The sequence below is a fragment of the Talpa occidentalis genome, unplaced genomic scaffold, assembly GCF_014898055.3.
Source record: "Talpa occidentalis isolate TD23 unplaced genomic scaffold, MPIMG_talOcc4v2.1 talOcc4.8, whole genome shotgun sequence".
NCBI classification, from domain to species: domain Eukaryota; kingdom Metazoa; phylum Chordata; class Mammalia; order Eulipotyphla; family Talpidae; genus Talpa; species Talpa occidentalis.
This window is the reverse complement of record NW_023605194.1, coordinates 90,743,622-90,815,710: the sequence shown is the minus strand read 5'-3', so window position 1 is coordinate 90,815,710 and position 72,089 is coordinate 90,743,622. Positions and strand designations below refer to the sequence as shown.

General features: G+C 39.4%; 1 protein-coding gene across 1 annotated transcript; it reads left to right on the top strand.

Annotated features, from left to right (window-relative positions):
- Positions 1–35,958: 35,958 nt before the first annotated feature.
- Positions 35,959–71,802, top strand: RRP15 (ribosomal RNA processing 15 homolog). Its single transcript, XM_037496295.2, has 5 exons — positions 35,959–36,147; positions 45,310–45,584; positions 47,919–48,016; positions 50,729–50,921; positions 66,382–71,802. The coding sequence occupies exons 1-5, from the start codon at positions 36,006–36,008 to the stop codon at positions 66,493–66,495; spliced, it is 822 nt and encodes a 273-aa protein (XP_037352192.1). The 5' UTR covers positions 35,959–36,005; the 3' UTR covers positions 66,496–71,802.
- Positions 71,803–72,089: the final 287 nt, after the last annotated feature.

Genomic DNA, 72,089 nt, shown 5'->3' with positions numbered 1-72,089 from the left:
GCTTTCCCTCTCATTCTTCTCAAAGAGAGTAGTCTGCCCTAGCCCTGGTCACCCACTGTCAAAAAAAAGTCATTCCATAAATATGTGTTGCAAAAAGAGAATGAATAAGTGAGCTTGTAAAACATCCTTTTCATTGGTCCTGCTGTGGCAGTAAAAGCCATAAAACCCATAACTGAAAAATGTTATATTTGATAAATATTGAGTTTGGGAAAGAAAAAAATGTATTTATAAATTGATTTGTTTTCAATATAAGACCTTGTATGAAAGGTTCCAACACAGTGAATTTTTACAGTGAAGCCATAAAGGCTAAAATGGGGATGATGAACGTGGACAATATAATTTATAATACTTGCATAGCTTTCAATTATTCAGGTGCTTGAAGCCCAACAAATTGAATAATGAACAGGGGTAATGAATCGAACTCTGAGACGATGATAGAACACACTGAGTAGTCACCACCAAGGAATTCACATACAGAAGTAGCCTGGAAAGAAACTTGTTTGAAGGACACATTTTCTCTTTCAAGCCAAAACAGTAACGCAAGCAGGAATTGTTTTAAAGAAATACCTGTTAAAGGCTTAAAGCTGCTAAAATTGTACATTTCAGATGATCAAACAGAGGCTCAGAATCAGAAATTGGCCTATTACCTTCTCAGAGTGTTGGTTCTCCATTTCATTATTTTTAACAACATTGAGGTGGGGGGTGATGCGGTCATATAAATTATTAACCACCGTTGTTTTAGATTTAGGTTTGGAAATGTGCTGATAGTCCCCAGATCCTAAAGCAGAGTTTTAATATTTCCCACAACTATGCAAATCAGAAATTTAAATAAGGAAATGGTTTCTGAACTTGCTGTTCAGACCTGGGTTGGATGATGCATCCTTTGTGTCTGCAAGTGAAGTTTCTCAAGGAAGGGGCACACCAAGCCTTTCTTTCACCTGCCTCTCTGCTTCTAGTGATGCAGCAGATCAGCAAAAATATAGGCTGACCTAAAATCATGGCAAGTTCCGAAGTAAAAACAATTAGCCGAAGTCAATGCAAATGAAGAGTTCCCCTGTTCTGCCATCCCCCACCACCCCACACACTAATCAGTCTGCACTCTCATCTTCCTCCTCCATTACACTGATTTATCAAAGCCACGTAAAAATACTCTTTCCTATAGAATATCACAAACTGAGAGGCACTGCTGTATAGTGATTTGGGATTTTGTCAGTGTGGCCACACAAAACTAGTTTCAAATCTCAGCTTTCCTGTTTTCCTAGATGGGTCTTTGGCACTTAACCTAATCTTCAGATTCTTTACTGAATAATAGGGGTAATAATAGTATCTGCCTCATGAGATTATAGAAGATTAAATTACATAACATATACAGAGATATTTAGTATAGTTCTAAGTCCATAGTTAGTACTCTATAAATAGTAACTATTACTCCTGGCTAACACTACATTGCCTATGGTGTTTACTTGTATCCAAGATGCTGGTGCCTGGTATCTATAAATACAAGTTCTACCATTCACAAAAACTATTTCAATGATTGTTGCTAGCTCGGGGCTTTTGGTGGCAGTTATTGCCACTGTATCCTTTGACATAATTTGGCAGACATGGAAAAATTTCAGTGGACATGAGTCCTTATTTACCTCTGACAATTATTTTAAGGGGTAGAAAAATGGGTTTATCATTTGATAAGAATTGTCAGCTACATGTCACAGTGGTTAAGCTGCCGTGCCTGTATAACTTGAGCTTGATTGTTCTGATCCTCAAGTTCCATTCTACCCAGTAGAATTCATGATAATTAACCCAAATCTGTCTTAGAAATACAAGGTCGACTGTGCACAGCTCTAAAGCCAGTTATCCTAGTGGGAGAGTTTCATATCAAATTCTCTGTGGCATCTCACCACTCAAAAAATAATTTAAAACTATTGAGGTGCATCAGGAGTTTTCTCAGATCCAAATGTAAATCTGCTTGAACATCTGGCAGAGTCTGCATTTCGTCTTTGGTCACTCATTAATCAAAGGAACATAGAAGGTGAACATTGGTAGGGACTTTAAAGATGACCTGATCTGATGACTTTATTTTTTTTTTTTTTTTAATTTTTTATAGAGGCATGTTTTTTTTTTATTTATTTATTTATTTGTTTGTTTGTTTGTTTTGTTTATACATGCACTGGGTACAGTCAGAAGCGCGGGAGGGTGAGAGAATTCACCAGAGCCAGAGCGGGGAGCAGAGCAGGCAGAAGGACCGAAGTACACTGCTGAGGGGAGCAGCGGGCGGCAGGAGAGGTCTGCGCGCCATAGTGGGACCCTCCTCCCGTGGCCGGGGAGCAGCCGGGGATCGAACCGGCGCTGCAGAGGCCGCGGGCAGCTTCGCAACCCAGCGCTCAACCACTGCGCCACCGGGGAGGCCCTGATCTGATGACTTTAGATTTGAGAGATGAGGAAACCAGATTCAAGAGAGAAAACTGTGCCTCCAAGGGCCAAGATCCACCTGGAATTTTGTTATGGGTCATAAGCACATCTCAATGGCTGCTAAAATCTCCAGAAAACAGTGGTGGAATAGGTGGAGAGTTCAGATCACAGGGTATACATTCTTACTTGGCACTTTCATTTTACAATCCAAAATAAATGAATGGTCTTCTATCTATTAATATTTATCAACTTCCTTAAGGTATTAGTTAAGACCCCTGTTCAATGTAATTCTCTTTACCTATGTACATCAAACACTTGATTTTGACCCTTATTGTTTATATTTCTTCAATCCAAATAAATTACAAGGTATTAAGTGCAGGCATCTCTTTTCCTTCTTATGTTACCTGTAGTGGGTGACAAAGTCACTCCAGATTCCCACTGCATGGTACTGAACACATGAGTTCAAAGGGGAACTATTTCAGACCATTATAACTGATGATCCATAAACTCTGAATTCTGAAGAAAAAGAAAAAACACTTCTTTTCTTTAAGGTTGACCTGGAACAACAAAAGGACAACAATTCGCAACATGACCTTGGACCTGGCAATTAACCTTTCAGATCTCGGTTTCTTCATCTGTTTCTACACACTTTAACGTTGATGAAGGGGCTGGCCAGGATGTTGACTAAAGAAGGAGACTTAGATCTACCATTCTACAATTCGTGTGACTCCGTGACCATGATCTCTGTTGTGTCAGGTTGTACCCGTCACCCCTTCTAATGGCCATTCAATCTTACTTCTAAAAGCCAGGTCCCGCTGGTGTCAGAGGGTGCAGCTTGTTCTCAGTGTGTGATGGAGAACTCAGTGGTGGGGAACAGATGAGGATCGATGCCCTGTTATGGCCACAGCGGGGAAGCAATTTCAACCCTTGTGCAGAGGGGCACTTAGCTTCAGCTGGGAGCATTTGAGACTGCTAGAAGCAAAATGAGCACAGATAGTACAAGCCCCACACAAGAGATCAGTCTTTGGAAATGACTTTTGCCAGAATGCCGTTTTCCTCCATGGAGTATTTGGTCTGCAAAAATAATGTGCATCTGTTGATCAGGCAGCACTGAGACACTTCCTTCCTTTCACCAAAGTAGTGAAGTGGGTCTTGTGAAATCACAAAATAATCACAGAATCTCCCCCTTTGCCCTGCATCCCTACTTCTCCCCACAAACTGAGATTTATGGCTGGTATCAAGAGCTTTACCCTCTGGAGACCCTCAGAGTGTACACATATTTAGAAAGGACTAAAACTATTCCCCCAAATCGTAAAAATGAGCATAAAGAGAATGCCGCTAGAGCAGGGAAGCAAGAAGGAGGAAAAAAAGTTGGTTTAGGCAAGAGTATGGTAAACACCCTACTCAAATAAATAATGTCAGGTAAGGAGATAGCCAAAGAAACAACCAGAGGGAAGAAAAAGAGGGTGACACCACAGCAATATTACAGAAGGAAAATGCTACACACTTTATTGTGATGTTTGAAGGTTTGATTACAACAGCAGGTAGCAGTTGCCACCTTGGACAAAGCTATGACTCTTCTAGACTCCTAGAGACAGAGAAGCAGAATTGGAAAAATACCTGAAATGAATATCTCTTCACCATCATAAATTCCCTTAACATCTTTTTGCCTAAACTACCCATGGGTTCTTCTCTCCTGCATTATAAATGCTGAGAAATAAACAGTAAGAACTTGCAAGCTCTTTAAAAAGTATGTTTTTGAGAGAGAGTAAGATGAAACAAAATCTCTCAGTGAAGGCAATTTCAGAATTAAACAATTCCAAAGTATCCTCTTTGCTCCTTCTAAGAGCAACAACTTTGCTTGGTACATATTTTGTGTGTTTTTTTTTATTTTAGTTAAATAAGAAGTTGGAAATCTTATTGTCCTAAATATATCTGACCTTGTTATCTTCATTATTCAGTCAGTCACTTATTCTCTCATCCTCTCAATAAGAACTAAGGCAATAATGATAATTAATGTAAGATTCTTATTTTTAACTAGGTCTTCAAGTTCATATTTGCCTCAGTCAGCAGATTGAGATATTCACTATGCTGCTAAGCAGACTATGGAGAAATAATTTAAACTGGATCTCCAATACTCAGTTCCATATTTCTAATAAGCTGCTGAGAGACTGACATCAGCTAATGTACCTAAATGCCTGGAACAGTGTTTGGAACATAGTAGGAGCTCAGTAAAGGATAACAAGAATCCCTGCCATCATCATTACTATCGTTACTTCCCTCACATAACCCTGTGTCTTAGTAGAAAAGCTAATTCTACTATAGTGCAGTTTTCAAGCACAAGAGAATACGTTCCCTCAATAATAAACCACCTTGCTGGGCCTCCCCGGTGGCGCAGCGGTTGAGCGCTGGGTTGCGAAGCTGCCTGCGGCCTCTGTGGTGCCGGTTCGATCCCCAGCTGCTCCCCGGCCACCGGAGGAGGATCCCACATGGCGCGCGGACCTCTCCTGCCGCCCACTGCTCCCCTCAGCAGTGTACTTCGGGCCTTCTGCCTGCTCTGCTCCCCGCTCTGGCTCTGGTGAATTCTCTCACCCTCCCGTGCTTCTGACTGTACCCAGTGCATGTATAAACAAAACAAACAAACAAATAAATAAATAAAAACATGCCTCTATTAAAAAAAATAAATAAAAAAAAAATAAACCACCTTGCTTTTCCTATCAGTTTCGTAACTGGAAAACTAGAAATTATCATACTTAACCAACATTATGGCCCATCCATTTCATTACTATAGCCAACAAGGATATCAAAGACTAAATTGTTAATAACAATGATAATCATTCACAATTTGCATCCATGCTAAGGACTTTATATGGACTGCTTCATTTAATCCCTACAAAACTACTTTAAAGTTGGTATTTTTGGCCCTATTTTCTAGATGAAGAAAGGGGATGCACAAGGTTGGAGCTCGAGAAGAGTGCAACGCCTTGCTCAGAACTTCTGCAGGTAGTAGGTGAAAAAACAAAGATGTGAGTCCAGTTCCCTCTTATGACAAAGTTTCATGCTTATAAATACTATTGACAGTCTAGTTATTTTCTAAATAATTATAGCATTACAGAAATTTAGAAGAGATCATCTTTTGAGAAAATTGGGACCTGAAGTGTTCCCTCCAGGTGGAGGCATAGAGATCAAGACATCTACATTTCAAAGTTCCCCAGAGTTATTTTGATGTTTTTTTGGTAACTATTGCTTATTCTAAATCACATTATATTCCTAACACAAAAAAATTTGTTCACTTTCCTTCTTGATCATTTTTTAGTTCATGCCACTGCTTTCTCTTCGAATAAGAAATCCCCCAAACTAATCATTAGATAAATGAAGTTGTAAGTCATAATTTTTGAAAATTTTGCTTGAAATTTATTTAGATTTAGTTTCAAATAGTAATTTCTCATTACAGTATTTCTAACTTTGATGAAAATGTTCACATCTATTTATCCACATTATTGTCTCTCCATGTTCTTTTTCAGACATGAAATTTTGACAATCTTTTAACAGGTCATTTTCTCCCATTTCATTTCCTCAACCATTTTAGTTATATTTCCCTGAAACAATCTATTTATAAGTTCTGTAGATTGTATTCAGTGACCTCCAACAAATCACACCTCCCAATATCCAGACCTTGCTCATCCCCCCAACCACGTTTATGCTGGATTGTCCATAACTTACCTTGCACAACAAGACATTGGCAAATTTGAAGACAGAGCAGTATAGCTGAGAAAACTTGAATTTCAAGGCTCAGGATCAAATCAGAGAGGGGCAATGTATTAGCTGAGACAGTGGAAGTGTGATTTGATCCTTCTGTTTCTTATTCTAAGAGGCAGGGTATAGGGGTGGGATATCATCTAGATCTGAATCCTGTTCTGTAACCAGCTACTTAGACTTGTATGAGTCATTTAATTTCTCTAATTTAGGTTTCTCATCAATAAATGGTTATAATAACATTTATCCTAAGTGTTTTAATTTTATACAATTAGCACCTCACAAGTATTAGGTACTCAAGAAATTGCAATAAATGAATGATTCATTCATACTATTTTGTTTTACTTTGTGAATAGATCAAAATGTTCACAAATAAAAATATGAACTAGATCTTGAAATATTTATGTCCACAAATAAATGTCAACTGAAATTATCAAGAGCTAGCTACAGTATTCATTATACTTGTATATTACCACTTGAATTGGCATGTCTTTCATAAATTAAAAGTTTTCCTTGCATAATTATAAGAACATGGAAAACACACACACACAAAAAAAACAAATTTCCTACTACCTTGAATTAATAAAAGTTAATACTTTGGTGCCTTTTGAATACTTCCTGAAACTCTGGGAAAATAATGTAAATACTGTTTTGTGACTTGCCTTATTTCACACTGGAAAACATACTGTGAACATTTTCACATGTCAATAACTATATTCCCAAGACTCTTTTATTAATGGCTATAGCATATTACATTGTGAATATATATATACTATAATTTATTTAATCAATCCCAATGTTCAGATTAAATAGTAGCTCCAATTTTGCTTACATGGAACTCTAAGCCACATACAAATTAAATCAATCATCAGACTTTAATAGAAAAAGATCCCATATTAAATGTAATAAATATCTTCAATTTATAGAGGTCACACTGGAAATTAAACTTATGGACTCAGTCATCAAATATACATTTAGCTTACTTCTTACTGGTACCCAAGTCTCTGGCTGGGAGATTTTGACTGGAGGAGTATATTAATACAATTGCACTAATGACTCTCCTGTTGCTCTGGAAAACTAATCAACTTCGCTTCGTTCCAGAGAGAGACACTGCAGGCACTAGGGGAAAATCCAGTCTAATTTTCCCTTCCTGTGCACTCATAGAAAACATGCTTTCCAAGGTGGATATGTAGCTTGCAGGCAAGGAGAGTAGAGATACTGAAGTGACTTGATCCCAGCAAAGAAGAAGTTGGAGGAAATCCTGCTTGGCCTTGTGGCCAGCCTCTCCCCTTGTGGGAAACACATGATTGACAATACCAACCTACTAATGAGTATCTGCCCGAATAATAAACTTCTTCTGCAAACCTCACTCAATCCTGAGAGCTCTCTAACAATCCCCCAGAGAGAAAAACCCAAAATAAGAGGCCAATACAATTCAACAAAAAACTCTCAGGAGTTTAGATAGAGGAGCTTTGAACCAGAACACTAACAATGCACAGGATCTTGCTGAGGACTCACAGAGGCTCAAGAGCTACAATTTTTCTCTATGTTCATCTAAATCATTTAGTGCTCAAGTCAACCCCAGGGGGGTTTTCCCCACTATTCAGAGTAAGAGGCTAAAGTTCAAATAAGGTAGGTGGCTTGTCTTAACTTTCATAGGGGTCAGAGGCACCCTCAGTTCTGTCTGAATTGAGGTATATATCCTCTATCACCCTGACTCTTGACACCATAGATTGGGTACTTAAACAACAAACATATTTCTCAGCTTTCTGGGCTGGGAAATCCACAGGTCAGGAGGAGATTTATAGCAATTCCAGTGGGGAAAAAGTTTTTCCTTGGGAAATTACAATCAAGTATACTGATGACATTAGAGGGAGCTGGGAGGCTCAGAACTTGGGCCTGCTTATCTTGGATTCTAAAGCAGAGAACAGCAAGTATTTTTGGTTTTTTGTTTGTTTGTTTGTTTGTTTGTTATTTCTTGCTTGTTAGAAATCCTAGTGACCCAAACTTACTACCATTTGCAAGGTTTGATTTTATCTAACTTTAGTTAATTATATGTATTTGATAAAGTAACAGGTGTTCTCTTTTACATTTCTCATCCTAACTTGATTGACAGTTTGTGTGTTTATAGTTTTTTCCTCTTATTTCCTCCAACAAATCAAATCTCAAAGAACAATATTCACATTTACCTAAACTGAGATTAAAAACAGTACTCTGTTGATGTGGAATGGGGGAGAGGGTAACCTCTCTATCAAATCCATTAAAGAAGATATTTTTACTTATACAAACAAGAAAAAAAATCACCACTAAAATTCTAAACAGACTTGCATCACTGGTTACACGTATATTACTCATTAGTTCCTTTTATCCTTCTCAAGCTAGAGGGATTGATCCAGGCTCACTGACAACTGCACTGGGTGCTCATCTATTAGACTGTGTACCTGGAACCTAAATCATGTTATCAAACTGTTACATCAGTAACAAAAAAAGTGAAGTTATTGTCAGTTTCTCTTCAACTTACATATATAAGTATTACAATGACCTGGTGATACCATTGGTAGACATTTTCTCAAGAGTGATGGAGGCATCGGCTCATAACAGAATTGCAGGAGAATGATCAGAGCTTTATTGATAATAGTGAACAACTGGAAACAACCTAAGTGTCCATCAGCAGGGGAACATATATAAATAGTAATGGGCTCACTCAATGGAATACCACGTGCAACAGAAAGGAACAAACCAGGGGCATGTGCTAAAGCTTGAATACATCTCAAAAATAGTGCGCTAAACAAAAGAAGTATGCCCCTGCATGTTGCATCCACATGATGCTGTAGAACTAAACAAAGCTAAGTTAGGGGACAATTCAAAATAGTTAAGCAATGGAGGGAGACTCTAAAATGGGATCATTGAGTTTTTCCTTGGCTTGATGGAGGTGGTAGTTATTATGGTTGTGTCCTTTTGTCAGATTTCATTGCACTGAGCACAGAAAAACATGTACAGCTATGGAAAATAAAATGAATTGAAAATGAAGTAAAAACTTGGAAAAAGAGTAAAAGTAAAATAGTTATTGTCTATACTCTTGTGTAATAGTATTGCCTCTTCAGCCTGTGTTACAGATATTTTATCTCAATCCCTCTCTACACACTCATGCTAAGGATGGACAAAGAATGGTCTCTGGATGACTGTTTTTACTGAACAGCCAATATTAACATCCATCTAAAGATAGATGAGGATTTGTAGTCCACTCACACTTTTCCATCATTTCCACAGTAGTTTTATTATTTTTTTGCAGGTATTCAATGGTGGCAAATGATTTTTCAAAGGGTAAACAATTAGTCTATCAGATTCAGCACATTAAACAGACTTCATAGTCTCTTTATTAATCTTGAACTTGATAATTTCTGGAAATTTTAAATCAACGAGTTTCTGGTTATTTTCCAATGACATTTAACAGTTAGACTTAAAAACACAGAAGAAAGCATTATAAGTTTTATCCAAAATGATTATGGCCATCATTTGAATAAAATACAGATTTTGCAAGCTGTAAAGCATATCATTACTACATACTGGCCTAAGAAAGGTTTGGTTCACAAACTACAGAGCTCTAACCAAGTCATTAAATCTACCTAAAAGGGCCTCATTTGAGAAGCAATAAAATTTTTAATCATTTTATTATTAAAAGAGTATTTAATATGTAGCTAATTAAATGCCAAAGGCAGGTTATCTGAGTTTAACCTTCAGAAAGAAAATGAAGTATCAAAGTCTGCCTCTGGCATCATGGGATAGAAATGTCATCCTCGTAATCATTGCGTGACAACTAGCTGGTGGCCTTTTCTAGAGCTATAGTTAAATTACCTGATTAAATTAATAGCCATTTAGATGTTTTAGGAACTGCACAGACCTATACTAAATGAAAATTAGGTCCATTACATTTTCTGAGTGGGCTAGATAGACCCTAAAATAAAACACGTATGCCATTGCCCACATTACTTAGATGAAGCAATTAAAAGCTCTTTCTAAAAAGCTACTAATTCCCCATAATGTACAGACAACTGGATTTACACTAATGACCGGAGGTAAGTTATTTTTCCTGCTTACTTTTTTCCTATCCTCAGGTAAATTCTCTGTGTTTGTTGTTTTTTTTTTTGAAGACTCAAACTTAAACATATCGATATTCCTAAGTATATAGCTAGATAAAACTATTTGCTATATAGTGAGTAATAATGGGATGTAAATAAAACCATAAATTGTAAAGTAGAGTAGAAAAATCTTCCTAAATGGGAATTCACCAAACCGTCATCAAAGCATTTTGGGAACAGCTTTTAAAGTATTCCATTCTATTTGGAAAGATGACAAAAAGAATACGTATCGTCAAGTAATTAAATATATATTAGAAAAGGGGAAATGGTACATTTCTTAACTTATTTAGGAAGCAAACACTGTTCTTTCCACAGTCCTTCTGTTGCAAATCAGTACAGATTGAGGGTTAAGTTTTAAGGAAAGAAGATTTTTCACTGCTCTGTCCCAAATACTTAGAAAAGTGTTACTTATTGAATACATAGTAGGTTTTCAATAAAATACATAGTAGGTATTTGCTAGAACATTGTCAAATTGAAGGCATACCTGGAAAATTTTCTCAGTTTTAATCAAGAAACAATTATCTAAAATTCATATTGAAATCCCTTATTTTTGATAGCATGCTATAAATTAAATATTTGGCAAGGGATTTTTAAGTCAGTTCTATTTAGTTTGCAACTATATAAAAATTAACCACATTGGTATAGAGGCTTCCTTTATTTATAATCAAGATTTTTCTTAGTTTCTTTTCACTTTATTTCATATGTATCAAAGTTCCAGTGTTTTATCCCTATTTTAAGGGATTCAAGAGAAATACAAACTCAGTAATAATGATTGTCAGTATCTTCTCAGTGTCTACAAAACTTAGATCTATGATAAGAGCTGGTGCTATTTATAGATAAATTCTTCCACCAGCGATGTGTTCATGATGTTTCTGATATCAAACAGAAAGAACTAAGGCAACATTAATAAGAAAACAGAGTATTAACAAACCAATGTTTAGAAACCACACTTTGGGAATCAACCATCTTACATCATAACTTGGTTGAATGTGGGTCAGTCTTTATTCATTATATCAACATTTATTAGGGGCTTATGATGTGTATGCATCATGCTACTCTTTGAAGAAATAAAAAATACTATGTATATATACACACATACATATGAGCCAATATGTATGTATATTCCTTGATATATATGTATGTATCATATATGTGATATATATGTATATGCCAATGCAATATTAATTGAGAGAACATTAGGGCTCCCCTATCAGATATTGACACCATAGTATACCCACTAGCAAATCACCCATAGTCCACCACCATAGTTCATTGTGCTTCCTTCCCTCTTTGTCCTTAGCCCTCTCTCACCTCCTCTTCCCTCTGGATGCTTCAGTTCTAATACTCAGCTTTCAAGTGTTAATGTCTAAGCTTGTCTTTTTCTTACCCTTAGTTTGGTTCTTATCTTGCTCTAAGTGGTCTTTGAAAAGTCTGGCTGCCTGAATATGAGAAAGGCTGCTTCTCTTGCTTAATTAAAGGCAACTTTTCAGTATTACATCGTATGCTTATTTTACCTGAATTTCCTAGTACAGAGATGGAGGCTCAAAAATGTATGTTGAGTCAGCCAACAAATAAATAATATCAGATGAATGAATAATTGACCTCTTTTGATTCTGACTCATGATTTTTCATTGATATTAGTTGCTATGTTGCTATAGTTAACAACGCAATAATTCACTGCATTTTAACAAGGAATGGAAACAAAACTAATTGAAACAACTAGTTTTAATGCAGTTAGTTGCCTCTACAGAACTGGAAAAGCATATTACAGACAATCAATCATTTCTTTAATTTCTAAAACTTACCACCTCTTTCCCCCATCAATTTGTGGGAGTGGGCAGAAGATGAAGGTAGTATTGGTTCTTTTTAAAGGAAGAATAGGGTATTTGGAAAGCCTGGGTTTTCACACTTAAAGCATTCATTAATCTGGAGATTAAAAAAAGCACAGGGTATAAAGAAAGAAGGAATTCACACTTTTTACCTGCTCTTCTAAAATAAAAGTAGCCTGACATTTCCTTTTGAATGTTGTCATATGATTCTTTAGACTGTAGAAATCACCCATATTTAAAATAATTCAATTTTAAAAGACCTATGTATACAGATTAAAAGAATGAATAGTCAATTAAATGTAAAGACATCAGTTTTCTATGTGATTTGACAAAATAAAACAAAGCAAGCAAACACCTCACTTTATAACTGATTGTGTGGACCAAGAATTTTAAATTTTTTCATAATGATGGAATGTTACCATCGGTATTTAATTTACTGGCATTTGCTTTCTTTTCAGGAGGAAAGAATGACATGAAACCACCACTTTCACCGTGAACTCTATGAATAATTCCTTGAAAAAAGCTGGCAAGCCATTCTTCACTTGTAAGGTTTATAGTAAATTGATCGATAAGCTTTGCTTTTTTTTTATGCATCAAAATATATGGTGACAGGTCCAAAAAGATGATGTTAATATGTAGATAATTCTCTAAAGAATCAACTACATTACTCTGCTAGTTGTTCAGTAGAGAAAGATTTTAAGTTGCTTTCTGTGCTTGCTTACAAAAAAAAAAAACCATCATTTAGAATTGAAATTTGCAAAGATGTATTAAAGCTTGTCAGGCAAAAGTGAGACACTCATTTGTGTCTTTGTGGGTGTTGTCCGTTATGGAGTGGGAGCAGCCAGACACCAGAGGTATGTCTAGTACTCCCACAGGTACAATACACAGAATGATAAATTGAAATCCTATTTCTTTCACAGACTTGAGAGTTGCTTGTTTTATGTTCCTTAGTAGATTATAACCTACAGTAAAGCAAAGACCATCACTCACTCATTATCTGTGAGTTAAGTTATAGAAACACAAATACAGTTCCTGCTTCAAGAAGTTTTCATAAGATACAAGAAGAACATGTATTAATGGACCATAATGCAAAGTATTACGTCAGTGGTTCTCAAACTTAAGCCTACATTAGAATGACCTAGAAGGTAGGCCCCTGTACCAGAGTTCCTGATGCAGTAGGTGTGGGGCGAGACTGAGATTTTTGCATTTTTAGTAAACATGCTGCTCACCAAGAAAAGACTGCAATGCGGTATTGAGGGCAGGTATGTGAGCTCATACTTATCCCCAAGTGACCGTAAGATATTTGCTCTATTTTTAGGGAAAAAATGAGTATGAAAGTGCATTCTTTCAACAATTTTTCTTCCAGGCATTTCCCTTTTTATTTCTCAGACAACTTCAGCTGCCAATGGGATGGGATTGTAAGGCTCTATGCCCTTTCTCACTCACTGTTAAGTAGAGTCAGTTTTCCACCATTCAGAATTTAGTGCATCTTTGGTGAAACCTGACAGGTACATGGAGGGTTGGTGGAGGAAGGCTGGAGAAAGGAAAGAGGGCTAAGAAGCAGCCATATAATTTACAATCCTCATGCTTATAAAAGCACAGCAAGCAGGTAAGGTCAAATGGGCTGTCATGGGAACATCAGACAGGCCCCCAAAGCTACAGGATCCTATTTCATTCCCTCTTGACCTGCATTACCATGCACAAATGTTGCATCAGAGCTAATCCCCTATGACAGGATGGGAAAACAGCTGCAGAAACCAAAACCTTTGCTTTCCAGAAACTGGAAGGCCAAGTGCAAATCACAGGCCTGGCATTGCCTGGTTGCTGACTCCTTTGGAGAATAGCAGTGACAAGTTAGAATGTCCAGAAGGATGACCAGCTCTTTCTGCATGGCCTCAGAGTTGTGACCCTGGGGCTGTGGAGTTGTGGATGCATGACCTCTGGATTCAAATTCTGGTTCTGCCCTGGGTGAGCTTGATAACCTTCCCAGGCACTTCTCTATGTTGTAGCTTCCTTAACTATACAGAGGGGCTTTCTGGGTGGTGCAAGGGGTTTCATGTCAGCACTATGAAGCTATCTTCAGCCACTGTAGCATGAGTTCAATCCCTGGCCAGGGAGCCGAACCACTTGGTGCAGCAGACCTCTCCCATCTCACCCACTTCTCCCCTCAGCAGTGTATTTCAGTCGATCCACCTGTTCTGCTCCCCACTCTGTCCCTACACCTCTGGCCTACATGCTGGTTCTTGTATGCATAAATAAATAAATCTTTAAAAAAAAATGCACAGTGCAGGGCATAAACCATAGTAATCACACACATCTATTGTCCCTATAGATGAAACATCTGTCTGTATATCTAGCCAGGTGTTTATATGGGAGATAAGAAGGCAGCACAACCCTTTGTGACTTTACTAAATCTGAAATATTAGCCTTTGTGATGACAATAGGTAGCTTACCTTACCAAGTGTCTGTGATATATGTCAGGGAGATTTTTTTTTTTTTTGGTTTGCCTATATATTTCTTGGCTGTTTAATCTTTAGTTAGTACAGAGAAACTCCACAATTGAAATAGGTTAGACAATTCAAACTGGCAAATCAAAACAATTATGAAATTATGCTTTGACCCCATAATACAAAGATCTGAATAACTGAGAATCTACCTGCAGTGAATTCTGAGGAGAGAGGTTAGCAGAAGGTCCCTACCCAGCACCAATTGCTTCCCCTGGTTTTCTGTCCTTCTCTGAACACAGCTGACCTCAGAAGGGAATAAAAATCACTACAAAATTACAACTAAAGAAAAATAACCAACCTCATGCTATTTAGCCATTTATAAACTCCCATCCCATTCACAGCAGCTCATCAGTGAAATTTTTTTTAAGATTTATTTATTTATGCATACAAGAACTGGGGTATAGGCCAGAGGTGCAGCGGGTGAGAGGATCCACTCTGTCACCAATGCGATCTTCTAAGAAAGCTTTCCACCTGCGTTAGAGAAGCACTCACAGAGATCCTGAGCCTGAGCTCCAGGTTCTGGCTGGCCTGTGTGAATCTGCCATTTGTGGACAGGGATATAAAGAAAGTAGCAGTCAGCATTCACTGTTTACATTTTAGATTTGAAAAGAAATGATCCATGGCAATGGTTTTGATCTACAATGAAACGTCATATTCTAACCCAGGTGTTGACAGGAGGATCACTTTAGAGAGGGGTACAGGTGGGGACAGAAGGGACCCTGCATATTTTTCTCTTGTTTCCTCTCTCATCAAACTGGAATCATGACAGTATTAGCAGCAAACCTTCTATCCAGTGCACAGAACCAAGCACTTAGGCATTTTTGAGTGATAATTCAATAGGATTAAATTGCACTCATATGACAGCTCACCCTCACTAATGAGGTACATTTCAGTAAACTGTTGACAGAACTGTCTAGAAGGTTTCTTTAATTTACCAACATGTAACAACATGGGAAAAGCATTAGTCAACTAGATGAAGATGAATAAGCAGGGAGGTCTAGGGGTATTTTACATTAATACCTGACAACCTGAAAGGGTTTTTGTCACCTGCTCTATTTAGCCCAAGGCAGGCACAGAATAACTGGTACCTGTTAGGGTGATTGACTTACTAAAGCAATGAAAGGAATGATCTTGAAGAGGACTGAGTGGAAAATATGTCAGAGAAATTTCTTTTTCCTTCCAGTTAACAGGAAGCATGTTCCTGGCAAAATGGGTGATGGTAGCAATGAAGTTGAAAGAATGTTTCACATATTTTCAGAGGGTTACACCAACACTTTCATTTTTCAATTTCTTTGAGTTTGTCCTTATAGATGAAAACATCTGTCTGTCTATATCTAGCCAGGTGCTTATTAGGAATCATGTAAGGTTATTGTTTCCCATGAAATAATTTATTCCAGACCAAGAGAAGAAAGAAAAACATGGTTGGGAAGGAAACAGGAGACAAGGAAATCTGCTGAAGGCATCAAAGTCATATGAAAAGCAGTTCTAGCTAATATTATATTGGCCAATAAGAAGAGGGCATCTTTTTGATAATTTTCATCCTCCGAAAAATATCCTGAAATTAATGTTTCTCTAGTATCTAGGTAGCAATGTAGCTAATGAAAAAAAGCAGTTTCATTCTAATATCTAAATAGATGGAAGCGGTAACTGTCAAGGAGTACAGAGATTCCAAAACAGATTATTTGGATACCAAGATCTATCTATTTCAGTAGTTGTTCTCCATACCTAATCATTCAAAAAAATTTAATTACATATGTTCTCAAGAGAAGGTGTGTCGCAAAGCATTAGTGAGCTTATTGCCTCTTGCATCTGTTGTCTGAAATTACTCTAAACAAGTGAGAGCATTTTAGAATTAGGAAAAAAAGAATTCAACCAGTAGTGATACCTTGAACTCTAGCGTTATCAAATGTATTGACAGTGATTGTCAATTTTACTAATCCAAACTATCAGCTAATCCATAAACCATATCTGGTTAGCTTTGAAAGCAGGATCCCTTTTATAGGATTTCTTTGCAAGTTCTTCTTTCTCATTTCCTCTTGATATGGCCATTATTCTAGTGATTTTGCATTTCCAGAGTAGAAGGTAATTTGGTAGTAATTTGGTGGAAGCACCTGGAGATTGTCTAGGTGGGAGGTGATGGGAAGACTTAAAGAGAAAAAAACCAAACATTTACAGTTTCAACTGATCCAGCCACCAATAGACTACCTGAGTGGTAACAATGGTATGCAAATCATTCAGCAATGTTGTCAACACATACATAGAGGAAGTTTCAAGCTGGGCACTAGAGTAAGAGAAGAGTTCTACCAATAGAAAAGTTGTAGGAAGTCTGAAAACATGCTTGCCTAATATATCTGGGAAGTACCTTAGCGGTCAGTTTAATTCTAAAGATGAAGGACACATCAGTGATGTGAAATGAGACTTCTTTTGCTGGCCAGACACTATGTCTGACTCTCTGAACATTTTCAATAGTCTCATGAATAATTATAGTGGAACAATTACAAAAAGTTACCCTATGCTTTATTATTCACAAAGAACTTTCACCACCTCACTTGTTCCAATGAAGTGAGAAAGGTCAGTGTTTTTAATGATACCTGACAGGTGAAGAAAATCCACATATGCAACCCCTAATGAGACACAAAGTTGGGTCCTCAGACTCCAAATCCAAGTATTTTTTTCACTATGCAAAACATTCCCAAAAGTCAATTTCTAGAACATCTGAAGGCAGAGGCAGACTCACAGATATCCCAAAGGGTACTTAACCAGAGTTGTTCTCATAGAGAATTCTAGAGAAAGGGTTCCAGGAATCAGAAAAAAGCTTTCCCTTCCTTTCCCCCAACTATGTAAAACGTAGCTGCCAGGGTGAAGTCTCAAAGAAGCAAATGTCAAACATTCTTTTTGAGTTCTTTTACATTACAGAACAATATAGAATTAATTTTGGAAATGCAAACTAACAACAAAGAAAAAGTAAGAATTCCTACCTATAAAATATTTTAATCTAAGATCTCAATTGAAAATGTTCACTTGAACTGAAATACTTCTCTTACACAGCAATGTGTATACAGTAGCTGCTAAACCTTGGACCATAACTGCTTAAAACATTGCTGTAAATAGCATTAGGTCAAAGGATTATTCTGGCTGTCATCTGCACAAGCAGCACTCAAATTCCCAGTAATAGCTTGATGTAAATAATTTTAAAATTATAAATAAACAACAAAAGTTTCTCTAGGAATCACTCAGCTTTTTTTTTTTCCCCGTGGTATTCCCTTGAATTTATTTTTTTCCCCCTGTGGTGATTGACATCATATTTTTTTAACTATTTATTTATTTTATGTATAATTTTTTAAATTTTTATATTCCCCATACAATTGCAACCCCCTTATTTTGACCCCAATCCCTCCCCTCCCCACACCCCACCCCCCATAGAGTGTCTCTGGTTCACTTATTTTGGAAAATTTCAGTAAGACTAATAACGAATAAATGCTAAGACTTTTTTTTGGGGGGGGTACCTGGTGGTACAGGGGTTAAAGACAGTGCAATCAAGCTATTGCCAGCCACTGCAGCATGAGTTCAATTCCCTGGCCGGCCAGGGAGGTTACCCACATGGCACAGCAGACCTCTCCTGTCTCGCCCTCTGCTCCCCTCAGCAGTGTATTTCAGTAGATCAGCCTGTTATGCTCCCCCGTCTGTCTCTGGTGAATCCTCTCACCCCACCCCACCCCCCACATCTCTGGCCTATACCCCAGCTCTTGTATGCATAAATAAATAAATAAATAAATCTTTTTTTAAAAAAAAAGCTAAGACTTTTTGACTGAGTACTATGAGCTAGAATCTGCATTTACAAACATTATGTATGTTCATTTCCCCCTTCAGAAAATGCTTATTTGGACAAATACTTGGCTGATATTTTGGCGTGGAAGGCAAACCTAAGAGGGACCTTGGGAAGATGGAGACAAGCGGTCTGATTCCTTTGAAAAGAGGAACAGGAAGACTAAAGCTGAAGACTAAGATCAGTGAAAGATGAGGGGCTCAGCACTGTGACTCATTGTCCTTAGAACACAAAATGGCGGAGGTAGTAATTAAAGCACAAAATGGCAGGGAAGCCACAAAAAGGCCAAATACAACATTCAGAAGGTCTCTTAGGACAAAAGAGACAGGAAAGTTGTAAGTGAGGTTGAGAGGGAAGCACAAGGAAGTAAAAGCCCAGGGCTCCTCAGAAATAAGTTTGGAGTTGTCACCGCCATGGACTGAGATCTGGGCCAGGTTTGCTCTACAAGTCTAAGGGGCGGGGGAGGGGGAGTCTAAGCTGACTTCAGGGTGCTATTTCCTCAAATGGGCACTTGACCATTAAAGTTCAACAGCCCCTCGAGTCAGACTGGTTTCCAGAGTGTAACTCCAGGAGAGTCAGCCCGTGGATTGATGGTCCACAATCAGCAGGAACACTCCTAGGTGAAGTGCATATTGCTTCCCCAGTGCTTGACCCTTCCAAATCATAATGGTAATTGCTGCTGTGTTGCAAACTGGGCTTATGAGCAGCTCAGGGGTTAGTGCCCTCCCCTCAGGAAGGCAAGCGAGTGGTAGAGACTGCATCCATCTGATTGTGACCAATTGCTAGTTCATCTGCTAATCAGTGCACAGTGGTAGGTGTTTGGTCCTCTCACTAAAGAAGAAAACACCACACCTCTCACCCCAGAAAGAAAATCAAATCAAATCGATGGCTTCTCTATATTTCTGGTAAGAAATGAAATAGGCTCCCTTGTCATCACATGAGCAGTAAATCAAATATCAAATTTAAAACAATGAACTACAAAGAGCCTCCTCGAAGTCACTTAGCATTGATAAATTAGTAATATGTTATTAAATTATTCATATCTTTTTTTCCCCTTCCGACTCTAATGATATACTGTACACAGCACTGATAATTTACTTAGGCTGAGTCCATTCATTTAATTATGCTGCTAAACTTGGTAGGCCAATTGGTCATCACGAGAGTTTCCAGGCAAGCTAATCACAAATATATAGAACATGTCCCTTATTGTCCCCAGCGGCTAAGTGCTAAAATGCTATTTAGTGCTCGGAAGGTTAATGTCCTGCTTATGTAAATTGTCCAATTTAACATTCAGCAGCAGTATCATAAATTCTGGCTCCAGGATTTCATTAAACGTATGTTCAAACTAGTTGACCTTAAAGGTTAACAAGCACAAGTTAAACAGGACAATTATTTAACTCACTTCTTATCAAGAGACTGAAGCATACTCGCCATTTAATAGCTCTGCATACTTCACAATTAGAATTCTTATAAGGTCTCTGATAAAACTGCAGGTCATGAATTTTCATAAGGATGTCAGATAATAACTATTTATCTGCACTTGTTTTTCTTTCTTATAAACTTAAACTTTGATCTTAACATTCAATTAGAAATGATTCCACAGAGAAGGGCTAGGTGACTCAAGGAGCTAGTGCTCGCTTTCATTTGGGTCTGCATGAGGATTTGAAACAGCGTATCTCCATTGTCATTAATGGAAATTAATGGAAAAGTCAGAACCTCACTATTAAGTCTGCAGAGCTCAAGTGAGGCATTTGGCCCAACACTGAGTAACAATCTCACTTGCTGTTATTAGACATTGGACTAAATATTTGATTCTTTTCTTCAAAGACCCCCAAATGCCTTGACTTACTGGAAAAAGTGTGTTCTACTTTGTGCTTAGATTATGATATAAAAGCGTATTTGACAAAAATGCTTATATTCATATTTAATGTACTTTCATGTTTAGAATATTCAGTTGAACATCAAAGATGATTTGAGGCATCCCCTTTCTTGTGGGTCTTGTTTTCTCTCCTGCTTCTCCTTGGGCTCTGGGGGTGACTGCCACAGCCCTGCTCCCTGTGGCAGGGGTGAGGCTTAGAGAGAATCCCCGGGCTGACGTCTCCCTGTGTCAGGGTCAGACCATGGCTTCAGGATATATTAAACTGGTAACTACACACCAGCAATCTCCGCAGTAGACAGCCATTGTATACCAGGAAAGGCATGAGAAACATTTCTCTTTGCAGGTTCAACTGTTCATATTATATGCTATTTGGAAGATAAAACAGCAAATAAGAGCAAACAGATTATTATTAATAAATCATGACTGAATTTCTGTTAGGAGAGGAAGTGGAGCAAAATATGTTAAAATTGTCTGTGGTACATTTATTGGGGACATAAGTAATTTTTAAAATTGGTTTATAAAAAGTAATGTTTCCAAAGAGTAATTAAATGTAATCATAAAGAAGGGACTAGATAGATAAGATAGGCAGATAGATTACAGAGAATAGATTGACAGATAGATAGATAGATAGATAGATAGATAGATAGATAGATAGATAGATGAGATAGAGTGTGGCTGGATGCATAGATGATAAATAACACCTATCCTTGGCCCTTTTCCTCATTCTGCAATCTTTATACCACCAGGGGTTACCTATTGTTAGGCACTGTTTAAAGAAATAGTATAAGGAAGAAATATTTTCTAGTATAAAAAAATGTGACAGTGTTTTATACTCCCTTGTGTTGCTCTTCATCCAAACTTCATCTTTTGAATATTGGCTTCAAATCCTGCCTGAAAGGGGACATAAATAAAAGGAAATGGCTAATGGACTCAAAACACTTATGATCAGGTTTTCATAACTAACATTATTGATAGCTTCTCTCGCACATGCACTCACACACAGTGCAATAGCCATTTCTAAAGTAAGATTTAGAGCCCTATTTGCAATAAAAAGGCTAGCACATGCAAATAAAGAATGGGAAAGGGTGGCCTGCTGACTGCATTCCCTGGAAAGGGAGGGAAGGCTGCTTTCCAAAGCGGAGCTGACCACAGAAGGGACACAGAAGATTTCTGATTTTAGAGGGGAGATCTTTGTCGTGGTATCCTAGAATGGTCATAAGTGATTGAGAGTCTTTAAAGAGTGTTGGAAACCAACACTCCTTTCTACTTGAAGGCCTAAGTATTTGAACTTGCTCATGCAAATAGACTTGCATGTCTGTACATAAAACAATGACAAGGTTGCCCAATGTGACAATGTAAATAAGGAGACTTGACAAATAAGATTATTTTCATGGGATCTGGGTGCATTCCGGGTCAATTTTAATGTGGTTTCCTGGCTTTTTCCTCCCAAAGATTACTATTTCAGTAAAGACAATAAGGAAAAGCTTTTCCAGAAAGCCTAGAAATGCATTTTGTGTTAAAAAAAAAAAAACAACTTGCAAACAATCCTCTCTTTAAAAAATACTTACCAAGGAGAAAATGCTAACAAAATAGAAAGCATTTTATAGGTTTCTTGCCATTTAGATAGAGTTGGGGGGCATCATTTCCTTCTATAATTCCCATTGCAGAAGAAACAAAATGTTTCTGCAAAATCTGGACTTCATTGTATATAAAAAGCAAAATTCAGGTTACATAATAAACTGTAAAGTGTAGCTTCATGAAACTAAACTAATTTGAAATAATTTAGGATTTGTAAGATTGGTATTGTTACTCATGTTTTCAGGTTCTGTTACAGTAGGATCACATCCTTTATATTGGAAATTTCGAAAACACTGGAATTCCCCTACACCATCTAATTTGGAACTTTTATGTTCAAAGTTATATAGCAATCAATGACAAAGTCCCTTTCCTTCCCTTCAGTGTCTCAGAATCCTAAAAAGTATCGCTGCAAGAGAAAAACGTTTTATTGAAATTGCAACAGAAGCTTCAAGCTTGATAGCATTGGTGTTTCATTATAAGCACTTATCTCTGGACTTTCTTATGTCTGAATGTGTGATGGAGAAAAAAGAATGAAAGACATAAGTAAAAGTGGGATATAAAATAACAGCAAATCGTTTATAAATGGCATGGCCATGGCTCTGAGATGTGCCGATGATAGATGAAAGCACAGTGGCAATCAATAATACCTGGAGGGAGCTGGGAATGACTAGAGGAGTGTGGCCCTACTCCCTGAACCACCCCACTCCACCCACTTCCACTTCTGTTGCAGTGAAAGGGCCAGTGGTTCAAATCACAAACCCAACCTGCTGCAGAGCACTGAGCCAACAGTGAACATCAGGGGAGAAGCATCTCAAATGAACGCTCATGTCCTGCAGCATCCAGGGTGTGAACCCTGATTGACATCAATAGTTAGGCAGCTGGTGAGCAATGGTGGAAGATACACTGAAGCAGAGAAGGAAGGATGTTGCCATGAGTTGAATTGTCTCCTCCAATAAGATATGGTGGTGTTCTAATCTCTGGGACCTATGAGTGTGATCTTACTTGGAAACAGGATCTTACAATTATCTAGTGAAGAGGAGGTGATATTGGATTAGCACGGGTCTTAAATCCAATGACTGGTGTCTTTCTAGAGCCATGGGCTCCCCTGAAAAAGTGGAGAAAGCGCCATGTGAGATGGAGGCAGAGATTGGAGTGATAGGTCTACAAACCAAGAATTTCTGGCAACTACCAAAAGCTAGGAGACAAGCATGGAAAGGATTTTTCCTGATAAAGCACGCTTTGCTTTTAGAGGGTGCTCGGTTTTCCTGATAAAACATGCTTTATGGGTGCTTGGTAATTATTTGAGTAAAATGCCTGTCAGTCAACCTAACTGACACCTTGACTTTGAACTTCTAGTCCCCTGTATTGTAAAAGAATAAATTTCTGTTACTATAAGCCACCCAATATGAGGTCTTTGGTGCTAGCCCTAGAAAAATTGCACAGCCTTGAATAAGTCCTCAGCCTACTTCCTTCATCTCAGATCAAACCAGGTTTCCCTGGACTACCCCTTGTTCTGGTATCTTTTATATTTTTCTGAACAGACTGACTAGCACTTATCACACTGAATTCAAGAGAACACCACTATGCAGCTTCCTGGTGTCCCTGCTCAGATAGAATACTCCTCTTTGTCTCAATGACCCCAGTTACTGAGAATTGATTTTGCTCTGGTTCTTTAGGATTAGTTTTGAACCGCCATTAATTTCTCCTTGTACTCCCAAACTTAAAGATAGAAGGGACTGCAGCAATTCTCCCATATCTTCTCTAAAGACAGTCCTGCTTTGGGTCCAGCTCTCTCTCATCTTCTAAACATCTATCAACTACCCTCTCCTAACATCCATCATGTTCTCATGACAAATAGGAACAGGCAAACAAAACTCCCCAATGACAATCAGAATTTCCTTCTTTAGGTTTCAGGTTTGAGCTTATCTTCTTTGGTGAAGGGAGAGTGGATCTGGCATCTTCTGCTGGTCTAACCTCAGATGCTATGTCTGAGTCTCTCCATAAGGATAATGCCTATGAACTAGTGAGACAATACTACCTGGTAGTCATTATCAGTGACAGAACCATGTCAATAACCACCATTTGTAACTTTCACAATGTACAAATGTAACTCAGAAAAAAAAAAGTGTTTGAAATTATGAATGGCAGACCACTGTGATTCAGGTTTAATGCTCATGGCTGGTCCAGGGTTGGAATGACATGGTGCAAATCCCAGGTTCAATATTCACTCTCAATAGATATTTATTCAATATGAGTTATTAACAACACAGCATATGTGTATATGTGTGTGTATATCTTCTTGAAGCTATTACTCATAGGATCAATTACTCATAGATCCTACACTTAGCTCTCATAGTATCCCTCCCCAGAAAAACTCTTACTCAAGCATTTTAGGAGTAAAAAGAACCTTCCTGTATAATTTCCACCTTGCCAGCTTTCCTGACACTGCTTTGAAAAGTCAACTACAGTTAACAGGAAAGGCATATCATGGGATTTATAAAACCATCAAAAATTTCATCTCTAGCAGGAGAGATCTCACTTAAATTTATGTCTATGGTTGTGAAAATGAAGCATAGCTCTAACGGTCTCTCCTTTAGCTGTGGAAGTTTTCCTGCTATTATATAACTTCTGTGTAAAATTGAATACTCTTTGCCATTAATAAGGTGGCCAAAGGGATTCATTAAAGAAACAGCCTGATCTTCCAGGGACTTCTGACTAGCTGACGAGAAAGCGAGCAATAATGAATCATGAACATTTCCTCTGCTTCCCCTGCATGCCTCTTTACCCCTTCTTCTTATATGTCTCCTTCCATGCCTCATGGATTAACCATCAAGTAGACAAACATTAAGAGAAGGTAGATATGAAGCTATTTTGAGGATGTAGCATATGGTTGCCAGAAGCACTTTGAAGGCAGGTAATCCTGGCACATCACTTAATAAGCTGTAATGTTTGGCAAGGAAGTCGACTCATTCATGCCACAAATACATCTTCACCATCCACTACATGCTGGAGATGACACAATAGGAAATTAATCAGATACGAGATGACTCAAAATATTTCATTTCATTCAACAGATTTCTCCAAAGCTCAGTTTCCTCCTTTGTTAATTTGGGACTGATTACAGCACTTCATTCATGGAGAAAGGGTGAGTAATGGATGAGATCCAAAGGAAATGTAAAGTCCAATGAAATTAGTTGCTTTTTCCATTTAGTTGGTAATTCCTTCAGAGTGAAAACAGCTTTCAATGTACCCTTGTACCCCCTGTATTTGCACAAAAGCTTGGCATTTAGTATGCAATTAATAAGTAATTATTGCATGATTAAAATATGATTATAGACCAAATCAGTCACTTTCTCAATGATTTGCCTGCATTTCATTGGTATAGCGCTGTAAACACATACCATACAATGTGAGAACCTACCACATTCGTCTTTGTATTCCTGTGTCTTTGCGAGACACCATCCCTAGAACATAGAGGGTGCTTGGTAATTATTTGAATAAAATGCCTGTCAGTCAATAATCATTTCAGACAGAAAACTTAAGTTCTGAAGGATGAGCTGTTTGGTTCCACCCCTGCAGAGGTGGTGCCCGGCACAGCTCTCTCCCACTAGCCAGCTGTCAATACTTAAGATTTGTATTTGTAGTTTCAACTCTACACACACTGTGAAATGATCCTAAGCATGCCTCTGAGGATATAAGTGGCTGGGTGGACAGTGGGTAAGGTTTCCCTGAGGAAGGAACTTGACCTGTTTAGATGATGTGTAGGAGTAGTGGTAGGGGAGCAAACTTACCCTTCAGAGAAAATAACATAAGTGACTGGAAGGCGTAAAATGACACATATTTGAAACTAACAGAAATCCAGCCTGCCTAAAGCATAATAATCTGGGGAGAGAGGCCCAAGATGAGGGTGAGCAGTAGGCAGGGGCTAGGACCCAGGGCTTTCACCCTTGGCACATGTAGGGTCAGATAATTCTTTGTTTGGAGCAACACATCTTGTGCCTTGTAGAATGTTCAGCAGTACAACCACCAGGTGCCAACAGCGTGCGACAGCATTACCATCCAAAAATAATAATGGTGGAATTTCACACTAGCAAGCACAATTCATTATTGCCCCTCCCCGCCCCCCCCCCTTTCAGGAGAGTCAGTAGGATGAAAAGAAGCCAATAGATTTCAGAGGGATTAGGAAGTCGAACACAAGGAATATTCTTGGCCATTGTCTGCTCTGTCTGATCAGGAAGCCTGGAGAAGAACCAGCAGTGCCAAATGTTGTGTTGTTGCCCATCTGATTTCAAATGGTTACTTCCTTGTCCAGATTTGGAAATCTTTGCTTCCGACATACTGCTTACCACTGTCATTTGTGACTCTGCCCATTTTATTAAGTCTAACCTTGGGGTGGTCTGTGATTTGAAGGACATTGCGTTCCTGCTTGAAGGGGAACTCAGGCTAGATGAGCCCATTTCGATTATCCAGCCGTCTTTCCTGAGCAAAGGATCCTGAGCACCTGTTAAAACCATTCCCATCCTTCCATTGATCTATTTTGACAAAAAGAGACTATTTAGCAAATATATATATGTAAGTTGACAAGTTTATGTACATTTTTAATTTGTATTAAAAAATTGTGTAGGGCCTCCCCTGGTGGCGCAGGCAGTTAAGCGCCACGCTGTGAAGCTGTCCACAGCCTCTGCAGCACCGGTTCGATCCTGGCCAGCCTGTGAGGGTCTCACATGGCGAGCAGACCTCTCCTGCTCCACCCAGTGCTCCCCTCAACAGGGTATTTCGTCAGTCTGCCTGTTCTGTTCCCCGCTCTGTCACTGGTAGATCCTCTCACCCTCTCGCACATCTGGCCTGTACCACAGTTCTTGTATAACTAAATAATCTTTCAAAAAAATTGTGTAGATATATTAGTTATTTTGGCTCACTGTGCCCAAAATGCTTTTGGCTAAGCACAGGAAAGAGGAATAACATGACTTTCATCAGTTCTCTTATTGTTTTGTTTATGTGTGTGGGGGAAGAGAATTTTATGACATAATAGGGCAAATCAGAAGAACCACAATATCCCTATTATTGGTCTCAGGAAGATTTTTTTTGCTTTACAAAGATAAAAATCTTTGCAGATAATGTTGATGATGGTGATGAAATTACAGCTACAAAATCAATAAAAATAGAACTTAAATGCAATTCTTTTTCTATGAAATTCTGAGAAAAGCTAATGTATAGTGTTAGAAAGCAGAGCCGTTTGTTATCAGGGGCTGATGGCAGAAGCAGAAGATGCAGTGGAAAGGGACATGAGGGACTACAGGCAGGGGCTGTTTTCTCTCGTGTTATAGACAAACACTAGTCTATAAATTATAAGCATTCATCAAACTAAACATTTCAAATTTAGTGTTTGGAAATAATACCAAGGGTAGAAATGAGATTGACTTTCCCAGAACTAGTCATTGGAAGCAACACCTAAAGTTCTAAAAAGAGGGCAAAGGGTAACATATCTCATACATGGTTGTTTAAATCCTATAGACCTAGTGAATGAACAGGCAGATATCCAAGAAACAGCTTGGGTACTCAGAGAAACTTGAGTAAAAAACACTATATTTGCAATTAAGGAATTAATTTCTGAATGAATGAATGAATGTCTTCGCAATTTCTGAATTAAGAAACCCAATTTCTAATTTGCTTCTGACACAAATGAGCTGTGCAATTTTTATCATAGCTTTTCATCTTTACTTGTAGGGTTTTCAGCACAAAGAGAGATATAAAAGCATTTTAAAACTAACTCTTACAGGGCCTCCTCCCCTGTGGCTCAGAGGTTGAGCACTGAGCTGCGATGCTGTCCGCAGCCGGTTCGATCAGGGTCCCACATTGCGCGCAGACCTCTCCTGCTGTGCCCGCTGCTTCCCTCAGCAGTGTATTTCATGGGTCTGCCTGTCCTGTTCCCTGCTCTGGCTCTGGTAAATTCTCTTACCCTCCCACGCTTCTGACCATACCCACTGCTTGTATAAATAAATAAATAAATCTTTAAAAAAAAAAAAAGAAAGAAAAAGAAATGGTTAAAAAAAAAAAAACTAACTCTTACAGTTCTTTGTTTTGTAGAAATCAGATTCACATAATAAGGGGCACAGCTGCTGCCTGAGAAGTAGGAAGGGCCAGACTAGGGATTTATCAGTTTACTACAGTCCCCGTTGTCATACCCAGTTTCATCTCTTCCTGACACTCACCATTATCTGTAGCCATTTGTTTTTCTGCTCACACAGAATATTTACTTCATAAGAACAAGAATCTCATCTTCCTTGTTAGGAATCACAAATGCATAGGAATTTGGCACCTGGCACATGGAAAATGCTCTTTAAATGTTGAATGAATGAATGAATGAATGAATGAACAAATGGCATGTCGAGGAAGGCTGGACTTTGGGATCTTACCACTGGCAAAAATCACCTGTCTTGGGTGATATAGCTGTTCTATTTCGGAAGGAGGAAACAAAAGCCATGCTCTGGATGTATCTTCCAGCTGTGCCTCTGGTCTGTTGGGGGCACACAGATAATGGTTCAATGGTCACAATGGGAAGGGAGTAGCTGTTCCCTGTACAGGACCCAGGATGCAATTTCCACTGGCAGAAATGAGAATCTGATAGTCTGGGAGGCTCAAGGTAGCCCACTTTTCTCTTTTGTTTGCTAGATCATTCAGAAATGCTGGGCAAATCTTGTCACTGCTGATGAATACTGCCTAAGAGACTGTTAACTCCCACAGCGAGGTGAGTTTTTAATGGAAAGGTTTTATGCAAGGTGGAATATGTCTCCTTGATGCATGATAGTACTCGGCTCACTAATGCAGGCTCTGAGACCAGGAGTCCAAGAGCAATTTGTTCAAATGAAATAAAGCCTATTAGTCTTGCCAGTATTCACCTGCTCCGTTGTTTAACACAAACCAGATGATGTAATCTGTCCTTTTCTTGTTTACAGGGATGTTTCTAAAGAGGCCATCAAACATTGCCTCAGTCTAGTTAGGAATAATGAGGCCACTGCCTGGGTCTTAATTATATCACAAACCGGAGGTTCAGGGCTAGAAGAGAGCAAAGATCAAGTGGAACATGACCCTCTTTTTAATGATTTTCTAAGGGATTCAGAAACATAATTCCTTAAGATAAAGATGACAAGATTGGGAAACAGCTATATGAACAGAAGGTGCCTAGAATGCTTGGATTGGAATGGTGGCCCCATTCCTTTAGAGAGTAAAATTTCCTGGTTGGTGAGAAAATGGAGTTCCAGTGACTTGTCCCTTAGTGGATTTCAAAAGACTTAAGGTATCACACATGAAAGGTTGTTACTAGCAATTTCTGCCATGCTCAGGGTCAATATCCAGAAGAGATACTCCTGGGTACATACGTTAATAAGCATCTATGTTTCCCACAAAAGAAGGCTATCCATTTTGCCATATTTGGAGATTTTTGACACAGGACAATTTATGTTCATGGCTATATGTGCCACCCTGTGACTACTTAGAAAAAAACAAACTTCAGAACAAATTATTATCATTGTTATTAATTGAAGATTACTGCTATTAAATATTTTGCAGAAACTTGTCTTAAATCATAGATTCTGGATGAAGGGAGAATGATTTGGGGAGAAAAGTGTACCTGGAAATTTATTACATAATAGCATAGAAATGTAAGCTGAAAAGATGTTTGCCATTTAGTCCAGCCCCCTCGATTTTAGATATGAAGAAATTGAAACACATTTATCTTCTTTTTCTTTAAATATTTATTTATTTATTTTATACAAGAACCGGGGTACAGGCCAGATGCATGGGAGGGTGAGAGGATTCACCAGAGACAGAGCAGGGAACAGAACTGTCAGACTGACTATATACACTGCTGAGGGGAGCAGCGGGCAAGACAGGAGAGGTCTGCCGCACCATGTGGGATTCTCGCCAGCTGGCCAGGATCAAACTGGTGCTGCAGAGGCTGCAGACAGCTTCACAGCGCTGTGCTCAATCGCCTGCGCCACCAGCGGAGGCCCTATTTAACATCTATATTGACTGATGATGTCAAACATCTCTTCATGTGTTTATTTGCCATTAGTTTATTTGCCATTTATTTGCCATCACCTTTTTGGTAAACTGTTAGTTCAAATCTCTTTGCCCATTTAAAAAATTGGGTTGGTTGGCTCTGAGACTTTTTCATATATTCTGGACATAATCCTTTATCAGACATTTAACATTTCATCAAACATTTCTAAATAGTTTCTCCAAATCTATTGCCTGTCTCTCCTTTCTCCCTCCTTTTTTCCAAGGCTTTATGTTTTGAGAGAAGTTTTAGTTCCTCAGAAACACAGAGGGGAAAGTACAGAACCCCTTGCTCCCCCCACACGTAGTTGCCTTATTAGCAACACCCCCCATGAAAGGGGTACATTTGTTATCATTGATGAACCTACATTGATACATCCTCATCATCCAAAGTTGACATTGTGGCTCTTCATACTTGGTATTGTATAGTGTGCAGGACTGGACAAAAAAGGTATTTATCATTATTGTATCATACAGAGTATTTTCACTGCCTTAACAATCTATGGTGTTCTTCTCATCTCTCCCCACCTCTCCCTCAGCCCCTGGCAAGTACTTACCTTTTTATTATTGTTGCAGAATGCCTTTTCCAGAATGTCATATAAATGGAATCAAACCTTTTTAAATTAGCCTCTTTCACTTAACAATATGCATTTAGGTTTCCTCCATGTTTTTTAATCATTTGATAGCTCCCTTGTTTTTAAAGTGCTGAGAATATCCCACTATCTGGATGTACCATAGGTCATTTATTCATTGAACTACTGAAGGACATCTTGGCAGCTTCCTCATTTTGGCAATGATAAATAAAACTATTATAAACATCTGCAAGAGCATGTTTTTGTAGACATTAATTTTTCAATTTCTTTGGATAAATACCAACAAATGTGACTGCTGGATCATATTGCAAGAATATGTTTAGTTTTATTTTTAAAACTGCTGGACTATCTTCCAAAGTGGCTGTACCATTTTGCGTCCCACCAGCAAAATAAAAGAGTTCCTGTCGCTCCACACCCTCACCAGCATTTAGTGTTGTTAGTGTTCTGGATCTTGGCCATTCCAACAAAGGTCTAGTGGTACCTTGATGTTGCTTTAATTTGCATTTCCTTGAGGACAAGTGAAATTTACATCTTTTATATGTTTATTTTCCATCCCATCCTCTTTGGTGAGGTGTCTGTTAAGGTCTTTGACTGAATTCTAAATCAACGTTTTGTTTTCTTATTGTGAGTTTTGAGTTCTTTGTATATCTTGAATGAGCCCTTTACCAGATGTGTCCTTAGCAAATATTTTTTCCGAACCCATGATTTGTCTTCTAATTCTCTTGACATTGTCTTTTGCAGAGCAGAAGTGTTTAATTTAATGAAATCTAGCTCATCAATTATTTCTTTCATGAATCTTGCCTTTGGTGTATCTCAAAAGGCATCTCCACATCCAAGGTCATCTGGGTTTTCTATGTTATCTACTAGGAGTTTTATAGTTTTGCTTTTTACATTTCAATCTTTGATTCATTTAGAGTTAATTTTTGTGAAGGGTCTTAGGGTCAAAAAGGAGATGGAAACTGCTTAATAATTTGAAGAAAAAAGTTTAATATAAAGAACTGTTAACTATAACACAGGATTGGGGTAACAAGAGATTGTCCAGTAAGAAGTGAAGAGAATACTAAGGAGTATAGCAATTGAAGATAAAAGAAGTGGAGAGCACTCCCAGGAGAGATTCAGAACCCAAGGAAGAATCACTTTCTCTCTTTCTCTCTCTCTCTCTCTCTCTCTCTCTCTCTCTCTCTCTCTCTCTCTCACACACACACACACACACACACACACACACACACACACACACACGATCCAGGCCTTGTTGGAGAGGGTATAACTGGGCCTCACAAGTGCTGTTGTTATAGGACAGGGAGAGGGGCAGCCCAAACCCCGCAAACCTGCCTATTCTACATGGGTTCTGCCATCCGCCGCATCAACACAAAACATAGGAGACTTTAATGGGAAGGAACTTTAATAAAACTAGGAAACAATACAGGTAAGGCAAAGAGTCTAGTTTCTAAATGAAGCATCCAGAGTTACCCATCCCCTCGTGGGTAAAAGTCCATCCAAATGGGATTGGCCCAGAACAAGACCCCAAAGCCTGCTACAAGTCTAAAGCATCTTCCAGTGGGGACCCACAGAAAAGGGTCACAAACAACTGGACAAGCCCGGAAGGAAAAGAGCAAAATCAACATCAAGATAAAAGCTGCCATTGTCACCTCCCCACGGGTCTCACCCACATCTGTGTCACCCAGTCCACGACCAAAAGACAAGCGCAGTTTCTTCACGTGTCTCTAGGCTCCATGCGCCTCCTCCAGGTCTCCTGGCTCCATCCTGCTTCCTTCCTCAGTCTCTTCTGCAGCTTCTTCTCTCCCTGCTCAGCTCCACCCTCCCTTGGGTGGGGCAGGGAACCTCCCCCTTTCCTGGGGACCACCCTGTTGCACTGTGACAACAGAACTTGCTGTAAATCTACCTACTAGAACTTTCTGAAAATAGACGCCCTTGAAGATACCAGGAAAAGTTCTTTATGGGCAGGTATTCCACTGTGAACTGCATGGGGTATGTTTCTGGGGGATGCTGCTGGCCACTGAATACTGCTGACCTGTGTGCATCACAGGAGCCAGGTGCTGGAGCGGTCCCTCTCAGCTAGAGAAGGAAACATCCCAGAACCAGGGAGAGGGGGTCTTTCCTACAATGCCACTCTCCCGCTCTCTACTGGTAGGCAAAAGAAAAATATTTAATGGACCTAGTTGTATTTTCACAGAACAACCAAAAAGGGTAACTGAGGAGCTGAGAGGAGATAAACTGATAACAGTGACAGGTATGTCACATAAGGCATATGGGTCACTTTGTTATAGGACAGGGAGAGGGGCAGCCCAAACCCCACAAACCTGCCTATTCTAAATGGTTCTGCCATCCGCCGCATCAACACAAAACATAGGAGACTTTAATGGGAAGGAACTTTAATAAAACTAGGAAACAATACAGGTAAGGCAAAGAGTCTAGTTTCTAAGTGAAGCACCCAAAGTTACCCATCCCCTCGTGGGTAAAAGTCCATCCAAATGGGATTGGCCCAGAGCAAGGCCCCAAAGCCTGCCATGAGTCTAAAGCACCTTCCAGTGGGGACCCACAGCAAAGGGTCAGAAACAATCAGACAAGCCCAGAAGGAAAAGAGCAAAATCAACATCAAGATAAAAGCTGCCATTGTCACCTCCCCACGGGTCTCACCCACATCTGTGTCACCCAGTCCACGACCCCTTTCCTGGGGACCACCCTGTTACAACTTTAGTTATTTCCTTCATACTATGGACATTCTATTTGTATGCATCACTTCTTTTAGCGCACTGCGATGGTATGGTAGAGATTTCTTTCTAATCTATGAATTGCAATGCCTGCCTGCCGGAAATATCCATGGTCTATTCTAAGTCATACTCATTAAATGTTAAAATATAACAATCTCAGAAGGCAATGTTGCGCGGTGGTTGAACTGACACTGGAGCTCACTACTTAGGATTGCCACTTACTGGCTTGTGTGGCTTTGAAAAATTATTTAAGCTTTTCTGTGCCTTTGTTTCCTCATTTATATAATGAGAACAATAGTACCTAAATCACTGGCTGACTGTGAAGATTAAATAATTTAGTGCAGAACTCTCCCACTCAATAACAAATCCCCTTTTGAAAATCAGATTTCTGCAGGAAAACCTAGAGCCTATTTGGTATTATTTTAAAAAAGAAAAATCTGAATGTCTAACAAATCAATCAATCCTCCTCCACAGCAATTTCTTAAATTGTGACTAAGTAGTAAATTCCTTAAGGTAAATAAATGATCATTAAAATGTAAAATGCTCAAAACATTTTTCTGAATCATCAAATAATATTAACAAATGGTGCGCTATATGCAAGACAGCTTTTTTTCCATTGTAATCATTTTTTTCTCTAATTTCACTTCCGTTCCTCCCTGTGCTTGGAGGAACTCTTAGCACTAGGCAGTAAGAAAGCTAAATGTGAAGGTCAGCAGGAAACAGGTGAAGCTCACTCTGAGAAGCTTTCAGGCACAAACAATATCCTAAGGAGCACCCAGGAGGTACCCTGCTTTTTGTCTTCAAGCTGGAATTTATTTTTCATCAATTGCACTTAAAATAAAACTTTTCTTGTAAACAGATTTAAGATGTGTTGAATGTTTGGGAAGTAAACTTATTTTTTTACCAATATAAACATCAACTGTAATGTATTTGAAAGGGAATCGCTAATCAAATGAAATCTTTCCTGTTTTCTGCTAAAAAACAGGTCTGGTACAGTAAATAATGCAAAGTAAATGTAAACAACAAGTTTTGCCTCGCTAAAGCCTATCTAGATGAGATTACCTAAAGGAGGTTACATTTTAACAAGGCCTGACAGCCACCAGGCTGAATGATCTCCCAGGGCATCCTTGAATACCTGTGTTTTGTCACAAACTTTTGTGCTTACTGACCAATGTTATCAATGTAAGATGGTTATGTATAAAAGAAAGCCGTTGTCTCTAGACTGGTGCTCAGACCTTACTGGGATTACTCAGGTCTGGGACCTCATGCATGAGCAATAAAGCTTTCCTGACCTCACCATTCCCGAAGTACCCCTTGTTCTTCCCCTGCCTAGGTAAAAGGCTAGATTTTATTTCTGCAACATATTCAACTGAGATGTTTACTTCTTTTGTTAATTTGGGGTTCAAAAAGCCACGAAGGCTTCTGCAAGCACAACGCTACTCTTAGGGAAACTTTAGAATACGACTCCTCTCTAGAACACATCAGTGTGACTCAATAACCTTGCTCAGTTGCATGCATGCATGCATGCATGCATTCATTCATCTATCTCTTCTAAAATACTTTTGGGCTCCTACTCCGGGCTAGGCCCTAGTGTTAGCTTTGAGAGTAGAATGGTGAAGAAAGCATCCCTCCTTTCAAGGAGCCAACAATTTAGGGGGCTAGTGGGAACAGAATGTGATAGCTGCCCAGTGGGAATATAGGGCTGCTGTAGTGCCAGGATGGGCACAGTGCAGGATATCTATGATCCGAGCAGACAGGGTATAGGAGGAGTCCTGGTGCCCTCGGTGGGTTTCTCAGGCTTTTATTGAGCTTTTACAAGTAGTGCAGCAACCAGGTACACAGCAGGCAGGGGTGGGGGTGGGGACAGGGTGAGGGCACCCAGGAGGCCAAGAGGCCTCCAAGCCCAGGGCAAGTCTTTTCTCTCCTTCTTTCTCTTGCCTCTTCTTCCCTTCTGCTTCTCTTGATGATTATCTCAATACTCCTCCCAAGGCCCACAGAAGTAAACAATACAACAACGTAACAACTGCAGGAGTCTCATCAGGCAGGGCAATCTAAATGGTAGGAGGGCAGAGAAGCCGGAAAACAATTACCCTACAGCTGCTGAAGCAGGAAGCAGAGTCTAACCTAGGGGAGAACTTGACTCCGGAGGCTGGGAGGCTGGAGCACAGCGCCCTAGGGGGTGAAACCTGAGCTGCCAGCCTTCTCCACTGCCCGGCAGCGCTGGGTCAGCGCAGGGTCGCAGGTGGAAGGGTGGGGCTGGCCCCAGGGAAAGAAAACAATTGCTAGGTTTGCAAAGGGGAGCCACTAATAGGGTTAATCCGAGGGAGACTGTGACAGCTTTAAAGTCTAGGGTGTTGGGCTGAGAACCTTTAGGGAGACCGTCGGGCAGAGGGGTTGCCCGCAGGCTGTCCTCGCTCCCAGCGGCCGGCGAGTGCAGTGGGCATGCAAGGGGCACCTGCGAGACGCTGTAAGTGAACAGGGAAGAGGCGGCGGGCCGGGAGTCGTGGGCCTGGGCAGGGCAGGGTGGCACGGTACAGGGGAAGGGCCTCATGGAAAACGGCTCCCACCCACGTGCGATACACCAGCCCCGGAAGTGCAGGCTCCAGAGTCCTGCCCCGGAACTTGTGTCCCCGGAACTAAAGGCCGACGTTCCTGTCGTGACAGCGGAACGCGCGTCTCAGGGACGCTTCCGGCGAGGGAAGATGGCTGCGGCCATGCAGGACTCACGTGCGAGTGCGGGGAAGAAGCTGAAGAATTCTCTGAAGAAGAAGAAGATCAAAGTATTAGCCAGGGTTGTAACTTCGGAGGTGGAAGATAAGGACAGAGACGCTGCCGCTACTGGAGGTAACGGGCCAGCACGGAGCTTCGGTCGCTCAGCAAAGGCCGGGCTGAGTTGAGGGAAGCAGGGGATGAGACTGGGTTATAACCGCTCGTCTTCCGAATTGTGACTCGGTGTGGCCTCAAAGGGAAACTTTGGCTTATGGTGAAAAGGCTTGGGGAGGTGATGTACAGAAAAGGGACGCTGTCAGCTGTTGGAGCGTCCACATTCTTTGATTAGATGCTTTCAGGGTCACTTGTGAATTAAAGCGAACGAAACTGCTGCTGTTCACGGCGTCAAAAAGAAGCAGCTAACGTTAGCAAAGGGTGAATGGAAGGAGGATATTTGAAATGACAAGAACGGGGGAGGTTTCATAGGGAGTGAGGAGCCATAGACCAAAAGAGGTCAAAGGAAGGCTTTTCCTGGGCCATAGGCGTGTGCGTTTGTTTGAGATGGAGGGACCAGCTAGTAATGAGTGAAAAAAAGAGTAGGTGGTAAAAGCAGAGTAAGTAAAAGGAGCAGTTGATTACTCTCAGAAACACTTGATACTGCAAGGAAGGAAAGCTATCTTTTGAGCAAAAGCCTTCAGCCCTCAGTCTTTGTACCAGTTTGATGGGTTACAAGGAATTGCAGACAATCCCTTCCTTTCTAACTCAATTATTGCTCCTTTGTAGTCGTTGCTAACCACAGTAGTTGCTAGAGGTTTTTTTTTTTTTTTTTTATAATGTACCCCACATCATGTCCCTAAAATGCTTAAGATAATCCAGTGGCTTCCTGTCTCAGAACCTCCAGGATCTTTACCCTGAATGACATAGCTCAGGTTGTCTCATCATCTGGCAGTCAGCTCCTCTCCACTCACTACCTGTCAACTTGCCATAATGTTATCCTCATGGTATAAGGCATTAAACACGCTCCTACACCAGGATTTTCATACTTGATTTATTGTCTAGAATACATGGCACACTGTCTCTCTTTCTGGCTTCCTACAATCTGTGATCTGTCAGCGAAGCTTGTCTCTGACTACACTAGCCAGTGTACTGACACTGCTCTTTTTCCTTCCCTGCCTTCCCTTTTGACTTCGGAACCTGCTTTATTTTTCTCAGCATTTCCCAAACTATCTGGCATGTTTGCTGTTCCTTTTCCAGCTGGAGTGTAAGCTGTACAAGAGTAGAGACAGCTATATTCCTAGTGCTTGAAACAGTTGCAGAGTGAAACCTTCACAGATATTTAAGTGAATATGTGAATGAATCTGGACTTCCAGGGCCAGGATGAAAGAAACTTATGTACTACAGCAGTTGCTAGAAAGGAGAGTCCTCACCCACTGCCAGAAGAGTTAAGGAAGGAATTGGAACTTATAGTTATGCTAATCTTTTTTTTAACTCAATAGCTAAATTCAGGTGGGGTTGTCAGAAGAAGAGGTACTACTTACTGTCGCAATTGTAGATCACTAACATGGTTTAAGAGTGCTTTAGGCTAGTGTGGAAACCAAATCACCCAGTTCATGTTTAATGAGAAATTGTGTTCTTTGATATTCCACTCACCCTCTAAGTGTCAAGGACATGAAGGTTGAAGAAACACTTGCTCTAGAATTACAATCTTGGGCCTGCTGGTGGCTCAAGGGGTTAAGCACTGAACTATGAAGCAATCTGAAGCCTCTGCAGCACGAGTTCGATCCCTGGCTTGCCAGGGAGCAACCCACATGGCGAAGCAGGCCTCTCCTGTCTCGCCCGCTGTTCCTCTCAGCAGTGTATTTTGGTTGTTCTATTCCCCACTCTGTCTCTGGTGAATCCTCTCACTCCCCGCATCTCTGGCCTGTACCCTAGCTCTTGTATGCATAAATAAATCTTTTTTAAAAAATAGAATTACAGTCTTAGTGAAGAGAGAGATTAAACACAGGACTGGAATGCAATGCATTGAGTCTGAGTAGATAATAGTTAAAAAGGTGATTAGTAAAATCATCATCTAGTTAAAAATGGTAGGGATTGAGACAGAAATCCATACCTTATAGAACCAATCTATAGAACCCTCTCCTAATAGATGCACATTGACCAAATGCTGAGGCTGTGTTTTATTTATCTTTATTTTTACAAGACTTTACTGCACTTTTTGATAGTATTCTTTTTAATTGACTAAATGAATAAGGCAGCTTTTTCTCCAGATCTTAAAACGACTAATGGTTTTCTAAACCTGGCTGTAGAGAAGAAGTACAGTTTGCCAAATATAGGGGAAAGAATGTGAAGTGGCCTGTAGTGTCTTAATATGCATGGTCCATTTAGGACAAAATGAATCGTCTACTGTGGTCCTAACTATTCTGAGATGTTACCTGTGTAAAGCTGGGATGAGAATTAAAGTCAGATTGTAAAGGCCTTGTGTTCAGGGGAGTGGGTCTCCATCAGGGAAGCAGTTGGGAGCTACTGAGAACTTTGAAGCTAGAGAGTGACACATCTTACAAATACCACTGCAGACTGCTTGGTGACTTCTGGCAATTAGTAGACAGTTGTAAAACTGGGCTGGCACAAGGGCAGGACAGTGAAGATAGAGAAGAGCCTCATGTGAAATATTTTTTGGAAAGAAAACATTCAACTTTCTAAGCAACCAACTTCCTCATAAACTCATAGCAAATTTCAGGCATACTCTGCTGTTAGAGTAATCAGAGAATAGTTTCAATAACTCTATGGGGGGGGCGGTTACTATGTGCTGGTACTAAGTTCCTTGTATATATCATTTCAGTGCTGACAACAACCCTATGAGATGGATACTATTAACCTCATTTTACTGATAAGAAACTGAGGCACAGAGAGGTTATGACTAGCTCACCAGTCTGTAGGATAGTCATCAAGTGAATAAATGACACAGTCACTACTGAATTTGGGTCTGGAGCCTGTATCCCAACCATTACCTTTATGTGGTTGAGAAATCAGGACATACAATTTTTTAAAAACTGTTTAGAAAGGGGGCTCCCTGGTGGCGCAGGCGGTTGAGTGCAGCACTGTGAAGCTGTCCGCAGCCTCTGCAGCGCGGGTTCGATCCCAACTGGCTGGCGAGAATCCAGCATGGTGCGGCAGACCTCTCGTGTCTCTCCTGCTGCTCCCCTCAGCAGTGTATTTTGTCAGTCTGCCTGTTCTGTTACCCGCTCTGTCTCAGGAAGAAAAGATTTTTCCATTCAGAACGTTTTCATCACTCAGGAATCTTTTCATGATCTGATTTCCACAGCGCTTTCTCCACTGTTTATCAGTGTAGCCAGCCTCCTTTCTTCTTCCATCCTTCCTGCCTGCTTTATTTTTCCCTCCTAAAATCCACACATTATCTCTAGAAACAAATCCCCACTTTTACTCAAACCATCTAAGAGACACCTGTGTTTGTAATGACTTTGGGCTGATTATATACTGTTACCTGCCTCAGTTTCTTCATTTGTGAAATGGATCCATACTCGTGTCTGCCTCAGGATTTCTGTGAAGATTAAATGAGTTCCTGTCTGTAATGTGCTTATATTTGGCACATTAGTACAGACTCTCAAATATCAACACTGATGGTGAGGACAACATTTTTTATGTAACAAAACTCCTAATCCTTTTTCTGTTGTCATCTAAGCCTTGCAGTCTTTGCTAACAGTGATACATAAAGGCTGGTGTGCTCCCCAGATAAGACATTAGCATTCCTCTGGTAACCCTGTGAAGTAACTGCTATTTCAGTTTTACAGATGAGAAAAGGGGCTTGGAGATAAGTTTGCATTGTACAGGAATGCCTCTCAGTGGGAACTGTTAAAGCCAGAGATGCAAGATGATGTCTTTTATTCTGACATTATCTGATGTCGTGTATTTATGGTAAAATTTAGCATTAATAATGATTTGATTCTCTAAGCTTAGTTTTTCCACAGACACCTGGACCTTACAAACCTGAATTCTCAATTTCATTTCCCCAATAAGGGATCCATGAATAACAAGGGTGGACAGTGTTGCCCCGATGTGGTAACAGTTTGCCTCCCTAGCCCGCTTGATCCTCAACATGCGCACCTTCCCATGGTCACAGCACTCTGGCCTCCTCATTTTTGGGGCACAGTTTGCACCTACTCCTCCGACCCATTCTTCTACAGTTCTAACATGTTCTTATTTTTTTCTTTACTTCCTCTTAACCAACTTTTCTATATCATTTAGGTTTCAACTTAGTTGTCTCTATCCACTTGTTCTTTCAGGATTTAGACTGCATCTCTGATAGAGATAAGTAGCAGGGCTTTTTCTGTAATGAATTTAGTAATTGAGCTCCTTTGGAGTAACTCAGCATTTGCTATTTAATATAAGAAGTTGCAGTTTTCCAGTCGTGAAATCAGATATTTCTGGAAAGGTGACTCATGGAAAGAGGTTTTCTAGTTCAGATGTTTGTGTGTGTCACCTTGGCAGAACTTTTAAATTATCAGATATTTTCAAATAATGGATACTGAAGAACTGTGAAGGTTGGAGATTGAGTTGGGCTTCAGACACAGAAGGAATCACTGTAAGTTAATAGATTTATTAAAATGTACCAGCTCATTTTGTCAAGAAAATGAATCAGACACTTGACTTTGCATTGTAACTGAATCATAAAAATTGATATATTCCTTACACCAGCATTTCAAAGCAACCCCCTTTAGCAAGATGCTATTTAAATTTTATCAAACTCACAATCCTATCGAAACCTATCAAAATTTATAGATAATAGGTATTGTCTGTCAGGCTTTGCAGACGCTCCCTAGTTCTTTGAGGTGGAAACTTCTCAACTTGGGTAACAGCTGTATCTGGGAATTGGGATAGCACCTGACACTTGGTGTGTGGTACTCAAGTTATTCATAACAATACAGCAGGAGCTTCTCTTTACGTGGTTTCATACTCTTCTCATGTACCAGATAGTGAGAGTAAAACACTAACAGAAGTTGCATATAATGTAAACTTGAATGACAGCAAAATAATTCAGACTGAATTTTTGGTAAGTTTTGATGCTTTTCAGTAGGGTTTGCAGTGTAATCACAGTTGGTAAAGTCACAGGTGACCACGAAGCTGAGATGCAGACAATGAAATGCTGCAGCTCCCATTTTAGTGGGTAATAGATGAATATCAAGCACTATAAAGGGTAGGATGGCATCCCTACCTGAATTGACCTTGAACTGCTCAGATTTATTGAATTGATACCTGGTTGGAGGATTGGCTGCAGTATGTAGTGTTAAAAGAAGGCACAGACACACACAGCCTGCCTGGTCAGTTCGTCAACTCAGGTGAAGAAATGCAAACAGTGGTTGATGATGTCAAGTATTATAAGTGGGGGGGCGGGTGATAACCTCTACCACTGAGTTACTGTCGAACTACTCAGATGTACTGAATTGATGCATTGGAAGTTTAGACATAGTAGCTTGATTCTTAAGTGTATTGTCCTTTGAGGAAAAAGAAAAGCTCCTATAGTTCAGTCAATCAGCCCAGGAGGTAAGGAAAGCCTTGGTCATGTCGAGTGTCACACTGTGCTTGACCATATTCTCATAGTGCCCGTGTGACTGAGCTAGTAGGGAGGAAAGGTAATTCCATGTTTTTCTGAATTGTTCTGGTCACAGATTTGAAAAATGACCATGTGCTTCTAACATAGGACTTGATAACAATCCAGTTTAGAAAGTGCTCGGAGCCATCCTTTCGTTTTTGATAAACTACAAAGCCCAGCAGATAAATGTGCTTTTCATCAACTGTAGCTTAGAGCCTCCTTCATCATTTGAGCTGCTTAAAATAGCAAAGGAACATGCCTAGGAAATGAAGTATATCACAGTCTGACTGGAGTGGGTTAGCACTTTACAGGGCAGACTCAGGAAACAGACGGCTTCCAGGCAAGGCCTGCTCTGGCTTGTGGGGTGGCATGTGTAATCACATCTGACGCTTTGTCCCAAGATAGCACTCCATTTTATTTTATTTTTTTAATATTTTATTTTATATAATTCTTACATCATTTTTCATCTTTGTACAATGTATGCATTTTCATTTTGGTTATATTCCCCATATAATTGCACCACCCCCCCTTATTTTGACTCTAGTTCTTCCTCTCCTTGTCCCTCCCTACTTCCCCCCCCCCCCACAGTGTGTCTCTGGTTTATAGTTGCTTGTTGATTTTGATTATTACTTTGCATTGATTAGTCTTTTTCCTGGTCTCTTATTTAGGTTTTCTAAATTTCTGCTATGAGTGAGACCATCTGGTATTTTTCTTTTTCTTTCTGACTTATTTCGCTGAGCATGATCCCTTCTACCTCCCTCCATGGTGCTGCAAACTGCATGTGTTTATCTTTTTTGATTGCTGAGTAATATTCCATTGTAGCACTCCATTTTATTTAGCACTCCGTTACTTTCGTGGAAACCCAGGATGACTTCATTTATTTTTTTTCTTTAAAGGCAATTGCTTTTCAAAAAATTTTAAGGCATCACTTTTGAATATTCAAAATTTAGGAATAATTAGCAGGAGAGGTCACGAAGAATGAGCAGAACAGGTGATCCCATAGCTAGAATGGGACACAGTTGTTGCACTGGGCTCTTAGTCACCTACTTAGGCAAAATCAGAATGGGGTGGACAGCGGGCTGCAGTGGGTAATGGATGCTTAGAGATTAGTTCCTTTTTTAATTCAATCTGTGTTAGGCTGTGTAGTGAGTATTTTTGCATTAGTTCAGTGCCCATTGTCTGAGTTGACTGGGATTCAGGTACACTAGCCTGTCACCCTCCGCCTTTCCTGTTGTGGCAGGTTTTTTACTCTTCTGAACTTTAGAATCATCCCTTGAGTGAACAGAATAATAAAAGCAACTTACAGAGTGTCATAACGTTTAAAAGAGAATACATAAAAGTGTTTTAAGTCATATCCAGCTCTAAATGTGAGCTAGTTAGTGCTGTCATTACTCTGGAGAAGTTGTAAGGCACGCAGGACTTTGACCACCTTGGAGATAGCCTGCTCCTGACAAATCCTGGCACGTGAAGCACCTGCTGTAACCAAGACCCCAGGCAGAGTTACAGCGGAAGCAAAATGCAGTTTCCCCTCTCTGGGTTTTGCCATCCTTTTGGGATCCCCTTGAAATTTGTCTTCTGAGTTCACAGTATTGTCATCTGCCCTCTGGGTATTGACAATGATTCTTAGTGCTTCCATTGTGCTTTTCACATGATGCCTCATTTACTTATCATAACAACCCAGCTAGAGTAGGTACTGTTTGTATCCCCACTTCACTCAAAAGAAACTGAGACCCAGAGGATTAGATAACTTGATGTTGTTAGAAAGAAAGCTTTTGGCCTTCTTTCTAGTGTAGCTGAAAAAATGTGAAATTTGCAGCCAGTTGTGTGTGAATTCATCAAGACAAAACACTAGATGTCAGTGTTGTCACTTTGACATTTTCCCCAGAGCTGGCAAAACTTCTGCTTTTAATCATCCAGATATAAGTCTCTGACACAAATTTTGAAGCCATTATGCCTCTTTACACTTAGGTAAACACTCACTAGAAGAAATACATTTCAGGGAGTTGTTTCTTGTTATTAGTACCTGTGCAGCTACTGACGAGGAGTACAACACATGGCATAATGTATTCGTTTTTCAGCTATACTCTCGCAGTTGTTTTTGGACACACTTTTCATGGAGCCCTAGTTCTTTGAGATGCTTCTGGTGGGCGATTGTATGGCTGGAGTCAGCTGTACACTAAACACAGAATTTCATTCAGGATAATGCTATTAGCGTCTGTTTAGTAAAATTTAGATGGTTTTTTCATTTGACAGACCATAATACACTTATATCACCTGATTTGCATGTCATGGCCTAGAATCACAACTCTTCAGATTTCTTAAACTTACCTAGCATTCAAAAAAATACAACGTATCATCCAAGATATAAAGAAGCCTTCAAATGAATATGTGGGAAATTAATTTCTATTTTTTAAAAATTTTTAAATTAAATATGCAGCACATTAAGGCAATAAAATTACTGGTAACTTCTTGCTCTTAACATTTTCTTTAATATTTTTGATACCATCAGCATATTAAAAGATCTTGTTTTTAAAACAATATATTATTTTGCTTTCTGTGTTTAACTCTTAATTTTATGTAATGTTCTGTTAATTTTTTGAAGCTACTCATTTTTACTGTGTTTGGTTCATTTTATATATGTGCATAAAATGTTATGCGTTCTCTGTTTTGTTTGCTGTTTTCTACTGTTTACAAATTTTTCTTTGACATGTATTAAGTATTTAGTTTCCGTATTTTTCATGTCATGAGTTCTCAGCAATTAAAAAGTACAGTATTATACTAAAATAAAAATAAAATTCTAAGTGTTACAGTGACTAATAAAAATCAGGTCTTCAGCAATGCCCCTAATTCGTGGCAAAAGTTAAGAGAGTGAAGATCACTCAAAAGTTAACAGCTAGGGGCCTCCCCGGTGGCGCAGCGGTTGAGCGCTGGGTTGCGAAGCTGCCCGCAGCCTCTGCGACGCAGGTTCGATCCCCGGCTGCTCCCCGGCCACCAGAGGAGGGTCCCACATGGCGCGCAGACCTCTCCTGCCGCCCGCTGCTCCCCTCAGCAGTGTACTTCGGTCCTTCTGCCTGCTCTGCTCCCCGCTCTGCCTCTGGTGAATTCTCTCACCCTCCCGCGCTTCTGACTGTACCCAGTGCATGTATAAACAAACAAACAAACAAATAAATAAATAAAACATGCCTCTATTAAAAAAAAAAAAAAAGTTAACAGCTGACTGAGATGTTACTGTGTCTTTTCTGTATCATGGAAGCACTGATTTTCTTGGTAGATTAACGTTTTTTTTTGTTGTTGTTACTTGTTCTTAAAATAATCAGTAGTTTCTTCACGTAGTGTCAGGTCACAGTTAAGGTACATACCCCGAAACCAGTCCCATGTCCGCACCCTCCGCCACCTTGGCACTAGGAAACGGGGTGAGGGCTGTTAGATTTGTTTCTTCCACCTGGTCCTGGGGCTGAAGCTGCTGCGGCCTCCCTTGTCGACATGACTGGGCCAGATTTGGGGAGCTGATGGCAGTAGACTGAGGGGAGGTGGTGTGTGTTCTCCATTGCTGCTGCTGTGCAAGTTGGGAAAGTTCCTTGGGAAAATAAGACAGAGAACTGCTAGCTTTATGAAGGCTCCCGGCATCTTGTGATGACCTTGGAAGTCTCCACCTTTGGGATTAAAGATGCATTTCATCCTACTTTTAGGTTCTGTAAAAAGCTATGGATCGGAAAAGGATCACTCTTCTGATGATGATGAAGCAATAGAAGCTGACAATGAGGAGGAAGTTGAACCCTGTGACGATTACAGTAAAAATGCTGCAGAATCCAGTGCTGGAACTAATGCTGGCTGGGCGGATGCCATGGCTAAAATCCTTAACAAAAAAACTCCTAAAAGTAAGCCCACCATTCTGGTCAAAAACAAAGAGCTGGAAAAGGAAAAAGAGAAGCTAAAGCAGGAGAGACTGGAGAAAAGAGCACAGGTGTGTCCTGCCATTTGTTTTGTAGACTGGATCGTCTAGTTCTTGGCTGTGGTTCCTCTCCATGTTCATCCAACAAACATTCTGTTTTTAACTTAATTTTCATGTGGGTGTGGATAGCCAAGGTGAAGTCCAGAAACCCAGGCTGAAGTGCTCCAATGAGCATGCTCACTCTTTAACCATCGAAGCAAAGCAATCCAAGTATGAACGCTTTTCAAAATCAAGTGATAATACATATGGCCATGACTCCTGGGCACTTTAGCTGTCCCTTTTCTAACTTTATTAGGTTCTAAACTAATAGATTTTCATGTTCGTTATATTTTGCTAAAAAGCCTGTTTATAATTTAAGTCTGTGAAGCTGTTGTCAGGGGTTGGTTATAATTCTGAAAATTTTTGCACTGCCAGATAAACTTGAATAGCTATACCTTTTGTTAAATCACTGATGGTAGAGGCTAGATTAGTACAGTCTGTTAATTAAAGGACAGAAGTTGGGCTTGTTTGCTGTAGCGTATTGTAAAGATAAACAATAATAATTCTATATCCCTAAACACTTACTGAATATTTCTGTGCCTAAAGTACTTTGTTACTGAAATAGGTATCATTTTTTAATGAAAGAAAAATAACTTTCTATATTGTACTGGCAGTATTAAAAGTACTGATTTCCAAGAGGTATGTTTTAGGTAAAAATGAAAGAAAAATGGATTTGAATCAGTATGCAGTTCTTTTTAACTCCTTTCTCCCTTGTCTCATTTCACAATGAATGTTTTCTTTGTTCTTAATGCTAGTTGCTTTATGTGAGAGTCTTATAGAAAGACAAAGCTTTTCAGGTGTTGCTTTTAGAAACTTAGTGTATTGTGTAATTCATTCAGTATTCTCATAGTACATTATTTAAGATACATTTTAAATCTTGATTACCTGGCAACAGCTGTGAGAGGCTTTAGAACTCTGAGAATCCTTAATCCCTTCAAGTGCCAGTGTTTAAGGAGATTTAGAGCAACGTTATGAAGCGAAGAGGAGTGAGTCTCCTGATTGTTCTAGGCCAGGGCTGAGAGGCTGGAGAGGATACTGGCTCCAGAAGGTGGGAAATCACGGTGACCGAGCAGCGGCAAAGGCTGTCTGCATAGCCCAGTGGAAGTCAGTGTTGTTTGATGTTAAGTAAGTATTACCAATTTGCAGAGTATCAGGCACTTATTTCAACTCATAGGTATACAAATACATCTCAAGGTTAAAAAATGTTTGGGGTATTATTCATGCCAATTAAAATACCCCAAGGGGATAATTAAGAATCAATGGCTTTAACCTTAAAAGTAAGATTTTTTTTTTTTTAATTTGTGGCATAATATGATGGTGAATTTTAGGACAGTTAAGATAAAGCATCTGTTTTGGGGGATGACTTCCATTAGCAAGGAATCAGGCTGATTTTTACAGTGATGGCAGAACTTTGGCTTTACTGTGATTAAAAATTTTCATTAATGCAAAATGAGACATAGATGAATGGAGAAGAGGAAGAGATAAAGAAGACTTCTCCATCAGCTATAATCATTTCGATGCTCACCAACTTTTCAGTGATTAGTTCAGACTTTTCAGTGATTAGTTCAGTGTATTCAGTGCTTTTGCTGTTTGGTGGAATGTTGGCCCCAGTAGAGGTTCTGGGGAAACTTTTTGTGGAACAGGTCCTGGGACCAGGCTTCCACTGGCAGGCACTTTCTAATAAGACCATGCTGTCTACAGGATTTTCTCTTACCTCCTGACTCCCTTCTACTTTAATTATAGCGCAGAATCAGTTTGCTGTAGTTTGTGGTTGATGTTCCCTTAATGGCAAGGATATTATGCTGGAAGAGGTAAAGTAGATTTACGTGCTTTTGTGAAATGAAAAGTAGTCTAAGTGGGATCTGTCTGTATATGATGCTATTTGTTTAAAAGCTGATTTGAGGTCTTAATGATTCTGTTTCTGAGAAGCTTCTGAGAAGAGAAAAGCAGTGTGTTCAGACCTAGGCTCTTAGGGGTCTTCCTGCTCAGTCTGACCTGGTGATTCTGGCAGGCGGCGACTCTCTCATCCTTCTCTGGTCCTGCCTCTGAGCATGCTGGCAGCGCTCCAGGCCCCTGCTGTCAAGAGCCTGACAGCAGTTCACATTATACCTCTCACATGACATGCTGAGTGCTAACCACAGGCTCCCTGAGCTGAACCCCAAAAAGTGTGGGTTTTGTTAAAGTCCCTATGACAGACTAAGCCCGAATGATTTATTACCTTTGTCCTTTCATGGAGTATCATATCAAAGTATGCTGCACTTTCAAAAATGCCTAATATTCTCTCACACAACAATATTTATAACACAGCTTGATAAGAAGCGGGAATGGGAAATGATGTGCAGAGTGAAGCCAGATGTTGTCAGAGACAAAGAAACCGAGAGAAATCTTCAGAGAATTGCAACAAGGTAAGACAGTGTTTTGCCCTTTAAAAAATAAGTTTAATAAAGCTTTGATAGTGATCCTTCTCTGAGTAGGTTTGATTTTTAAGTTCTGTCTTGTCAGAGCCCAGTGATTTATATCCAGGCTGCCTGGTTAATAACTGAATTCGACCAAAGATTTTGCACATCTCATGTGGCAAAAATATATTGTGCTAAGTGTATATTTGTTCTGAACCTATTTTTTTTTTAATCTGAAACTGATCTTGCTTTTATAATCATAAGAACAGTGTAATCAGTCCTCTTACAGCATTTCTCTAGTGATGGTTATCTAAATGTCTAGCCTAGATGATTGTTTTGGTGATTTGGCATGGCATCCTTGGCATGATGCCTCACCCAGTGAGCAGCTTCCTGTTATCCTTTCACTCTGCATGTGTCAGGGCACCAGGACTGATCTGATGCCCTCTGTGCCCAAAGATAAATATAATCTGGTGGCTGCTGGCTGGTCACTGTCTGCTCCCTGTAGGAACTATAGGAGGAGTAGAGGTTTGTCCCATGTGGTAGAAACATAGCACCGGTGATTGTCTAGATGAACTTGGGTGGAGATTTCACAGAGGAGATGACACTTGGTTGCTACTTAAAGAGTAAGGCAGTTGCATTGAGCGGAATTACTTTTAAGTTCTTGGTTACGTTATTGGGGTCATGTTCTAATCTAGCTGGTTGTTGAAAATGAGAGAGTGAGGTGTGGTGGTTTAGAGTGTGAGCTATGGAGCCAGCCTGCTGGGTTCAAAACCCAGCACTGACCCTTGTTAGCGGTGTGTCCTTGAGAATGCTACTTCATTTTCTTTGTCTCAGTTTATGTATCTGTAAAAGCAGAAGAGTATTTTACCTCCTCTGAAGAGCTTCCTGATAAGTGAGTTCATGCATTTAAAGAACTTTAAGTAAAGTGCAGCAGTAGCATATGAGGGCAATACCTTAAATTTTATACGTGGGGCCGCACACTTGCTCACCTTGGACCCAGCCCTGCTGTGGAGGATCTGGTATTTTACCTTCCTTAGAAGCCAGTTAGTTGACCTATTGAAGTTTCCAGGATGCAGGGGAGGGGGGACACAAGATTTCTGGGTTAGTGACAAAGGACTTTATCAGCCATGGCAAAAACATCCCCTTGCTCCACAGGGCAGCACAGCGTACAAGGAAAGGTTGGTGGTAGAGAGCAGGAAGCAACAAGCCTGCTCTTTGCCTGTGGGGAGACATTGCCATGGTTTCAAGTTTGCTTAATGCAGACACAACCCTGAGAAATGGCTGGGTATTACTTCTGAAAAAAGAAATTCTTTATTGTGGAAAAAAATGAACAAGGATGTAAAATAATAGTATATTATAAAAATATTAAAAAATGAAAGCAAGCAATGTCTGTGTAAATAGCAGGCAGAGCTTTGCATCCTTGAAAAACGCTGCAGGAATGTGTAGGGATCTGGGGGGCTCATGGTAAATAGCCTCTCCCAGTGATGATTATAGCGCGAAAATAAATAGAGTGGAGAATTTCAGAGCTGGAAGGAACGCTAGTGATCTAAACCAGAGCTACCCAGTCAAAATATAAAAATTCTCTTATATTGAGAAACAGAAGGGGTGAAATCAATTTAAATTTATTTTACCCAATATATTCAAATTATTGTTTTGATTTGTAGTCAGTATAAAACAATCATCCCTGTGATTTGTACATTCTCTTTGTCATATGACGTTGTCAGAAGCCAGTAGTGCTCACACTTGGATCCCTGACCCACCACCTTGCACCACGTGTCACTCGTGGCTCAGTGTCACTCATGGCTGTTGCAATGGACGCCATTGTCTGAATCTTCCAGTTCATCTTTGAATGAGCTCCACTACAAAAGTAAACATTTTTCAAGATAGAATTTGGAATTAGTTTTACATTATAAGAGTTGCAGATGATCTAGTTGAATGCTTTTAAAACTACTAGAATGTAATTTTTCCTATTTAGAGATGAAATTGTGATCCAGGAAATTTTCCTACAGTTAGATGGCCAGGCAGCTACCTGAGAGGCTGTGCTTTTGTGTTACAAGTAATTCTTAGTTCTCTGATTGCACAAAAGGTGATTTAAAAAGAGTAAAACTAAAGATAAACACATGCAGCTTGCAGCAACATGGATGGCGCTGGAAGGGATCATGCTCAGCGAATAAGTCAGAAAGAAAAAGAAAAATACCGGATGGTCTCACTCATAGCAGGAATTTAGAAAACTTAAATAAGAGACCAGGAAAAAGACTAATCAATACAAAGTAAAAAATCAAAATCAACAAGCAACTATAAACCAGAGACACACTGGGGGGGCGGGGCGGGGAAAGGAAGGACTAGAGTCAAAATGGGGGGGGGGTGCAATTGTATGGGGAATATAACCAAAATGAAAATTCATACATTGTGCAAAGATGAAAAAAGATGTAAGAATTATATAAAATAAAGTATTTAAATGAAAAAATAAAAATAAATAAAAAGCAAAACTGGAAGAGAAAAAAAAAACCACGTATCAGCTCACATATATTTATTATTTATTACCTACTCAGAAATTATATTCATTGTTCAAATTCTGATATATTTAACCACTCATTCAGTGCTTTTGCCTGTTGAATGCTGGCCTTTTTTCTAAGCTGTGAGAGCACCTTGCTCCAACCCTCAGAGCCTATGTTCTGGTGTAATTGCACTTTACTGTCACCATTCTGCTCTGTTCTCTAGAGGAGTGGTGCAGTTATTCAATGCTGTCCAGAAGCATCAAAAGAACGTGGATGAGAAAGTGAAAGAGGCCGGGGGCTCTGTGAGAAAGCGTGCTAAGTTGATATCAACTGTCTCCAAGAAAGATTTCATCAGTGTTCTGAGAGGGATGGATGGTGAGAAAAGTTCACCTGGGAAAAGCCCAAAAGCCAAACAGGTAAGGCTTTTTATATGGAATTCAGCGCATGACTTTCAGTTCTTAAGCCCAGAGCTTTTAAGGGAGAAAAGCACACTATGAAATATTTTTTAAAGATTTTGTTAATAATTCTTTATGCCCACAGTGAAATTTCAAAGTTTGGGTCCTTAAATTTCATAATGATTTATTCAGGATGGAAATTGTCAGTTAACGTCATATTCTTGCTCTGAGACTAGGAGCCAACAGATTCTGGTACTGCTGTTAGCGATGGAACTATCTCCTCTCTGAAATCCTGGCTTGTGTACTTTTTGGAGAACAGAAGCATAAGTGAAGGCTACAGCTTCAGTTTGTTGTAGTTGTGACAGCATATACCTTCTAGGATGTGCCCAAGAAGAGTGCTTTGACAGATCTGGGGGGAAGTCATCCTTGCCCTGAGACAGCTTTACTGATGCTGGGCCAGCTGGGAGGTGGGACAGCCTGGTCAATGACTTTGTTTTCCTTTTTAATGTACTAGGCAAAAGGTTCTGATAGGTAGTCTCAAAAGTGCTTGATATTTGTTGCCAACAGAACGTACTTTGGTCAGGAAACAAGTTTTTGTCATGTTTTTTTGTTTGTGTTTGGGAAAACAATTGAAACCCAGGCAAGAATTTCATGCTAACCTAGGATTGAAGTATTTTTCAAGTTCCTTAATTACCATTTTACCTAATTCTGGCAAAGGTTTTCTAAGCTATTTATTTAACTTTATCTCTCTCATGACTATCAAAGGAACCAAATTGTATGTTTATAAAATAATGATTCTCACTGGTGCTGCTATTTTCAAGCATTTGTCAGAAGTAATTATAAACACATGAGTACTGTGTTTGGGGATTTATAATTTTTTAGTTAAGAACAGGCTGCATTCTCGCTATTGACATTTCACTGGAAGAACTGGAGAATGATGATTAGCAATAGATGAGAAAGCTAGTGGGAAGATGAAAATGGAAAGACTTTTTTTCCCTGTTGGTATTAAATTAACGTTTTATAGATGCGTTGTTTTTGCTTTGGAATCATTTTTTTTCCATGAATTATGAAAATATGTGAAGGGTCTTTTCCAATGGTATCATTGCGTTTTCTTTCTTACTGTTTGCACTTTGGTCCTTGACTGTCTTGATTTTCTACTTCAGTGATCATAGGCATACTTGTAATCTGGGACATGAGATTGCTTGAGATGTAAACCAGAGTGGCTTTGCTCTAAAAGTAGTTTGTTTCTAGAACTCCCTGCTCCATGCCAACAACATCCTGGCACATTTCTAGTTAATAGGTTTGTTTTCATTTTGATTTCATATTTATGGAAAACAACCAGACTTGTTTTTTATTTTACCTGAGTTTACATCTAAGTATCTATAAAAGTACTATAATGGGGCCTCCCTGCTGGTGCAGCGGTTGAGTGCTGGGCTGCGAAGCTGCCCGCAGCCTCTGCAGCTCAGGTTCGATCCCCGGCCACCGGGCGAGGGTCCCACATGGCACGCAGACCTCTCCTGCCACCCGCTGCTCCCCTCGGCAGTGTACTTCATCACTCTGCCTGTTCTGCTCTCCGCTCTGCCTCTGGTGAATTCTCTCACCCTTCCGCGCCTCTGACTGTACCCAGTGCTTGTATAAATAAATAATAAATAGATATTTAAAAAAAAAAAAGTACTATAATGTTTGTGTTTAGATAAGTTAACGCCTTAGAATTCTGATAGACAATAACTTCTTCAGGTAAGTAAATAGAACTAATAGAACTGCATGCCAGTTCTCAGTAATGTAAATTAAGCGACTATGGGGGGGAATTTCAAAGTAACTGATACTACCATTTAGTACACAGATCACAGATCGATATATGGGTTGATTTGTCATGATGGACTTTTAAGGCAGTTGAAGAAGAGGGAAGGGAATAGATTTGTTGTGCTAAATAAAGCATGATTCGGAAGTGAGTCATGGGTTGAGAAGTGGACAAAGAAAGTTATTAAGTACAGGGTAAGAGTTCCCCTTTTCTCTTATTTTACCTCATTGTAGCATGACTGCTGTAGCTCCCTTTCCTAATACATTCCTCTTCCCCTCCTCAAACAGAATGACAGAAGAGCTTTTATGGAGGTTGCTCTTTGTCCCTTCCTTGAAGGTAACGGTATCCAGGCCCATAGGCCTTTTATCCTGCAGGTAGTTACACTATGTGGAGTCTTCAGAATCTGAAGTCCATCCATATATAAACTTGATATATCAGGATACCAATCTGAGGATACCTTTATTGTAGTGTCTTTATCTCCATTACCCAGCTATACCTGTGGTTCATAGTTGTGACACTGAAGTCTTATATTAAAAAAATAAAAACGAGCCAGTGGTTTTATATTGAGCAAAGCTGGATAGAGTTGTAATAATATAACATGTTGGATTCATTATAGTCCGTATACTTTAGGAGTGCTGTTGGTGGTGTGTGTGTGTGTGTGTGTGTGTGTGTGTGTATACACACACACACACACACACATATATATATATATATATATATATTTTAACTCCTTAGGAATACTTATGGCATAGAAATTAACTTTTAAAAACCTCCTTCCAGGTATAAGGAGCTTTGAGACATTATGACAAAGGTTTCTTAACTCTGCCAAGTTGCCAAATAAGTCACTTTTCTCAGAACTTTCTTTTTTTCAGCATTAAAATTTTATTTATTCCAAAGCAGTTGGAGCACAGTTTCAAAACTAAATGAGTGACAGAATAACCATTGCTCTTTCCCATCCATTTCCACCTTGTATTGCCCCTTCACTCCCAAGATAACCAATTTAAACTCAGCTTTCTTCTAGTATTTTCTTCCATAACTTAAATAATACACTATTTCTTACAAATATTAGATATTATCTCTAATGGAAAATAATTTCTCTTCGACCCTATACTTCCCATACTCTGTCCTTCCAATATAGTATATTAATGTTTTTGTCTAAATCAGTATTTAGAGTAAACATTGTTCGCAGCTGCGTAAAGTAATGTACAATAATACTGCTTTCTTCCTTCAACATTATTTCCTTACAGTTTTTGTTTCCCTGGAGTTAATTTTTACCTCGTTGCTGTTGTTTGTGTGTGTGTGTTGTATTCATTTGTTTAGTTTTATGTGCACCAAAGTTTTCCCATACTTCCCAAAGCAACCATTAAGCCCTCTCAGTATTATTTTTTTCATGGTCATCTTGCTATTTAATCTAAACTGTCATTCTTTGTACTGTCTTTTTGCTACTTTGCTTTATTACTGTCCTGGGAATTCCCTTTGCCTCTTTCCTGTGTGGTAGCCTGCTTCTTAAACTAAGGATTTTTTTTGTCTTAACTTTTGCCCTCATTTTGATGAGGTCACATTTATCAGCTTTCTGGAAAAGTGGGTAGGTATCATCTTTTATTGATGTGTTGGCTGCACATATGTGGTGAGTAGAAGGGTGTGTTCACCCCACCACCACCAAATGCTTAGTCCATGTTTTAATTTCCAGAATCCGTACATGTATCTTATTTGGACAGAGGGTCTTTGCAGAGGTAGGTAAGGATCTTGAGGTGAAGAAATCATCCTGAATTAATCTGCAAGGGTCCTAAATCCTTATAAGTATCCATATGAAAAACACAGAGGAGAGACTTCGTAGACAGAAACAGAGGGGGCAGTTGACCATGGAGGCAGTGGTTGAGTGATGTGACCACAGTCAGAGAAAGCCGCCAGCCGCCAGAAGCTGGAGGAGACAGTGGCTTCTCCAGAGCCCCCAGAGGAAGTGAGGCCTTGGCAAATTATAAACTGTAGGAGAATAAATTGCTGTTGTTTTAAGCCACCCACTTTGTGGTAATATGTTATAGCAGTCACTAGAAGCTAATTAATGGAAATGTCCATGTTGGAAATTATTTTCCCTCAGAAATATGAAGTTATTGCTCGATTTTCTTTTAACTTTCCTCCAACACTATTCAGATTTCTGACTCTTTACTCTTTAGGAGCTTTAGCTTTGCTATTTAAAAAATTTCTGAAACATGAGCTTTTTATCAAGATATTTTTAATCCTCTGATCCTGCTGACTCAGATAATATTGTTACCCTTAGAAATTGTTTTATCTTTGTTAATTTTATTGTATGCAGGTGTTACTTCTGGAATAAAGTATTTTTGAACTCATGTTAGAAAGCTTTAATTAGTGGCAAAAAAGGAAGCATAATTGCTTTTTAAAGATCATTTTTAGGATAAGAGAATTCTAAGACTTGCAGGTATTCTAAGAGATGTCAAACTGACATATAGTCACTAGTTACTGTACTTTATTTCTTGGACCTGAGCCTGAACACTGTACAGGACAGGAGAAAGATAGTTGATTGGCTTATTTCAGGGGAGATAACAGATTATATCTGTAAATCAGAAAGTTTTCACTAGAATTTAAGGCAATTACTATTATATATCTATAGAAAATGAGCTCTTTAATTACATTTGTAATTTTTTTTAATAACAGTTGAATATCTCTTATCATACTAAGGTCATTTGTATAGAAGATATACATCCCCTTAATAAATGTAAACTCACTTCTCCTTTGGCATTTAGCAATCTTTTTCTTTCTCTTAAATTCTTCATATTGCAAAACTTATGTGTAGAAGTAAGTCACGTGGTGAGTTCACTACCCAGTACCCACATCTCAACAATGCCCATTATTTTCTCTGTTCACTGTCATTTGTGTCATAATCTTGTTAAAGCATTATTACAGACTTGGTTTATTTTCATTTCGTTTTACTTGTATTTCTGTGAGGCAAGGCCATGAAAAGGGACACTATTAGTGGAAGTGAAAGACCACTTTTTCAAAAAAAAAAAAAAGAAAAAAGGAAGATACTTCAGGAAAACAAATAAAACTTTGGTGTAAAGTATTGTATGTCAGATTCCTTGGCGGTATGGTTCTATGGAATGAATCAGTCCACCAAATATATGGAAGAAAGAAAACAAACAATTTGTAAATTGTTACAAAAAGTGTTGCAGATGGTATAGGTGTTGCTCCTGGAATTAGAGTCATTGGTGGGGAAGTTCTAAGAGAATGTTCATAGTTCAGGCCCTTAGGAATCCTGCGGAAGATTGTAAGAACTTCTCTTTGAATCTGAAACAAACAGTGGAGACACTAGTTGATCGTTAGACTCCTCAAGTCTGTAACTAAAGGTACTTTGAGTGAAATGCTTTGAAAAAGTGTTGTTCATCATGTAATAAGAACTCTGATGGTAAGGAGAGAGGAAGCACTAATGAGTAATATTTCTGTTGAAGTGTTTATCTTCACACTAAAGAATCTGATTAAACCACAGATTACAAGTGTTCAGTGACTTTGAAACTAGAATATATTGAAACAAAGTCTTTGAAAGCATTTACAAGAAACAGAGTAAGCATCAGAGACAGGAGCCAAATGAATAGAGATTTTCACTAGTGATAATTGCAGGTAAAGGATCTGGTGGGCCTCCTGCATAGCCTTGGGAAGGCACACCTGGGCAGCTGAGCAGGAAGAGACCTGCCAGTCCTTGTGCTACCAGAGGGGCTAAGGCCTACCTGTTTTCATTTTCCATGTTCTTTACATTTTTCTTGCTATTTTTCTTCCATAGAGATTGGAATGTAGGGTGTTTGCTGATGATGGGTAGGGAGCTAGGGAAAGGGATTCTGAGGAAGTAAGTTGGGGTCAGATTTTCAGTCTCTATTCTGTTAAGGAATGTGAACTTTAGTCCTTAGGCATTTTGGGGCTAGTTATAATTTTTCATCCTGTACTTAAGCGGATCAGTTTTGCTATTTTTGAGGAAAAGTAGATTGAAGAATGGAAAGGCCAGCCAGTGGGAGAGAGGGAAGGAGGCTATCCTCAAAATCAAAGCAGCTAAGTACCTGGATACAGCAGGAAGGGGCGGGGTACCGACTGGAAAAGAGGAACCTATTTGTGCAAAGAGGGACTTGATTTCTTGATTTGGAACTAAAGGAATGAGGCGTTAGGAGAGTCAGGAATGGTGACACTGTCCACTGTAAAGGGCGGAACATGTTTGCCATGTGAGGCTTTTGGAGGTGATGTCTACCGCAGGTTGTGATGAAACAAGAAGGATAGTGGGAAAGACCAGGTAAAAGGACAGCTCAGGGAGAGACCCAGGAAGTTTATAGGTCCGAGGTATTATCTGGACATTCTCTAATCTAGGACCTGTGACTCCCTCCTTTGGGCCAAGTAAGAGCAGCACCAGACCATCCTGTGTTGGGTTGAGCTGGGATTCCCTGGTGTCCAGCTTGAGTGATTGCTTTAAAAAGATCAGTTGTCTAGGGCCTCCCTTGGTGGCTCAGCGGTTGAGTGCTGGGCTGCGAGGCTGCGGGCAGCCTCTGCAGCACCGGTTCGGTCCCCAAGGGTCCCACATGGCGCGACAGACCTCTCCTGCCGCGCCCACTGCTCCCCTTAGCAGTGTGTTTCGTCGGTCTGCCTGTTCTGTTCCCTGCTCTGGCTCTGGTGAATTCTCTCACCGTCCCACGCTTCTGACTATACCCAATACTTGCATAAATAACTAAACAAACAAATAAAGAAATAAATAAATCTTTAAAAAGAAAAAAAGATCAGTTGTATATAGGATATTATTTAAGTGAACAAAAAAACCCTTTATTTTACATAAGAAAGGTTTTTGTTTAAAAAAGTTTCTTTTAAACATTATACTTCATTATACTTACTTCTTATACTTCATTATACTTACCTCTCTATAGAGTTATACTTACCTCTCTATAGAGTTGTTTTCCCGATATGTTGAATAATCAGTATGCAAAATGTGCAGGCATTAATTTTTTCGCCTTAACTTCAAAGATGTAGTCATTCCTTTTGCTCTAGAATCCAGATTTCTTGGGTTTTGAAGTGTCTGTTTCTGTAAAAGTAGAACTGAAGCAAAAGTGATGTGTTTTAAGTCCCTGAGTCTCAAAGCAGAGTGTGCTGGCAGCTGTTAGGAAAGCTTGGTTGTCTGTTACTTTTACTGTGAAATTGCATGCTTTTTGCAGGTTCCATGTATTCAGAATTGCCAGTACAGCACCTTAGATTTTTGTTCATACAGGTCACAATAACGATTTTGCAACAAGAGAAAATACTACCTGGTTTCTGTAAGAAAGTGGTTTCCTTAGTGATTGCAGGACAAATTTCAATAGGTAGCACAGGGGGGAGAAAGTTTCTGGAAGAGGCTAAGTGAGTATTTTTTGTGAATTTGTGATATGAACACTTTAAATGTCATACACAGAAACAAGTTAGGGGGTGCAGTTTTGCATATGTTCCTTATAAATGCTGCCACCTGAGTTTTCATAGCTTGTGTTAGTGGTGGGGATGCTTCACTTAGACAAAGACTCAGACTGCTGTGTACTTTTACACTGTACCTTTCTTCCTTCTGGTTCCTGGACCCCTTAGCTCCTGCTCCCAGAGGGGAAAACCTAGGCCTGGAGGATGCCTTCCAGGGCCAGAGGTGGTCCTTCTGCAGTTTTCAGGAGTTCTTCTGTAGAGTGAGGGGTGTGCAAGGCCCGCGGGACTGGGGAAAGACTGTCCTCAAGTTGCCCCTGCCTTGCAGGGCAGCTGTGTTTCACTCTCACATAAAAGCTGCTTCAGCTGGAATGTGTGGAATTCAAACTTTGTAAATAATTCTGCTTAATGTTTGTTTACTGAAAATGCCTAAATAGATGAGAGTTTAGACAAAAGAGAGACTCCAAGTTGAAATGAGTACGAGCAGGATTGTGTGCATCGCTGTGGTGGGGACAGTGGGACGCCCGTTTCTCGTGTTCACTCTTATAAAATATGCTGTGTTTAGTTGTCATGTACGATGGTCTTGGATTTGAATGACCCTCGTAAGTGAAGTGAACTTGGTTTGCAATATAATCCCTGCAGCATTTTACTTGGAATACTATAGGTATACTACCGGTATAAAAATTGGAGTAAGGACTAATTACAGAGCAGCTGTAGAAATCCTTAGTTACTATTAAAATAAAATTTCGTAATAGTTCCCTCTATCTGTGGCCCTGTTTGAAGAATGTTCTCCCTGTTTGCAGTGCTGCCTTGGCTGCCTATATGTCATTTCATCAGTGAGGCTGAGGCTCGTTTAAATTATCCTGCACAAAGTGAATGTTGTGCCAGGTTTTTGCACCCATCCTGCTTTCTTAAAAACCCAAAGAATATTTTAGTGTTTTCTGCTAGAAATCACCCCTTGAGGTGGAGGCCAGTGAGGCTGTTGCGGGGAGGGGTGTATTATAGATCACACACACCATGGTGATGGCCAGGGCCTTTGGGAGCAGGCAGCTTCCTGGGTTCAAAACACCCCCTCTGCTGTTGACTGCCCATGGGTGACCACTGACTCCAGGCCTTAGGTCACCAGTCTGTTTAAAATCATCACCCTTGGAGGGGTAAACTGAGTGCAGGCAAAGTGCAAGAACAGTGCCTGGTCTGTTTTATTCTAGATCAGGCCCTTACAACCCCACCCTTCCACACCCTTTTTAAAGATTGTATCATCATCCAATACCAATATTCTTAAAGAATGAATCCAGGATCTGAATGTTCCTGATTGTTTCCTTGTGATATCTTTGAGCTTGTTCCTCTATGCCATCTTCCTGTGAGCAGAAAGTTAGGACCAGGGTCACGATTTGGGCCAGTCACTTAGCAGAGCTGTTCCACAGGTGGCCCAGACACTGTACATTTACTATCCCATCACCTAGAGACCCATCAGCTCTTCATTTGATTAAACAAATGTCTCCTCCTTAAAGGTGCAGTTGCCCTCCTGTTGGAAAGTAATTTCTGGAATAAGTACTTGTGAAACACATAGACCTTTTCCATTTATCACTTGCCTGTTAGCATCGATTGGTGATCATTGCCTAGAACAGTTGTGTCGTTGCCATTTACAAGAATGGTGATTTTCTCTTTTATTTTTCTGGAATGAATGAACGTTTCTAAAGATGGGGGTGAATGTCCTTTTCCTTTAGTGACTATTCTGCACAGTGAGGGGTTGGTGTAGCTGTTAACCCCAGTGCTGCCAAGTGTGCCTCCCCCTTTTGTTTTGGGGCTCACATCTGCAGATGTGGTGCTGGGGACCAGGGTAAGCACAGGCTGCCCTGTGACATGACCCCACTTTTCTTTGCATGCTTTCTTGCTACCTGGGACGAGATGTCCCCAGCCAAACCTCACACTGTGACCCAGACCTAGAATCCCCCATTGGAAATCTGGTGAGGACACTCCCATTTATTTTAAATCTTTTGTTGGTTTAAGCAAATAAATTATAGCCTGCATAGTCCGCTAGATACAATGTAGCTCCATCTGTGTTGCTTTTCAGAGTTTTACAGAGCACTTTTACATGTTTTCTCAGACTTCCTGATAAATTTGCAATATTAAACCATCAGTGTCTGTTTTCTAGATGAACTCATAGCTCTGTTAATTTGTCTATAGAATTTCACATATTGTGTAATACATCAGCTACAAGAACAAAGGCATGCTCCCAGAACTGACTAGCAGGGTATGTTCTGAATATTTCAAGCTCCTAATTGAGTCTGAAAATGTATAGAGCACTTGTGTCAAAAGGCTCCTTCAGATGTTAAATTTGCCCTTTTAGGTAGATTAGTCAACTCTCAGCTATTAGCAGTTCTTAAGAGAATTTAACCAACCAGGAGACTGCTTTACAGGAGTGTTTCCTGAAGCTCAGCTCTGGCGCTGGGTCTATGAAGTGGAGTTGGAATAGATGCCACCAGATGGAACCTCTTTGAGCGGGGGCAGAAGTGGCAAGCACATAATAAAACTGAACAAATGGAATTAAACAAAACCATGCAATGGATTTTTAAAAATGCATCAAAACATATTTTCAGGAGTGGCAGGCCTGAATTCTTAGAAAGCTAGATGGAATTAGGAGTTCTTAGAGGGCTCTCCATGTTTAACATTTCTTTGGGCTATAATTAAAGACAGTTTCAGCATCTGGACCTGTAAACTATACAAACAGTTAACAAAAATAAAGAAGCTCTTTCTAGAAAAATAGTCAAAATGAACCTAAAACAGGTTTTTGCGAAATGGAAAAGACAGAAATGGATCAAGACAGCTAGGAATTGTTTGTTAGTAATTGAGAATCAAGTAAAGTTGAATTTGTATTGATACGAGGCCTTTCATGTGATCTCAAATCTATAGGTTGTTCTTTGGAACTCTCATAAATTCCAGATGGAGAATTTTCAATCATTTTTGATAAACATGATATTCTTACTCATATTCTAAAGACTTGGGCCTATATTTCACATTTTTTGGTCCCTGCCTGCATACACCTTTTACATAAAGGTGTGCAGTCTCGTATTCTTCACAGCAGCACTTTCAGATCTGCTTTACCTGGTCACAGGGAGATTGCTGACTCCATTTGCAAATCACTCACTAAAAAATTTGTGATAACAAGGGTATTAAAATGAATTTAGCGAGTGCTAAGAACTGTTTTTAATTTAGGTGAAACTAAATTAAAATGGAAAGGGAATGTTCTTAGGAAAAACAATGAAATCAACTGTTGCTGATTGCTAAATATAGATGTGATTATGCTGTTTATTTTTTTAGGATTTGACTAATTTTTCCCTTTCAAAATTAAAATGAGGATAAATCCTTTAATTATTTGGTGTTAGATTAATGAATAATTCCAATCTGTTTTCAGTTTTCTTTTCAGTAGCTGCCAATGTTGTTTGAAGCTTGAAATGGAAGTTGATTAACATTTTTAAGGGCTGTCTTCATCTTCAAAATTGACACAGACTGCTTCTGTATGATTTTGATTAAATATTTGTATAAATCCAGGCCAGTGAGAGGGTTGGATTATTTTGTTTCCTGTGTCGTGTGGTTTTTGTTTTGCATTTAATCATTTTCACTTTGCTGCTGATGTAGGTACAAAGTCTTATCTTGTAGGTCACTTCAGGTCATTGAATCTGACAGATTTCATAAGTTGTAAATTTTGCTCACTCCAGCCTGTGCTTAGATGTCAACATGGCTTCCACAGATGATCATGAACATGTATGGTGTGGTTACCTGTATATTTATACAGGTTACCTTATATTTATACCAAAGTTAAGAGGTTCAGAAGAGCCTTTAATTTCTTTAAACTTCTGGACGTCTAAAGCTTTCTGATTTGCAGTGTTGGAGTCAGTAGTTAAATGCCATAAATTCACATTCAAATCCAGAATTCTCTTGGTTTTCATTCCTGTTATAAAAATAATGCATCAAATTGCTACTCCTTCCATTTTACAAACAAGACAAAAGCCCTTGGTTCTCATGCATGATGTCAGAACATTTATTGGACTATATTTAGGAATCACCCCAGGCAGGCTTTTCCAATGAATGTCACATTTGCATGTTGCCTTAAGTTTTCTCCTTATATTAATCTCTGAGCGGTCTTCCCTTTGTGTGTCCTGAAAGGAATTAGGAACTTTTTTCTCTTAATAGTAAATCATCTTTGTGAAAAAGATAAGTTGAGATTATGTAAATCGTTGTGTAATAAAATTTGCCCATGTTCTGACTTCTGTATAAAATGATCTTAAAAACATATTGTTTTTTTTTTCATTGTATTTTAATACTCATACTATTGTGTAGATTATAGGTTATAAGTAATATATCGCCTTCTTATTCAGTAAGTTTTGGACTGTGTGGTATTGTGGAAAGAACTTGGGCTTTGGATCAAATGGACTGGGTTTGAATATTGACTCAACCATTTATTAACCCTGATCTTTGGTAAGTTGCTTTCCTCCTTCAAGCCCTGGTTTTCTTATATAAATGAGAATGTTAATGGATATCTGACCAGAGATCTTACTAGAAATAGGCAATATTATGTAGTGTGTCTGTCACATAATAACTTCATTGTATAATTCATGTTTTTAGCCTTTTTTCATTGAGTGAGTTAGAAAGGAGAGCAGAATCATGCTTCATAAAACCCAGAGGGTTTCTTCAGGGAGATATTAGGGTAGGCTTGCAAAATTTAGGATTTATGGAAATGGTTGAAGAATAATTTCGCTCCTTTCTTGCTATCCTAGGCCCCTCCCCACCCCCCCATTTTAAAATTAAATTTTACTTATGCATGTAGTAAAAAGGCCAAAAAGTACTTTATACTTTTTGCCCAGAAGTATAAAGTAAAGCAATTTTTTGCCTCATTCTGCCCACCTTCCATGGCTCCTGCCCCAGGGCAACTGCTTTTTACTCATCTAACTGTTACAGGGCCCAACATATTTCATATTGGGGTTGCCCTGTAGCAAAGCTAGTGCTGTTGGCATGTATAAATCTGTTTTTCCAATTAATATACACATGGTCATATCTTTTGATTAATTTATGGTGTTAATATATGGCTTTCTGTAATGATAAAGATTACATTTTCTTATAAAGTTTGTTTTTTCTCCCATATCCTCAGTGTGGTATATTATTTTGCTAAATCAATAGTCAGCATTTACTATTATGCCTGTACAAGTGTTGCAAACAAATGGTTGTAAGAATTCCTTCATTGTATTTTCTTTCTGTGTGTTTTTCCTGGTGTTAATAATTGCCTTGCTTTTCATATTTGATTTCCTCAGTTTACTTAGCTTTACAAAATAAAATTGCCTCAGGTAACACATATATATAAATGATTATCTTTGAGCCATTTTCTCCCAGTATTCCCCATTCTCTCTCGTCTGGTATTGCTTATTGCTCTTAAGATGCAACACATTGTCTCCTGCAACATAAATTTCTTGTGATCCTGGGCTTTCTCCTGGGCGTGTTCTCCAATTCCTGGACCCTGTGTCTCTCTCTTGGTTGATTTGCTCTCACTCTTTGGTAAAGTGCATCCTGCCATGGGACTCAGTAACGTGCACTGCAGTGACTGCATAAAAAACAATATCTCCACCACCAAATCAGACGTTGACAGAAGCTCTGAATTTATTCTGTTACTGCTCCTTGCCAAAAGTACATGTTGATATAACATCTTTCAGAAGACTGGTCTCAACAGTTTGATTAATGTATCCTTTGATCCATTGTCATTTCTTTTTTCCCCCTGAACTACCTATTTAAAGTTGTGTCTGCATTCTGCCCTTCCCCCCTATTCTCTGCTGGTGCCCTATTCTCCTGTGCTATCCAACAGAAACTGGCCAGTGGCGTGACATCTCGAGGACTCACTCTTCGTGGGGGTCAGTCAGTGCCTGCTCTGGTGGTGGCATTGTTGATAGTGGATTGGCTGTGGGTGTCTAAATGTGAAGCTTACCCCTGAGGTTGTGCAGGAATGGGTGTAAATACAAACGTGCAAGTTGTTGCATTGGCAACCACACTGATAGAGTTGTGGAGCAGGCTCTACAATGCAGGATGCTGTTTGAAGAGCAAGATGCTGGCCTTATTCTTAGAATAATCATAGAGTATCAGTTGTGTGGGGAAGGAGGAAAAAGAGAAAAGGGAAGGATGAAACTAGAAAATGTGCTATGTCATCTATAGTTTTAGGGATCGTTAGTCTGCCCCCCAAACACTTCTCATTTGTTTGATAACTCAGTATTGTGATTGAAAGCAAGCCCTAAACCCGTAGCCATGGTTTCAGTCTTAATCATCAGTGTTCCCCTGATCATCTTCTGGGGTCCCTTGTTATATCAGTCAACAGCCCCCCAGGCACCCCTGGTGATACCTCGTAATGCATATCCTTTCCGGGGTGATCAAGCTTTCTGCTCTTGATTGATAGGAAAGGCACCTTGTAGGGTTAGTCTCCTATAACTGATTGACCAGGGCATTCTGGTCTTGTATAGGAATGCATAACCTTGGGTAACAAAAATGGTGGCTGAACAGACTGTTTAAGATAAGCAGACCCATAGCAAGTCAGGACAGCTCTTTACTAGTCAGTACCTGTGATGACTGTACCAGGGAGCATGCAGTTTTTAGAATTTAATGGAAAACTTTCAATTACTAATTTTGCAAGCGAAGTCTTAGAATTGTTGTTTTTAAGTGGGTCTCTGTTCTTTGGGACCAGCTCTATTCTTCTTTGAGATGAGGAAATTGGCAAAGAAAATCTGGGTTGGATCAGGGGACAAGGCCTTTTATCCAGTTATCCAGGTAACTCAATCTAATAGATGCAGAAAATGTTTTAGGAATGTAGGCTTGATATTGTAGAAATGAGGAATGGAGAGGTGTTAGCGTACTCTCGTGAGGAGAGATATAAATTACTTTCCTGCTTTATTGCTCTCCTATCCGTGCAACATGAGGAGTGGAGCTGTTTTCTTGTTGGTTTTTAACTAGCGCAGATGTTTTTTATTTATGTTGGTTAAACTATAGTACAGAGTGTGCTGTGTAACTTACTGAGTCCGTGCTGAAATCCGTGCAGTCTTTAGGCTCTGTTGAGGCTCAAGACCTGCTGAACTCTGATCCCAGGAAGCAGGAGTAGGCCAGTTGTTTGTAGTAGCATCCTACTTTTAAAATGTAATGACTATTTCAGGTCTGTTTGTTGTTACTGAAGTTTCGGCAGAATTAGATAAGTAGTATCTTGGAATCCAGAAAATGTCTTTAGTGTCCTTTTTCTTAAAATTGTATTTCATATGATTACTAGACCTCCATAAAGATAACACTGTTTCCTAACAAAGTCATGGGGTTTTGCATATTTAGAGAGATTTTTCCAACATTGTATGTCCCTGTGAATGGAATAAACAGAGCACATAGGTGTTAGCTCCACGATGACAGGGACTTTGTTTTATTCATCTCTGTATCTCCAGTGTTGAGAACAATGCTTGACACACGGTTCTCAGTGACTATCTGTGGAATGAAGGGAAGAAATCTCGGCGCTGAGATTTGCATATGTTGTATTATTTAACTAGTACCACAAGGTGGCACTGTTGTACCATGGACCCAGAGGCTGTATATCCTAAGCGCTCTAGTTTTACATAAATCCTACAAACAAACAAGATGAATTAACTACTGCTATGTTTATTGTCTGCTTCAGTTATTTATAGTTTTAGCTTGTGCTTAGTCTTTTGATTGCATGATTGGAACAGGCAGTGAGATTGTAACCTAAATAAAGAACATTTGGTTTAAGCTTTGATCAAATGTTAAATGAGATTGTATCTGCAAAAGCCTAGCCTAGTGCCACATTAGTTTCCTTTTCTCTTCTATAATTTAGGTTAAAGATTCTGTTAAATATCTAGTTTTGTAATAAGTTATCGCTGAACATTAAAGCACATTGTGTGCAATAAAGCACTTTTTCAGATTTTGAAAATTGTTACCAAACCTAAATTGTCCTACATTTTTTCCCCCTACTGCAAAAAAAAAAAAAAAAAAGATAAAATAGATATTTTGCTTCCATGATTCTTTTACGGGGTTAAAATATTTCATTAACATGTAGTTCTTTTAATATATCTGTGCATGTATGATTAGTGTATAGCTTATGATTTGTCTTGGCTTTGGCCTTGGTATAAAACTTAAGTGCTGACAAATTTTTATTTTTGTGGCTTGGACTTTTCTGTTTCCTTCTGATTAAATTGACCTTTGAATATTGGTTTCTGTCATTTTCCCCAGAGTGCAGTGGAAGCAGAAGAGGGTCCAGGATGGACGATCCTCCGGGATGACTTCATGATGGGAGCGTCCATGAAGGACTGGGACAAGGAAAGTGACGAGCCAGACCACAGCTGACCAGGGCCTGCCAGCGACCTGGACATGTGATGACATGTGATGACCTGGACATGTAATTTTTTCATAGAAAAAAATACTTCGTGCTCCAACATGAAGGACACTGTTTGTAAGAAAGCCAAAGACTTCTACTGTTACCAGCTTTCATGTTTCCCTGTTTTCACATAAACTCTGTTAAATTTATATTTTCAAACTTTGTATAGTTGTAAGCATTGTTCCTCAAAACAGTTGTAAAAAGAAACATTTCTGCTGGGCCAATGAGATGGGCATTTTGCCGGGTCGTTAACAGGTTTACATGAGGGTCGTGGACATGGTTTGTTCTGATATCACCTGTGTTTCTTGAATGCAATAGCAATTCATAGTGAACATGAACTCAATCTAGTACGTTTTATCTTGCAGCTACTGACCTATATGTGTGTGGGGTTTTGTGGGGCAAGAGTTGGTTGTTTTGGTGAACTTTTGAGAAAAACTTGTGTAGTAAACTTTTAAATTATAGTGTTTGTGATTTTGGATTTATTTTTAGATATTTTGGCAAACAGGATTTAAGAAACATACCAAATCTCTATTTTATATTACTTCCTTTTCTGTGCTAAATAATACGTATAGATAAAGTCTTAGATTTATTTTAAGTTTAGGTTATTTTAGCATGTGAGATTTACTGAGGTGGAAATGCTCATGTTCAACTTCTGCGATGAGGCATGATCTGTTGGGAAGTATATTTTACAAGTTTTAGTCTCCTTTTTCCCCCTCCCTAAATATCTGAGTCAGCTTAGCTCTCCCGTGTGCACTGATGGGGAAGGGCGGGGGGTGGGGGGGGGCAGCAGGTAGTTTGCAGCAGAATGCCACCTCTGCGGTGAGATTGATGCCCTCACCTCCGGGTTCAAGATTTTTCAGTCAGGTGATTTTTGGTGTCTAGCTGTTAAACAATTAAACAAAAGAGAAGAGGAAGTAATTTAATATCATTCTAAAATGTCTGTGAAACTGGACCTCCTATCTGAAGTTTATAGGAGAATGATTTAACATTTGGGATCTGTTGCCTTCTTCAAGCTCCTTCCCTCTCTACAGCTTGCTGTAGTAAGAATGCTCCCTCCTAGTGCCCACCCGCACATACTTCCATCTGTTAGGTATTGCGAGGTAGCCCTCTCCCCAGCCCTGTGCTAGCAGAGATGTTTATGTCTTCAAATCCATCTGAGTATTACAAGTGTTAAATAACTGAAGTTAAATTAGCCCACAGCCTGGTATTTGTGACCATAAAGGAAGGTGCCCTTCTAAGTTATCAAGTGATCAAACCAGCAGAACTCAAAACGCATGTTTGTATTGACCCCAGCTTTTGAACTTTTGAGTCTTACTGAATTATGGAACTGCCATTCTTTCGGTGTAATATAAATAAACGTGAGCAGGTTCCTCGGTAGTGATACGGGAGCGCCGAATACCCCAGTGTAACTGAATACAGATATTTCTATATAAGCCAACATGTAGATAATTTTGTAAAGAATTATTTGTAGCACTTAAAAACGTTTTTTTCCTCCCCCAAATTAAAGATACTTTATTTTTTGCTATGAATCTATGTCTGGATCATACTAAAACTTTACTAAAATTCCGCTGAATAGAACATTTGAGTGGTAGGAATGGGTGAATCACTTCTCATTTATGAAAAGTTGTTTTAAAATATATTCATTGTATAATCCTTGGTTTAAACATTTTTTAAAAATTGAACAGTTTTCAAAATGAAAGTAAGGAAGAGAATGTTCAAACATATTTTCTCCTTTCAAAAATTATTTTATTCCAAAATAAAACTTGAGTTGCCAGTATAAGAAAAAAAATCTCTATGTTTGATGACTGTGTGTATATATATATATACACACACACACACACACACACACACACACACACACTGCATGAAACAGTTTTTAACCATAAAGCTGTGATTAGTTTGTATTATTTCTACATCCTGATTATAAAAGTTTTAAGCAAAATACCACCACTTATAAATAAGCATCTAAAGATGAGCACATAATTGTAGACTAAATGACTCTCCTCAACTGAACATTTTAAATAATGTAGCTCTGTCACCTTTACCCTAAATATTTTATTGACATTAAATTCACTAATATCAATCAGATGAATAATTTCATCTTCCTATTTTGTCTTTGTGTTCTTTAAGGAGGAGGGAAAAAAGAATTGCATCCCCCATTTGCCTAAATATAAAAATATTGGGGTTTTATTTTTGGTGGCTATTTCAGGTAACAGGCTAATGAAGAGGTTATTTTTATTTGTTTAGAAGGAACTAGGGAAAATAACTACCAGCTTGCTAGTTCCTGGGTATTATATTCCCTTACCTGGCTGTTTAGATGGCTGGGCAGATGCTTAGTGTTGAGCACTAAGTCAAAGTCAAAGATAATACTGTTTAGGGCTGAAAGCAATTTAGGAACATCTTGGTCGTTGAGCTCAGCACTTTACATGTAACTGGAGCATGAATTAATTACCTAGAATTCTGCAGAGATCAAGGTTTATTCTACTCATTGGAAATCACTTCTTGGAATCCCCATGGATGGAATAGTTTGAGACTCACTTTCAGAACATAGGCTGTAAAATGATTCAGTAAGAGTTTCTGGGAGGTTTATCTGGGGATAAAGTCAAGTTCTTAAAAATATTTTGTCTTTTGTAACAAGTGGGTGAGAAGAGAAAGTTTAAATCTGGAAAACAGGGCTTTTCAGTGTGTTTTTAGTGCATAGGAATGTACCTAATATTCAGCGGCCACCCCCATATTAATCCTGATACCTGTACCAGTCTCGAGGACATGGGAGCACAGAGCTTCATTCAAAAGCTCTGTGCCTCCAGTTTCTAGATGCCTCAGTAAGCCCTGAGGTTGAAGTGTGAAGGGACAAGCTGAAGACATAAGCTGTGTTAAAGGACTCATGATATTTAAGAAAAGGACTGTCAAGGAATCTCCAAAGAATATAAGTATTTCTATAAAAGAGATAGTAGAAAATGAAATCAGTAAGTTGGCACTTTTGCAACCTTTGGATAACTTTTCTCTTTGTATGTACTTGTGTTTTGTTATTTCATTATAGGTTTTTGGTAACATTAGGTACGGGGGGCTTGAGCCCTAGTTGGGATGGGATACAAGTTTAGCTTTTTAATGACTACGGTGCCATCACTGTGTGAATTACATGGGCATATTTGTGCCACATGAATTTCACTTTTTCAACCAACATTTGAAAATTCAGTAAATATATTAGTTAACCATTTGCAATTTCTTTTTTTTTTTTTAAAGATTTATTCAGGCATACAAGAACGGGGTACAGGCCAGATGTGCAGGAGGGTGAGAGGATTCACCAGAGACAGAGCGGGGAACAGAACAGGCAGACTGACTGAAATACACTGCTGAGGGAGCAGTGGGCAAGACAGGAGAGGTCTGCTGCGCCATGTGGGTATCTCCCCGGCCGGCCGGATCGAACCCGCACTGCAGAGGCTGTGGACAGCTTCACAGTGCTGCGCTCAACCACCTGCGCCACCAGGGAAGCCCCATTTGCGATTTCTTAAGGAAGCGTGTGTGTGTATGTGTATGTGTGTGTGTGTTTCTCATACTTCAGGAGGGTGGAAAACCAAACTCTGGGTGCCTTCGCTGCTAAGGGTCCTTTTCCTGCTGTGTGCACAGCTGATCCTGCGCTATCAGTGTCCCTTCCTACATGCCACTGGTCCCATTCACCAGAGCTCCACCCTCAGGACCTAGTTACCTCTCAAAGAGTTTACCTCTAAAATACCATCACTTTGCAATTTAGGGCTCCCAAATATGATTGGGGGGGGGGCATACATTCATTCAGTCCACAGCAGCATATAAAATAGCAAATAGTACATTTCTACTGTATGTGTAGAGCACCTTCAGCCACTGTTGTTTCTTAACTTTCCCAACATAATTATATACAAAGTAAACCATGTACCTTGAGTTAATAAAGCACCCATTCCAGAAACTGCTAGAATCATTTGAGTAATGATACTGCTTATAACAAAATTATCACTTTCCTCCTGTAAAGGCCAAAATGTTGAATCTCTTCCTTTTTTAGAGTTTCTGCAGTAAGACCTCATGGTATGATTTGGATAGTGTGGCAATTTGGTATCACAGTGATAATTTGAACTAAATCAGATTATCTGCCAGGACTTTAAAAATATTTGCTAAAGATAACCTTTTAAAAGTTAAAATGAAAGCTAAATTAGTATGTTAGAATAATGAAACTCATCCAAAGCTGTGGACAGATGAATTGGTTGGTGTGCTATCTATAGGTTAACTGTGGGGGGAGAGGGGTGTTTTTCAGTGAGGGAAGAAAATTCAGGTGGCTCTTTCCTACAGCTCATCCGTGGGGATCTCTGTGACAGACAGCCCTGTCCCCTGGTGTGTGAGTGATAGGCCTACTCAGTCAGGCCCTGCAGAAGTTATGAGTACGAAGACTATTTGAGGTGAATTGGCAGTATGAACACATTTTGGAAACAGGAGAGAGAACGACTCCATGCCTACAAAAAGCTCTCTCATTCCTTCCCCAAGAAAACAGGAGTCTGAACTTTGGCCAGCTGGAGAGATGAATCTTACTGACTCCTGCAGCAAAGGTAGGCCTGGTGAACATTTTTGCCGGCTGAGCTTTTCTGAAACTTGATGAAATGTATTAATCGAGAGGACCTCTGAGCAGATTTGGAAGTAGAATGGTGTTTGAGGAGCCGATAAAACATTTAGAATCAGTGACTGGTGTTTCACAAAAGGCTAAGCATTGTTCTGAACCAAATCAGAATGTTAAAGATTGACGATACATTCTAACAATCCTTAAATAATTTTAGTTTCTCCAGAGAGTGCTTACCAGCTTAGAGTATCCCATTCATATTTTTTATCTAGTCTACTAAGCATGATTTCAGAAAGTTAGGATGGGTTTTTTATCTTGATGTGTGATGAACCTTGTGTTCAAAAGACATGCCCCAGAGACCGTCACAGCATGTTTTATTGAGTGTCTAGTCCTGTGTGGTCACCTCACTCTTCTTGATCTCCTTCCTCAATAGCACAAGTATGTATTAATTTCAGATGCTCTTAGATTTTCATCTGAGTAAGTAAGCAAGGATTCTATTAGAAGAATGGCTGTAATTCCTTATAATTTTAGTTTCTAAGTCCCATGATGATGGCACTCCATGATGATGGGCGTGTTTTATTTCTCTACTGGCCATTGTAGCATTTCAAATGTGGCTAGTGATGCAGAGGAAGTGAATTTTTAACTAAATTTTCATTGGTGACCTGCCTAATACGAAGAGAAAAAAATTGCAAAGCATATATTTTGTACAATAAAAATAAATTTGGGGATCATAAGTCTATATTGAGTTTTTCCCATTAAATTTTAGAGATACAATTTCAGCATTCTAAAAATACTGACAGTTTCATTGATGAGGTTATTACTGGTCTCTTTCCTTTTTATTTTGGAAAAGATACTTTGCTTAATGATTACATTATTGCCCGAGGTAACCACTGTTACCTTCATTTTTCAGTGTTCTCATCTGCAGCTTTCAGAATTAACACACCAAACTTTAAATCTTAATACTGTACTCGAAAAGAGGATGTT

Excerpts from the sequence above, each read along its gene's own strand:
- RRP15 (XM_037496295.2), top strand. The coding sequence starts at position 36,006 with ATGGCTGCGGCCATGCAGGACTCACGTGCGAGTGCGGGGAAGAAGCTG. Across the intron at positions 36,148-45,309 it reads AGACGCTGCCGCTACTGGAG|GTTCTGTAAAAAGCTATGGA; the intron begins GTAACGGGCCAG and ends TCCTACTTTTAG. Across the intron at positions 50,922-66,381 it reads AAAGCCCAAAAGCCAAACAG|AGTGCAGTGGAAGCAGAAGA; the intron begins GTAAGGCTTTTT and ends CATTTTCCCCAG.